The sequence below is a fragment of the Eleginops maclovinus genome, chromosome 7 (genome assembly GCF_036324505.1).
Source record: "Eleginops maclovinus isolate JMC-PN-2008 ecotype Puerto Natales chromosome 7, JC_Emac_rtc_rv5, whole genome shotgun sequence".
Lineage (NCBI taxonomy): Eukaryota > Metazoa > Chordata > Actinopteri > Perciformes > Eleginopidae > Eleginops > Eleginops maclovinus.
Window position 1 is genome coordinate 10675244 of NC_086355.1, and position 72089 is coordinate 10747332.

Here is a 72089-nt window from a genome sequence, read left to right on the forward strand (position 1 = left end):
CATGCAATTAGATTCAGACCCATGCAAGAGCTGAAAATGGATGATTTCCCAGAGGGTTGTACTAATCCACTCAAGTGCCATGGCACCTTGTCATGCACTTCTTAAACAAATCATATTTTTATCTTTGCGTAAGGTCACACTGTTTACATGTATTTCTTCAGCTGCCAAGATTATTAGTTGGCAATACTTCTTAAAATATAGGAGACTGTTGTGAGTAGCAATTTGCCTTACCTGGGCATTGATAATGAATCCAGTACACATCTATAAATGCACTTTGCTTGTGGATCAACAGCACCACAGGACATCAATTTCAAATCTTGGTCTCAAAGTTGCATTGTAGTTGATGAATGCATTTAGCGATCCATCTTCAAGCAGCTGCTGGTGACAACAAGAAGACTGGGAACATTAATCAACTCATCAACACATAGAGCATATTCAAACTTTTTGTTTATTTTATCACTAAATAGGTTACATTTTATCGTGGACAGTCCACTAATAATGAGATCCAGAATAATAACATTAATACTTACCTTGTGCTAACCTCTGTTGCTCTGAGCTGGGTCAGGGCCTACACGTAGTTGACTTTTATTTATGTGCCTCTCTTGTGTTAGATGTATGGAGATGCTATAACTGGCCTGTAATAGTTCATATAGACAAATGCTCTCATTATGAGGTTAAGAGTCTTGGCTTGCTGTGATATTTACCCGACTTGCAGAGTTAGGTTTAACCTACTTTTGCTCATTCAAAGAGGGAGGGGGTAGCTGGCAGCTGCGTTACATACTTTAATGCCAACGGACTGTGGGCAAAACACCAAGATAGGAGGATATTCTCTTAAATGCTTTATTTATGATGACAGTGCTTGTCATCTGAGGGAGGTATCAAAGTTGCATGAAAACAGCTTAACCTAGGTGCCCTAACCAGAGAATGACTAATAGCAAGATTATCTGTGGACAAAAAGCTGCAGGTGTGTAAGAGAAAATCTCCATGACTTCAAATTTTAGCATTCTACAAGTTGCTGCAACCAGTGAACCTTAAATAAAACTGCTGTTAAATTAATTTGCCAGTTTGTTCCCAACATATGACCCGGAAAACTTTATTTCAGTCACGGAGCGACATGTTTAATGTTTTATTGACTGGGCTGTGTGGTGTGTTGATAAAGCTGTTCATCCTTGGCTACAAATACAAGCATCCTTCCTCAAGCACTTCAATGCCCCAAAAACTGAATCACATCAATAGAATAGAAAAATCCATATGTAGCATTTTTAAACAGACTAACGCTAGAAAAATGAAAATAGCCAATTATTTCTAACACAGCGCTACAGCAGAAAGCATCTTCAGAGTCTTGAGGCCATTGGAAGAAAAAGCAACTGAGGAATAATTTAGTCCTTGTGCTAATTTAGGGTCGAGAACTTAATGACAAAACATTTAATATAATCAATACATTGTAAGTGTTTGTTCATTTTCCCATAAGGGATCTATAATGTGCTTATATTTTACATAAACTACTTGTTAAAGAGGGTTTATCTATTCAAGGGAACTCTCATTTTATGTTTGTACATCTGTTAGGGTAAACATAAATGGTGCACTCTGTGATGCTCAGGCATCCTAGACTCTGCAAAGATGTTTTCGGTTATGCCGGTGCATCAGACCTATGTTGGATGTGAGGTTCCAAAACTCTGATGTACTAATAATCATAAAGGTGCAAATTGACTGACCCTAACAGGTGCAATAAAACAGGGGACTGAGGGATTTCAGTTGCACACTCGACTGTAGCCTACACACCCACACAGTTCTTTGGCGAGGTTTAATCAAACAAATGAGCGAAAACACCTGGACAGATCACGGGTGCATAAAAGCTTTAACGCTCCAAAATAGCAATCTTTTCGATGCATAAGAACAGCTGTACATTATCCTCTTGACAACATCCATGTCTTCTTATTTTTGGTTTATGGTTTTGATTTTTCTGACAGTATTTGTCACAAATGCAATGAGAGCTGACACTTAAAGAGTGTTTTGAAAAACCAAAGAGAGGTCAGTACTGTTCCCACTACAGTAAAAACAATGGTAAGGAAAACAAATCAGTGAAGATTGCCAATTTAGACAACCTGTTTTTTAGACGTTTCAGCTCTCTGCAAGTTGATTTGAAATACAAATTGAGATATACAACCAATAGTTGCCTGTTTGAAGTATAAACCCAAGTATTTGTGAAGTTAATGTGCTTATGCATGCAAATACAAACTGTAAAAAAAAAATCCCTCAAAGCGCCTCTAACCAAGGTGACTGCATTATTAACTGCAATGTTAACTCACAGTAAATGCTAATGAGAATTCTCCTCTTTAACAGCTACCAAAGCTGTACAAAAAGCAAAGCTTCACATTCAATGGGCTCTGTTCAGAGACTACCTTCACCATTACCTTCGCAGTGTTTGAAAGTGGAATAGCGTGGAGCCCTGCTGTGTCTGAAATCCCCAAGGATAGTGCTCTTAAGCCTGCATGACACTTAATCGGGCAACCCTATTCAATATCTAACGTTTTCGTCGAGAGACAGGTTTTGCACAACACCAAACTGTGTATTGATTCAATAAACTGTCTATTGATTGTTAAAGGCTGGGTATGTTCTATATTCTGTCTCTCTCTGTGTCTAGAGCTCCCTTTTACTCTCTTTCACTGTCTCACCTTAAATTCTCCATCTTATTTGTGATGGCAGACAAAGCACTTTAAAGGGTGACGCTTTTTATATTCAGGACTTTTGAGCAGATGACAGAACGCATTAGCTTTTCCACTTTATGCAGATATTGGCCCACTTTGTCACTAAAAAGGCGTGTAGAGGACTATTTTTGCCCAATTCAAAGTGACGAAAGTATGTCATGACCCAGTAACACGTCGTGAAACCTGTGTGAAGTCCTGCCGGATTGCTTCCCTTATGTTACATATTTTCTTGGTTTTAAACATGAATCATGATTGACAGATTGCCGTGCATTTGAACTCCTCCCAGAGGAGAATGGCATTAGTTACACCTTTTTAACAAGCGCTCAAAATGAAATGGCTGTGTGTAGTCTGGAAATTTCTGTCAGACAGTGTCAAAAAAAAGGGGCGGTAATTCCTGTGGGTCTGAATGAAATAGAAATGTTTAAACAGTGTCAAACTAGGGAGCAGAACAAAGTTTAAAGGATAGTTTTTTGCAAATGTCTACCAGATTGCCCTGTCAGGTCTGTCAAGAGTCACAAAAGGAGAAAAGTGCAGTTGCTTCAACACATGTATATCTCCCAATGCAATAATAATGCTTTGAATTCAAATTAAGGAAATCATTACTGAATTGTGAAATTGTGTTTTTACGTGTCTTTTCATGTCACCGTGCTCTATAGAAATTTAACAACATATGAATCGATTTGTTTAACCATTTGGCTTTTATCTTTGTGTGATTTCAGTTTCACAATATTGTCCATTGACCTGTTCTTTTGAAATTTGACTATTTTATCTCTGAGAAAATACTGGTGCTTTTCTAAGCCTCCACCAATGCGAAAGAATATGGAGCAACAACAAAGGGATGAAACACAGGCTGTATTTAAATATAGATCGCCAAGTATTACACTTTATATATCTCTGGAATCTTTATGGTACACTAAATATAGTGAGATATTGCATGGTTGAAATGCCGAACCCATTCTCTTTACCCGGCTAATTTGCTTTGTAAAAACCTGCAACATGTGAGGCTGTCAGCGGATTATTTCATCCCTGTCTTTGTAACTCAAGAACTCAAAAACAATCTTACTGTGCACTGTGGTATACAACTATTAAAAAGGTTTCCAATGTTTGACATTTCGGGAAATATGTTAATTTGCTTTTATGATGAGAGTGTAATGAGGGGAATGGTTTGCTCTCATGTCTCTGTACGCATATGAAGATACAGCCAATAGCCAATCAGCTTAGCTTGGTATAAAGACAGGAAAAAGCTAACCTGGCGCTGTCTACACGTAGCATTTCTTATAGTTCGTTTTTTGCATGAATTAAACCAATGGAATATTTTAGTAAATGGGCTTGACAGGCATTCAACGACATGTTTTGACAGAGCCAGGCTAGCATTTTCATCCTGCTTACAGCATTTTTGCTAAGTAAAGTTAACCAGTTGCTGGCTTAAGGTTCATATCTGCAATGGAGAACTCCTGGCAATACAGTGAAAAAGGTGTTTTTCAAAATGTTGATGCATATTCAATCTTATGAAAATTAGAGCAAAATGCTGGTTCACTCATGTTCACACCAATACATTTCTCTAGCAGACTTTAAATTCTGTCATTAAAAATAAATGTATGCGTCAATGAATTACCAAATTACTCAGGAATGAATTAGCAGTCACACAAAGTGATTCTCACACCTCTTTAACATTAAATTCAGAGGCGGCACATTTACATTATCTAATTGGGTACCGTTTTTGCTGTTTATGTGCAAGTTGGTTTTCAAAGCCTAAAACAAACATGCAAATGAACCTAGAAGCTGCTTTTTATTATGTTTGCCCTGAAGGCATGCATGCTGTGCTCAATGACATCTTTCGGTTAAAATGAAAACTACACTCTCAATAATGCTTATGTGTTGTGTTCACTGTTGTTTCCCCACCAACAGTTCCCAGCCAAGTGGAACCATCTCCCATAGCATTTGGTGGAGGTGGAAGACAAGCTCTTAATCGGCTGTGTTATTGAATTATTGAATTAAAAGCTTAAGTACGCAGGGTGAGCATGTCAATTTTACACAACTGAATGGTACACTGCTCATTCCATTTTCATCTGAATAGTATGTAAAATGTAGAAGAATGGACGTATTACACAGATCTGTTTCATTGTCTGTAATTCCCTTTCACTGTGAATGTAATCATTCTGAGAGACAAGTCATATTCATTCACCACTGCATGCTAGTCCTTAATCTGCATTCAGCTCGTCCCAACAACATAGCACTTTTTTTGTCAAGCATCTGTACTGTAGCACACACATTTTAAATAAGAAAGGGTTTGGTTCATCAGATTTTGCATAATTACGGCCGAAGTGGAAGTTTAACCTGTTTTAATTCCTTGTGATGTAAAACAGTTATATAGTGCTAGAAAATAGGTGTTGCAGCAAATGGTTCAACCCTCTTCTACTTGACATTCTGCTCACCTGTCTTCATCCCCCGTGTTCTGATACCCTGGGACTGATACAGATAAAATGATGTGATGTTTCTGTCTGTATTTCAATGGGATGAGTTGCTGTGACCCACGCAATCTCCTTCTCAAAGAGTATTTCAACTTATGCAGATGAGCTCATCAGAGCTCCCTGCTGAGATGAGACATCTAGGTCTGGAATTGTGTCAATACCAGCACCAAAACAAATGCAAATCAAAATCCAAATTAATGTGTTTTCCCTGAGGAGAAACTGAGTCGTACTTATAGTCAGCTCTCAGTAGATGACAGGATCCTGTTATCCAGAGCGCATGAAAAACAAGGCATTCTCAAACCGCTCACCGAGCTGGGGTACAGAAGTCAGTGTCTCCAGATGGAGAAACTAAACTAAACTAATGAAAAAAAAGAAAATACTTTTGTGGGATTGTTTTGCAGACAAAAGACGGAACACATTATATTTCCAGGATTCTTTAGTTAAGTGTATCTATCTCTGTGAAAATAAACTACATCCATGTTGATGCTTAATTGTTCTGTATGGACCAGGTTTTTGTAAATAAAATGACTCTGGTCATAGGAACATTTATGTCTTTTTCGTTTGCTTGAAATATAAAACAGGTTGAGGGAAATAAGCAAAGGGATGTATTGCAGTAGTTAAGGCTGTTCGAATGTCTGCAGACCATGGCCTTCTGTCACTACACCCACCCTTTCTGCATTTCATTGAATACTAAATAGTGCACAGTGCATACAGTATAAACAGCACATTTGCACATGTGCTCTTAGTTAAAGTTAATGGAAATGGAGCAAAGGATTGACAACTGCAAATCTCATTTGCAAATATGTGTTTTTTTATTTGTTGTATAAAATGTTTTCTAAATGTACTTTTGATAACCTTAAAAGCATTATTTGTTCAGTCCTTTACTGTAGCGATGACCCACTTTCCCCCAGAGGGGTCATTAAAATTTCATTTTATTCATCAAAGAATCTATTGAAAAAAAGTATTTGCTTGTAACTGGTAGTTGCAGCAAAAAAGAAATTCCCTGGATTTATGTCTAATTAATTGTCGGCCAAAATCATAAATAAACCTGTGATCAGAAGTAGACATTAACTGACAGCCCCTCTGATGACTTTCAATTTGAGGGAACCTAAATGAGAGCAGGGTTTCCATCTCCACCTTATGATGCATACAGATAATAAAAGCATTGAGCAGATGAAATCAACTCATTTTTTCATGGGTGCACTAATACGCAGTGCCTGTTTATATTTGCACTTTTGAATATTAATAGCTGTGTAAAATGTTAATTGGGATTTTCTGAAGTAAACTAAGATCTAGAGACTACTGCTAGATAACATGTACTGGTATACTGTAAATAGGTAAAGATGGCACAGTTGCACAGTGCTTTTTGTCCTGAACACATATTAAGCACCTTGTAGACATAAATGCACTTTTCTTACATAAAAAAAAACATGACAGCTTTGGAAGTTGTCACCAGTCAAAAATAATTGCCTTCCATGCACACAGTGTATACAAATTTAATAAAATACACAACACGTACAGAAGCCCACATTCACGTGTAAGCTCAGCTTATTTTCACATAAACTGCAGAGGACAACAATCAAATTACAAATACATTCTTAAAAAACTGTTTTTATAGGAACCTCAAATGGTTTTATGAAAAGGGACATTCCCTGTTGCACCACCATTTACAGTTCATAAGACACTTCACTTCTGTATGTAACGTCACTGATATGTATTTCAGTTGTCTGTGATATTCAAAGAGATGTTCCTTATACACTAAATGGAGACAGGAAGCTTCACTGTACAAAAGCAGACAGGACTCAATAGCTTAACAGTAGCAATTTGTTCCACAGCCTCACAAAATTGAGCTTGAAATGTGTAAAATACAGACATCTAAATTGACAGGTACAGTACACCATGAAAACACTTGAAGTCAGTAAAGCACTGATTTCCCCCCCAAACCTTCACAGCAGTCAAAGACACATATTTCACCTAAACACAACAAGTCACAAACTAAAAAAACAAACAGACAAAGCAGATGGTTTTTGGTTATACAATGCGTGTCTGAACACCTCTGTGGGTCAAAATAAATCACCTCTTGATCATCAATCTGTGATATCATCATCACACCTGTGTTAGATGAGAGCGGTCTGGATCACCTGACCTGTCAGTTGCCAGAGTCCCGTGGGTCGAGTGCAAAATCTGACCCCCCACACTCCTGACTGATGACAGAACTGTGAATGAGGCTGCTTGACAGGGACTTAGGCCTGAGCTCGCAGGTCAGGTAGGAGGGCTCCTCTAACTCGGTGTGCAGGGGGGAGCACTGGCCATCTGGAGGCCCATAGGCACTGCTGTCTGAGCCCCCCTCCCTCTCTTCTTTGGACTCTTGGTTGGCCAAGTCCAGGGGCAAACTACTCTTGGTTGGACTATTGGAGGCAGAGAGACTCTCCTGTAGCGGTGGGCTCAGTGCACGCTGCGATTTTAAGTAAGGTTTGACATTGGCCACGAGGATTGTACTGTCCCGCTGTTCCTTTCCAAACGTGCTGAGGGTTTTTCTGCTGCTGCAGCTGATGGTGCCATAAATCTCTGTCTCTACCATGGCATCCATTCCCACAGGGATGAAAAGGTTGGTACGATTATCGGCGCTGTCTGCTTGGCTTCCTACCCGTAACTTTGGCATCCAGCATCTGTCAGAATGTCCCAGTGCACGACATTCGTCTGTGCAGTGGACTGATTTGTCTTGCTCTGCGAAAAAAACAGTTAAACAGTTGTTATTGGACCCTGCTGGGGTAAGAATACACAACACAAATGTAGATGACATTTTGAAGGATAAGCCAAACAAACAAAACACTTCAATAAACACACATTTGTTATATTGATACTATTTCTGAAGTCCTTTTAAGAATAGTATTTTTCTATATATATTGTTCCTGTATTACATAAGAACAGGCAGCCTGTTGCAGCAGAGTTCAAATTTAGCAATGTTGATTTGATTTTCTAAATCAGGCATTTCTGTTCCCGACATCATTCACAATTCAACCTTAAAATGTCAACATCATACATACGTCATGCTGGTCAAGTAGCAAACTAGTGATTCACCCTTTTCAAAAACATTATTCTCCCTTCTATCCTCAGCAACCTGTGTAGGTGTTTCCTGGAAAATATCATCTGGTGCAGAGGAAGTGATGTGATGTTCATTTACATTTTCAGCAGCAGCAGTTTGTGTTGAATAGACAGAAAAACAACTGTGGAATTTGCATTCGCTGTTTCTGATGAAAAGGGGTGAGAAACTCTGTTGTTTTGGTTGTTGGTGATATGCTGTTAGTTAGAATATTGTTAGGGCTCATTATTTTTAGTTTTTTCACTATTTATAAATGGGAATTTATAGGTGTTCATTTGCGTATTCAGAAATTGGTTGAAAATCAGATCGAACTATAAGATTAAAATTCAAGGTTTAATTGAATCTTGGAAATATATCATGTAGCACAAACACTCATTAGTTTGACCCTTAGTTATTTTTCTAATTACTTTGAAGGACTCTGGTGCTTTGTGAGCAGCTCATTTCCATTTTTCATTTCACTCCTTATTAATGAACCTTAATTGTGACCTGTCCTTGCCACAAAAGGACCTTGTTGACTACAGATGTCAACCGTTTTTTCTTGCAAAAAAAACAAACAACTACTTTCTGTTGTTTGGAAACATGACTTTTAAGTAAAGTCCACATAAGAATCAGTGCCACTAGACTAACACTAGTTGCATTTCAAACTGAGGGGTTGTTATTTATGTCCCTTGATCCAAATAACAGACTTTTTTTTAAAAATTAAACTTTTGTCATTGATTTAAGTGGTTCCCTGATTATTTCATGCATGTAGTTAAGCTGCATTACTTAACACTGAACACCAAGCCAACCGCCACAGGAGCATACAACATGTGCGAGCGACTGTGTATTAGTGTCACTGGAGAAATGTGGTGTGAGGGGTAAGGCTCTATCTGTGTGCTGTAAATCAGTCTTTTACATTTCACACCACATGTAACCCTGGTAGACATGAAATAAGCACACAGAGAGCGTCATAGAATGAGTCAATTTCCACGGTGTTGTGATGAAGAAGGTGTCATTTCCTTCTGTAGCCATTACACTACGGTATCAAAATTAATTTGACAATGATGCATGGACTTATTTTGCTTGTAGTGGCATAAGGCAAAATGTCAAACATGTTATAGTAAATTGCTTATAAATTACACTTTACCTTCATTTGTTACACATGCAGGCATGTATTGTTTTAAGGACTGATTTAACCTTCCTCTAATAAATGTGTTTTCTATGCTATCACTGCCATGAGGTGGTAATGATATCCTTAACGCTAGATATGAAAACAAAATGTAAAAAGCCTACGACCGCTGAATTAATCAGAATTTGATTGTTTATTTGTAATGACTACAATGTTTACTGTCAAACTACAACTATGCAAAAATGATTGAATGAGCCGGTTAAACACACACCGCCACATCTAGAAGAATTTCCACTTTATGAAGATGTATCTTTCTACAGGAGCCAAATATTCTTAGACAAATATTATGACAGAAAATATAAAATGTTTCCTCACAGTCACACACTTACACCTCACATGCCACCTCTCTAATTAATCTGTCTGCATAAATTCTAACAAAACACTAAAGATGTTTGTTTTTTTTCAAAAATAGGAATAACCACATTGTTTCATCTCATCACAACATGGCTTGATAGACCACTGATCAGCTCTCATAGCTTTGGTCTATAAATAAGGCTTTTCTATCTTGCTCACATGCCCTTCTGTGAAATCAAAGACTATGAGCAACTGACTAACTGTGAATGAGCCACTTGATCTCATTTCTAAACCTAACCCTGATGAGGAGCAGAATCTCAGCCTGGAACGAGGGAAGGCGCAACACGACTAGGCTCTTCCTAGAAGAGGTGGGGAGCTCCTCTAGTACAAAGGCAGCAGTACCTTCCTCGCACACCAGCATCGGCCAGTTTGCTGGAGGATGTTCCAACAAAAAAAAAAAGATAAATGAAAAAGACACCGTCCCTGCTATAGAGCCCCCAAGAGATGTGAAAACCAGCACCCAGTGCCACACATAGCATGAGGCAAGCAAAAATGAAAAGTGCCACTACTATCACATCTGCTGCTTAAGTTACTACACACACACACACACACATGCACACACACACACACACACACACACACACACACACACACACACACACACACACACACACACACGCACACACGCACACGCACATGCACACACACTCCCACTTACAGCCACAGGACAAAATGGAACAGCTAATTATTCGATGACTGGGCAGAGATTTAACATGCTAAATGGGGCTGTTCATTTTAAACCATAACTGTTTTACAGATTTAATAAAGAATGCTTACATTATGTATGTTAAAAGGAAACGCATGTCTACATTTTCTGCCGCCAAAAATATGTATCAAATTATGCCTTTTATGAGCTACAGTCATTTCTTTATGAGAATATGTGTTTTTATGTGCGCAGTAAATGGTTTTGAGATTATGGGTGTCATTTTGTGTCATGTGATCTAAGTGTAGGTGCAGCTTTGTGTTTACATGGGTGTCTGCCGGAAAAAGATGGCAAGTAATAGATTGCGAATGTCACGGTGCGGAGAACCTCGACTTTCCTGTGCATGCTGCTTTTTGTTCTGCACCTGTACCCATGAATGTTCACACTGTGCATCTGTTTTGGCTTATACAAACAATTCCTCAAAAAGTCTATCAGATTTGAAACAGCCTTCACTATTATAAATTTTTTAAACTCTATTTAAGATAATATAATAATTTAGATATAATTATACCTTACACATCTTAACTGGAACGGACTACACTGTTTTATTGCAACTTAACTGGATGTTATGTATGTGTTGTAAACTGCACTGTGTGATGGTCTGTTTGGGCTTGTTTGATTTATTGCTGTAAAAATGTTTTAATGGTACCCTTATGGACAGAGCCCTGTAATACGAAACAAATTCAACATACACGTGGTATATTTTTATTAACTGGCTTAAATTATCCTAACAATTTTATTTTTATTGATTTTAAGGTGAAAGACTGACTGTATTTTACTTTAATTTTGCTTTCTGGGTTGCAAGCTTTGTTTTTTTCCCTCTGTCTTTTAAATACTGTGGGAACTTCCATTGTTACATTCTTAGCATAGACAATTCTGGTGCTATCTCAGAACAAAGATGAAGAAGAAAATGCACATATGAGTTCAAAACGTATTTTACATCAAACGGGAGAACTAAATGATTGCTTTGATTGGGCAAAACTGAAACACAGATCCTGCATATTTCAACTGCTACGCTTTGAAGCAACTACAGCCCAGATTACAGCTCTGTGCACCGTGCATTTGTAGAGAAAAGTATTTCTTTTGGACAGGGATACACGAAGCCAGAACAATAAGCATAAGCGGGGAGAAACAGGGAGATGCTGAATTCATTTCCATGGTACCTATCACCACTGCAGAGAGGCTTGCAGATGACACTGATGCAAAGGGAAGTATGTGCTTAGAAGGTTAAGGAAAAACCAAGTATGGTATTTCTTCTTTTGTGTTATTTGTCTCGCTATGTAACCAGGAGCAATTTAGGAATCATGTCGGCACATTAACATTCAATCCTTAATGTTTACGAGAGATACAGATTTTAATTATTGTCATCACCTTTATAATCAGACAATATCGTTTTTTTAGGTTACAATGTATAGCTATTATTATAATAAACAATATTAAAAATATTTTGCTTCATAGAACTGTTAGTCACGCTATATATATTTTTCTGTTTAAAAAACAAAAACAGAGATTAAAGGTGAGGGGGAAGTGAGGGTGCTTTCATCTATAGTGTCTGGCATTAGCTATCCATTTCCATCTCATCACTGAATAAAATGTGTTAAATAATGGCTCTACAATGACAGAGTTATTCAATGGCTTTACATAGTCCACTGCATTTACATATTCACGTAATGGAATCATGACAAAGTGACAAAATAGCTCTGATCTGATGGGCAACTGTGAGCGGAAAAATACCATGTTCTCAAAAAACAAAGAAACTGCCTGCCCATTATAAATAGAATCAGAGAAAGCCTAGCAACATACCCACTGTGCATCTGGTGTCTGTGAGAGTGAATAAATATTCAGAGTGCATGAGAGTGGAGGCTGCACAGGTGCATATATTACCTGTATCAAAGCAGCCAGGAGACTAGAGGCATGGTAAAGGTAAAGACATAAAAGCAATACTACTTAACCCACAAGCTTTTGTGTTGGTGCATTTGGAACTAGAATTATGTGGTGTCTCCATTTTGGATAATAGTGCTATCTTGTCACAGTCTGCAAAACAGTAACTTTGTTGTTCAATAAATGTACCTACATGTGTGTGTGTGTGTGTGTGTGTGTGTGTGTGTGTGTGTGTGTGTGTGTGTGTGTGTGTGTGTGTGTGTGTGTGTGTGTGTGTGTGTGTGTGTCTGTGTGTCTGTGTGTCTGTGTCTGTGTGTGTCTGTGTGTATCTGTGTGAGAGAGGAGAAGGAGTGTGTGAGTTGAAGTGTGATGCTCTGTGTGATCAGGTCTAAGGCATTATGCGTAATGTAGATCTTCCATCTTATACTCAGCAGTCACTGACACCATTCAATTGACCAAACCCTGAGAGAGAACACCATTTAATCTAGCCATTAGTTGTTTTCTTTTTTTTAAAACTATTCCCCACATGCGAACAGGAAATGCATTAGCAAAACCTATTAATATTAAAAGCTATGCCATACTTTTCTGCATTTCTCTTACCTAACAAATGCAGGACTATAAATTAACTGACATTCCTGTCAATCAGGAGTCAGCGCTGCAGATGTAAATATTCAGTCTCACATGTACAAAACATCTCTTGCAATGTATGTCTATTTGATTGGCCTTAGAACTAGGACAGAATCAGATTCAGAAATGTGCTGCAAAAAAAATGTGATTGAATTTACACCTCCCACAGAGTCAAGTTTGGTCTTCCATAATTCCTCATAGCGTTCACACAGACACACATACACAAAGATACACACATGTACACATAAGTGAGAGAGACAGTGAGAGAGAGAGAGATTCACACATCCTACTGGTAGCTGCACGAGTGTTTCCATCTCTGCCCTCCTGAGCATGCCACAAACAAACAGTCCATAGCAATGTAAAGGTGTGGAAAGTACTGCACAGGGATTTGATGACCAGAGCCATTCCCTTGCAAGGCTCACAAAGGGAAATGAGAAACACCACCACTTCACTGAAGTTACCCATTATCTGTTATCTCACCAGTGAGAGGTGCTTTCATATTTTCAGTTTTTAACCACAATAGCTAAATATATCAGTCCCATATCAGGTCAACCAGGTTTCAACAGATTGACAATCATCTATGATTATACTCGCGGCAGTGCCGATTGTTTCATATTTGCGAAATAAAAATGTTACATTTCTATTTTCAGTTGCAAAGCAAAGCTCCTTTTCAAGACTATGTAACCACAGCAAAACTGATAATAACTGAGAAAATCTTTCCAAGCAAAAGGTGGAAAAACTTTCTCTCACTGTCATGTTGCACCAGAAATACCTGTCATTTTGCACTGCAAGTGTCTATCATGCTTTCTTTCTATGTCGTGTTATTCAAAACATTCATGCAGCGAATCTGTGTTCAAATAATGACATGATCAAAAGAGACGCAGACGGAGGTTCACTTTGCCATGCATATGAGCTTGTTTGATGGCAAAATCCGACACAAGATGTTTGAACATTCTACCTTCAGCCAATGGACTCTTTTATCTTTTTAAACTACCATCTACCTTTCACTCCGGTGCCTTGATGTCATCCGTGCAATACACCTCAGGCTGTCTACAATGTACAAAGTAATAGCACCTGCATCTAATAACGGTGTTGATTTACATCTTCCATGTTAACCATATGTCTGGGTTGACTATACCCAGAGGCTGGTGGACCTCCATTTAAACACCAGTGAGCTCCATGTTCTCAGCACATAAAGTATAAAACAAATTTGTGGTATAAGAGTCAGTAAGACATCTTCAAGATGTCAGGAAGAGAGTGCATCCACTCACCCTGCTCAAAAGGCTGGCCATTAACTGCTGTTGCTTTCATCTTGAGGGCCTCCCTAGCAGACGTGTCGCAGTGTGAGCCTTTATTAGTATCCTGGTCACTATCAGCCTGGTCACTATCACCATGGCCACTGTCTCGGAGGCTTGCTCGTTCTGCATCCTTAAATGTTGAGCTGCAGCAGAATGGAAGGGAGAAAAAAAGAAACACAAGTTGCCATTACCTCTGCGTGAGTGCTCCCATTTGATAGCCACAGTCAGCTGGCTTGATACAAAGATGAAGAAGCTAAATGCACTGGTCAGAAAGCTTCCGAACGAGCTCTTACCTTTGAACAAATGGCTGTCTGCTGCCAGCATAATTGGGCTCTGAGGGAAAATTTTCAGTCTAGAAATGAAAGGAAAATATTATTTGTCATTGGCCGTAGAAACATTTGCATGCAAGGTTCACTAATCACCTCACATGACATTAAGATAGGAAAATAAACAATTGTGATATCTTCATCCTGACACCTGGAAGCTGTCAATAAACTCCACACCTTCCAGGGATGACGGCATGATAAGAACAAATCTCCTTTTGACCATATGTGGGACTTGGCAAGGGAAAGAAGAAAAGCATTAGCCGCTGTCATTAGCATCCTTTTCCCCTATCTTGAGAATAAAGTGTTTGTGTTGATCACACCCACGTACCCTAGTGACTGGAGACAGTGCCAGGCCTTGTCATCTGTGTTATCATCTCCAAGTCTGTGAGACTGTCCTAGATATTTACATCGTTTACAACAGATAATTCTGTTGTGCTAAACAGTACTACAAGCCCATGCTGTCAAATTAGCATGTTAGCTGGCTCTTGTATACAACCCTGCCATCTCTGCAAGGCAAGGACGGACCCTATTAATGGTGTTATCATGCCAACTTTGGATGCGGATGGGTGGATCTGGCCCATATTTGTGGGAGCGAAAAATGCGATTGTAAGGTTATGCTGTGTGCATCTAGCTGTCTGGTGCACATTGGTTCAGTAATGTGATCGGACAAGCTGCTCAAACACCTGTCCAATCCCACATTTCAGGCAGGGTTTTGTTTTCACTCTATAGCAGAGGATCTGGCAGGGTCACAGCAGCCTTGCTCAAGACTCACACTGTTTGCATGTCTAACTGAGAGGATTCTAATTATGCAGGCCACCTGTACCATTTTGCAAGAGAGTACATGGAACAATTTCTCAAATGATTCTGATCCCTCAAATGGAGAAAAAAGAAAGTACCTTTAGTGAAATAGGATTCAAAACACATGAATACATTATCACATAGTTATCACATCATGCAGAGTATATTTTAAAGTGTTATAACAGAGAGAGTAAAAAGTGGTAATAAGGACGTCTCACAGTGACAGAGTTTCTCTTTTTCAGACGATTACTTTTCTTTTGTAAGATTTGTAAGGCAAAGCAGTGGGTGCAGATAAGCGGGAATAAAGGGCAGATAAAGGAAACAGTGCAGCATCCTTCTTACCTGTATCACTGACATCCTATTTGCTGGAGTGTCTGTGCTAAGCCCGGCAAAGCTGGAGTGGCAACCTGCCCGGGGGACTGTCAGGCTGTTTGGAGTGGTTTTCAGGTACATGACCTCTGACCTGGGCAGTGTGAGTGGCAGAGGGCTCTGGTAGTCAAAACATATTGGTGAAGTGATGAGAGAAGGACTGCTCACCACATTCATCCGGCTCGCAGAATCTCTTTCCTCCATCTCACTCTGCACCAGCATGATGTCACTCTTGTTGATCCTTTTCTTTTTGCCTTTCCCCACTGGAGGATTGGAGTATTCAGCCATGCGGCAGTTATAATTCCCAGTCTCCTTATCTTGATGTTTGGACTTGACAGCGATGGCGGTCATGACTGCTAAGAGCATGACAGAGATAATGCAGAGGGTAACTATAAGGGGTAGGGATACATCCCAGTGCTGCTGTTCTCCACTCGCGCTGGAACCCCCTCCTGCTGCCGTTTCCGTGTTCGCCTTAATGATCAGCTTAGCCACGGCAGATAAGGGGGGCTTGCCATGGTCAGTTACCTTCACCACCAGCTCAACCACTGGGGCGACCTCTTCCCAAAGAGCATGAGCAGTTCTGACCTCCCCTCCCACCGGATCCATCTCAAACAGGTGGTCATCATTTCCCTCTGTGATCTCATAGGTCAAATGTCCACTTTCCCCATGGTCATGGTCCACTGCTTTCACTGTAGCCACTATGTATCCTATACCTACATTTCTAGGCACTGGAATATCCGCTGTATCATTCTGCAGGAGTGGTAAAATAATAACTGGGAGATTGTCGTTTACGTCAAGGACATTGACCCTGACAATGGAGGTGCTCTCCATGTGAGGGGATCCTCCATCTTTAGCTTGAACTTTAAACTCAAAGGACTTTGTTTGCTCATAATTGAAAGAGCGTGAGGCATATATGGCTCCATTCGTGGGATTAACAGACACGTACGTATACACTGAAACTTCTCCTATATGTGAAGGCAGAATGGAGTATGACACTGTTCCATTTCGACCTACATCTGGGTCGTGGGCCAGAACAGAGCCCAAATACTCCCCTGGGATGTTGTTCTCAGGCACCTGTAGCACATACACTGTCTTTGTAAAGCGTGGTGCATTGTCATTTTCATCCAAGATTTTCACAGTAAACGACTTAGTGTAGTTCAAAGAAGGTATCCCATTGTCTCTCGCCACTATTGTTACATTGTATTCATCCTTCATTTCCCTGTCCAGGGGTCTGTCTGTGAGCAGAGTGTAAAAATTATCATTGTTTTCCTGCAGTCTGAAGGGTACATTACCAAGCACCCTGCATTGAAGTTGGCCATTTCGACCAGAGTCTTTATCCGTCACTCTCACTAGCGCTATGACAGATTCTGGAGGTGCTGCCTCACTGATGGCTCCCTGCCGTACAGAGACAAAACTTATTATTGGCGAGTTGTCATTTTTGTCAAGCACTTTGACAGTAATTTTACAATGTCCTGGTATCGGGTTAGGCCCGAGATCCTTAGCCTGTACATCAAACTCTATGATTGGATTCTCTTCATAGTCAATTTCTCCCTGGACCTTGATTACGCCAGTATTGGGGTCAATGGAAAACAAATCTTGGATTCTTTCAGATGCATATCCAGTGAAGGAATAGACCACCTGCCCGTTGCTTCCCTCATCTTGGTCAGTGGCGTTTAAATCTATAAGTATTTTTCCGGGTGGTGAATTCTCCAGAATCTCAATCACATAAGAGGATTTTTCAAACACGGGGCTGTTGTCATTTGAATCAGTCACTCTGACGTTAATTTGCATGGAGCCTGATCTTGGATACTCCCCACCGTCAATTGCTGTGAGGAGGAGTGTGTGATGACTCTGATCCTCCCTATCCAGAGGTCTCTGAACCACCAGCTCTGGATATATAGTCCCATCGCCCCTCACTTTTAAATCCAAAGAAAATGTATTGTAATCGTCTCTTGTGACCTGATAGGTCTTTATTCCATTTTCCCCAGAATCAGAGTCATGTGCAATAGTCAGGGGGAAGCGTGTCCCAGCAGCTGCATTTTCTGAAATGTCTATATTAACATGATCAGAGGGAAAACTAGGCGAGTTGTCATTTATGTCCTGTATATCAATCTTGATCATGCATATTTCCTTGTCATTTGCAAACACCTCCATAGAGAGCTGGCACTTTGGATTGCGCCTGCACAACGTTTCCCTGTCAATCCTTTGTTTCGTGAAGATAAGTCCACTCTCTGGGTCAACATCCACCAGATGAGGAGCAGAATTCTCCAATACTCTGAAGTTGGATTTCTTCCCCCTCTCCATGGTCCCATATCCGGCATCTTTTGCTATATTGCCTATAACTGTGCCGGGTCCTTGCTCCTCCGGTACAGAATAATTGAGATTTTTCAATGTCAGGGCTTGAACCCACAGCAAAAAGAAAATGGGTACAGAGAGACGCATCCCTTCAACTGGATATGCGGTAGTGGCAGACAGAAAAAAAATCCTCGTTGACTTTCAACCTGTTGATTACGGGAAACCTAGAGGACTGAACCCAAACCAGGCATGTGGTTGACGCCGATCTCACACTAATTGGGTGTTAAATCGATGTGTGTATCCTTATCGCCTTTAATCTGTATTTTAACCTCTCTCACATACCGTTCGGCTATGATGAACTCTTTCTGTAAACAAAGATGACCGCCCTACGACACCCTATGCATGAATAAAAGATCAAATTCAACATAGTGTACGAGAAATGCTTTGTTTTTCCTCACGGGGGGGGGGGGCGAGGGGGGGGGGTTTAATGAATAATCGATGACTATAAAGTATTAATATTCCCTACTGCACCCAAGGTTAAAGCGTTTGAATTTGTATGGTGAAGGTTAGACCGTAGTTTACAAAAGCGCATTGCCCTCATGCGACATCTACACCTAGGCTACAGCGAATACTGACATGCCCGTTCAAAATGCAGCATTGTCCGATGTTACCATTCACAATGCATTTACTTTTTCTCCTGTGCGGCACACTGTTGCATATGGGTTCTGCTCGTGTTGCATACAGTGTGCCTCTGCCACAAAGTGGAATAAAAGCGGGATATAGAGCTATTAATCCTGTCCAACCTTTTGTGTTCCCGTCATTCAAGAGCATCTATAGCACGGCTGCGACTTTTGCCCGATGATTGTCCTTTAATCAGTCCAGTAATCCCATAATCCAGTCCAATTGGACCCAGTGCTGTTGCATCCTTCATTCGGACAATGCTCTTCTGCACTGTCCCTGTGATCGTTTGCCAGAAAAACGCGAAAAGAGGCACTGGAAGATTTCAGATAATCAAAATTAATCGCTTTTTCCTGCGCTCAGTTCTCTCCGCGTCAACTGTTGAAACCTGCTCCCTTCGCAGTGAGATCTGACCGGAATCCTCTCGACGCCTTTATAACAGACTCCAGTATATTTCTTGGTGCATTTAACATAGTTTCTGATCGTCTTCCAGCAAATGAGTGAACAGTGACAGATCTTGCCTTGGGGGGTTTCTCCAATAGGTCTGGCAAGATCGCATGAAGAAGGGCTGTTCTAGTGCTACGTGATTCATTTACTGATGTGCGCGCACAGAGGAGCAGCATCAGAAGAAAAAACGTGCTGGTGGATGTTGCTCCTAATACATGTGGATGTGAACTGGGGATTATGAGTCGATCGCCGAAATGTGCCTGGATAGGATGTAGTAGTATCATTGAGGACTTGACAAGTGGTCATTCTGGGAGAATTGGATCAGATGGGCAACTTGGTGATGGGAAATGTAAAATAAAGATGACACAATTTGAGATTATATGGGTTGATTTATAAAGATAAACTGTTTTTTAGTTATTGTATTCATTATCATTGAAGCTCTGCATATTAAGTGTGAATTAAAGTTGTTTAGCAATCATTGAAAACAATACGTGATCCACGTTGTTATCATTAGTTTTGAGAAAATCCATCAACAAGATAAAGTAAGGACAGACTGTTGGTTTTTGAGGATAATCTCTGTAAAGGACATTAGAGATTTTCTTATGCTTCTGAAAAAAACAAGGCTTATTTCACAGCTCAAATATCACAGCTGTTGGTATAACCTGCCTTCTGCAGCTATCACACTTGCGTTCAATGGCCTATCCACATCAATCTTATATCTCATATTGAAAAGATGGACTGACATTTAGTTCACTCAGTATTTCAACAATATGACATTTGCATTTTTATTCTCACTTGACCAGATCTCAGTGACGCATGGGGCTCCTTGGGGATGTGGGTGCACTATATGAGAGAGGAAGCTGTGTCAACATTAGGGCGAGCTCAGTGTGGCCTGTTTCCTCATTTATTTCCATGTTGCTCAGGATCTAAATCAACCTTGAGTTGTCCCTGAGTTCATTTCCATTGTCTGAACCATTGCTGCTTTCCTCCTGTGGGGAGCATCAACTTTGCCTGGCCAGGGTGCAGCCTGCATAAATTGGCCATTTCTGCAGGTAAGAGATAAGGACAACAAAGGGAAACTAATTATCATTCATTCTATGTTAAAACCTCAGGAAAGGACTGCTATTGACAACTGTGTCTCTATTGCCACAGTCATACCATTTAATGTGATCTGAACTCTGAATGAGAGGGTGGTTCATATCCATAATAAATAGGCCACATCCTTACGTGTGGCTTTGGCAGCCTTGTTTTCTCACAAGCTGGCTACTGTGTCATGGATAACTTTCTCCTATGAGACCACTGCACCTGCCCTGGAATGAACTGCCATTTCCTCGGCTTTGTTGGCAGTAAAAAGACATGGATGCAACATTTGTTTCATGACGAATTGATTTTTACTTGAAAGCACATTACTTTGTTGGTGTAAAATCCTACCTGTTGTAATTCTACATAAATTGGAATGACAAACACTAGATATTACGCAAACCTGCCATATCTTGGCATCACTTTCATGCGATTCACTTACCACTCCGCACAAGCATGATTAGAGGTGAGATTAAGTTGTTTATCATTCTGTTTTTGTGCCCGTTGATGGTTGCACCACACCTCAAGCAGCAGACTGGAATACTGATGGTGCTGAGTGGGAATGAGGATCAACACAAGTCATTGAATTTGCCGCAGAGCTAATGCATGAGAGAACAAATTCCGGTTTGAACACATTCCTCCGTGACACATTGTATTAACATGTTGATTCAACACAAAACAGAACATGTGCAGCAAGGCTTTGTAAACAGATGTTTAGGAAATTGTCTTTTTTAGTCAAAGAGAAAAGATAAATTTTAAAACAACACAACTTAATGTAAACATAAGTTAAAATAAGTTGATTGCATACTTAACAGACTTCTACCAGTCTGCTTCTACTATGATGCATCAATATTTCTATCCAGTTTGTTGAAGTCCAGTGTCATGTTTTTTATACCCTGTAATAATGATCCATATCCCTGCATAATCCATGTGTCATGACTCCTCAGCAGAGTAGCCTACCAAATTTAAAAGGTCAGTTCACTCTTCTCATGCATAACGGTTTAGTTCTATGTGTCGAGATCCTGAGCTTCCCGAATACTCTGGATAGATCACAGAACATACTATCCACAGTCATAATGGGGTTTATTTCCTTAGTAGAAAGTAGTTGATCTAATCAGTCTGTCACAGAGGTCGGTCGCTGTATCCAACAGTACCAGGACATTGTTTCTAGAAAGCAGTTTTGCTGTTGTATGTCATTTTCCAAGCGTTGACCAAAACAAAATTCAATTCTCTTACATTTTGACAGGTTGGCGGAAGAATAGGACATTTTGAAACTGCATCAGATAAAACTGACGTTGTATTCATTGCTTAGCATCACAAAGTGGGAACATTATGATTCTGTGGACAATCCAGAGTTCTCTTATCTGCTTTTAGGGGTGGACAGTTGTATAGTTATTTCACTTGTCTTTCTTTTTTTACCATGTTTGACGTGAGTGTGTTTATTTTAATCAAAGATAAGTGTTGTGATTCTATATGTTTCTTATCGTGAACAAATCCCACAAGAGCACTACCAGCAATGAATATATCCTGAAAGTATCACCTGTATCGTCAAAGTGTTATAGCTTTTACGGACCAAAAACTACACAAACTTGTGATGAGTCACACTGTCAACCCTGTGTCCAACTTTACATTTATATAGAACTACAGCCTTATAGTTTGCAGAGCATAACTTGCAATTTAGTTTGAAGCTGAATTGAGATCTTTGTTGCAAATTTCCCCATTGTATCTACTGTGAACTCCAGAATAAATGCAAACATGTCAAGAAAAAAACTCTTGTTTGATTTTTAGACCAAAGCTGGGTGCAGGACAGGGGATTTTGAAGGGTTTTTTTTGTCATTGGTTTTCTTTACACTTCCTGACCAGACCTTGACCTTCCACTTGTGGCCATTATTCAAGCATTTCTGTAGGTTGACACCCATCATGTGGGTGTTCCACAGAGAGGAAAACCTGAGTTTGGCTGCAACAAAGGGAGCCTGATACATTTCATGAGCCTTGTTTTTATGATACATGTTGAATAAATTATGTTTGTTACAGACAGCTGTGGATTTGCATGTAAATGCAAATCCTCAAGGGTCAATGTGCCAATTCTCCTACATTTCAATTCAGAACTCAGGAGTCGAGCCTTGCTCTGCAGTGCATCTGGGGCCAGGAGTTGATGTTTTTGGATTAGAATTTTAGAGAAACTCTCAGGGGTTCCTATAGCTAAGTCAACCTTCTGTCAAATTCTCAAATCTGAAAGTCCGACTTGAAAGCATTTTAGATTCTTATTGCCTCCAGGGGAGTTTCTGTTGGTGGTCGGTAAGAGGGGTTTAATGAATTCTGAACCTAATCTGCATATGGTGGGATGGAACTAAAACTGTGACTGTCTGTTGAGGATGTGCCTTTTAAAGGGTTTATGCAAACATCTGCCCAAAACTCTTTTGATGTTCTCATCAATCAGTTTGGACAACAAAACAAAATACTTTAGGATTAACAGTCAATTCACATCAAAACTAATCCAAAGCTCCACTTTGTCAGGGCTGCTGGTTTGGGTCTATTGTTACAACACAAATGGTCAATTGTCAATAAACATATATTTCATTCAAACTAATTAACACAATAAAATACAGTCAATTACGATCAAATGTGGCCTGTTGATTCTTAGTTGACTAAATAAAAGATGGTCACATCAACAAAACCCACATATATTTTAAATATTTCAGCCAATCCATACTATTTAACATTTACTCAAGTAGGTTTTATCAAAGATTCTGAATTTGTATCACAAATTAGTCCCGTAATTGTAAATTGCCTAAACTGCAAGACTACAGTATTGCAGTCCTTAGGAAGAATCACGCTTGCAGAGACACATTGATTATTCATCTCGGTAATGCCCTTATGTCCTAAGTTGTTAGACTTCAGCACTCTACAACCTACCGTGTATCTCCAGAGGCTCCACAATTGGATCCTCGGATTTCAGAACAAGCTTTGAACTCATGTTCACAATTACTGAGAGAATGTGTGTTTTAAAAATATCATCCTATATTTTGAGGCTGAACATTTTAGTCAGGCTTTCAACAATGTTTGGCAGCTCAATTGAAGGTATTTTTTTTGTCTGACAAGCCTATTGTAATGTCAGAACACCAAGGCAAAGGGATCAGCGCAAGGTATCAGCACTTACCACAAATCATTCAACACCTTAAGATCTGTGCTGGTCCTCCCTAAAGATAGAAACCCCCCTGGAGTGAAGAACCGGAGTGGTGTATGACACCCCATGTGACAGCCTTGGGGAGCACTACTTTGATGAAATGGCAAGGAACCTGGACAACAGACTGTATGAACACTAGAAACAGACAACATCAGCTGTCTGCGAACATTGGGCAACATTTCAGCAACGCCTGGGAAAGGATCTAACGTTATCAGAAAGATCTGATGCCAGAGACCATCCATGAACAGACAGAGGTTTTGATACGATTGGGTTTCATACTTTGGTCACGTGATATAACAACTGGACGTACATGATGAAGAAAGATGTGGCTGGAAGCTTCGGAAAATGCTACTTAATGCACCCGGAGTTACAATTATTGAAAACTATTGTATAATAACTGAAATGCACTTCAACTTTAAGGAAGCAAAGAAGTTATTGCCCTATTTTAGCTCTGGCACAAAATGCACATTTTATGCATCTCCTCGCTCTCATTGTGCAACATATAAAGGAATAGATTGATGTTTTGACATGAATGTTTAGTCACTTTCATTGCCGGAGCAATAAGAAAAGGTTCACTCATCTGAAGGGATTCATCTGGCAAAAAGACTGCAACAGGAAGAGCTACCTAGTCTGGTTAATTGGCACATCAATATACAACTTAAAATGTTGTTTTTGGTTGTGAATACTTTCATATAGAATACTTACATTATGTTGCTAAAATGCAGAACAGCTAAAAAGTGTTATTTTCTCCCTAATGATATTGATTTTGTTACCCTTTCACATTGAAAGAAAAGGCATCAGCCAATGTGGTTAAGCGAAATGAACGTCATGGGAAAACATACTCCACAATAGTGCTGCAAATTTGCATCCTTACAGGTATAAATAATCTGAATTACGATGGTCACAAGCCTTGCTGTATTTGCATTTTGGTGTTGATTATTCGTCACGCAGCCTTATGTGTAAAGGCCTTAATCTATAGTGTGTATCTTTTTTAATTTGACCACAAACAGTTACGTATAAATTAAAATATCACTTTGTGATTAGCGATTCTAATTTCCTCCTGGCTTCAGCCCCACACTTGAAGCAAAAACATGAAAGAGGTATCAATATTCAAATTCAACCTGACAGGAAAAAAAAAGCAAAGGGCATTTCCCCAGATGTTGAAGAACCCCATTTCCCCAGATGTTGAACCCCTTTTTTTTAGAATGTTATAAAGAAGAGAATAAAGCCTATGCATTCACGAAATGGGACTTTGGGAGTACACACGTTCAGAGTGAACTTATCAAAGATGTGTACATGTTTAAATCTATTTATATCAGTTTTCTAAAACCCTGTGCTGTGTATTGAAGAGTGAGTTTGATTTGTGCCACAATATATTCATATATTATCAAGATAAATATAATATGTGTGCCGGTTTATTTTTGGGGAGCCTCTGTCTAAATTTCACAGCGCTGAATCTAGCTCACTGTCTCAGGAAGGTTGTGCCAGATGCCTCATCTCACTCTTAGCTCAAGTGTCCCACATACAGTGTAAGAGAATTGCTGGTTACACTGCTCTTAGGACTGGCAGAGAAGCAGCAGGTTAGAAAAAAACACCTCCCAGGAGAAATGATTCAAGGTATTGGAGAGCCAGAGAGGCGAGTAAAGTGAATGCAATTTCAAAGGGGAAATAATGGAGGTCATGGTGTTTGATGTTCCTATTCTGGCCACGAAAATGACTTGGTTGATGATGGAATCAATCACACATCCATGGCACTGAATTTTAATGAAGGTATATTTGGTTGTTTTTTGCATTTTTAATAACAGTGTTAACATCAAACCTAGCCATCCATTAATCCAGACAGACTGAAGTGCAGTTATCTGCAGCCGAGCCAGGTGATATCAGCTGACTTAAGCAATAATATTTGAAATGTGACAGGTGTGTTTTTTTTTGCTTTTTTATTTTTTTCGGTGCTGTTCTTCTCTTGTGTTTTTGTTGTGATGAGTGTACACAAGGTCAGAATGGAGTTTATCCTGTGATATCACCTGCCAGTCCAGACAAGAGCAATGCTCACTCAAGGTGACATTACTTTGGTGTCTGTACTCAGCATGCCACTTTGTCTTTCATTTCCTGTGGGCTTAAATTTACAACTTATCCTTTGACAGGAGGAGTAAACATCTCTAATATGACCCAGGCGTGATCTCCCTGGGTAAACAAAAGAAAAGCTGCCTCATACTCCACGATTCCTGACAATCCCAAAGAAAACAAAAAACAAAGCACTGTTTTGTTTTCATGAGTGAGAAGCCCTTGAAAAAAATGCTTTTTAATTTAAGGGCTTTAAAGAAGTATACAACAGTATGATAAATTCATTTGAAATGTTTTGATGTTGACAATGACTAGATGTAAGTAGTCTGGCTGGGGATTACTGGAACGAGCAGCGCTTACATAATTAGATGGAAAGAAATGGATAATAGATAGATACAATAGCAGTGTGATTTAGAAGAGCTCATGACATTTCCTTATTCTTTCTGCAGTGGCTCTTTATCTGAGGCTGGGAAAGTTATTTAGTATGCAATGGATCAATCACCATCCTCAAAAAGTCATTTAAATTAGCTTCTCGGGCAGATATCTATCCAACAAAGTGGCCGACAGAGGCAAGGGACTATCAGAAAATTAAAAAAGACGTAACATTTTTCTGTGTGGAATAGAAATTGAACGCATCTGAGCAAAGCATTGGTTACGCAAACATTCCAAGATGGTCACAAACAGATTTCTTTTCTTTTTCTTGTCTTTGGATTTTCTTATCATAAGTTCAAACAATGAGGAGCAGACTTTTTTTTCACATACCCGGCTCATCATCCTCATTGTAACAACTATTTCAATCTTTCCATTGACAATCGGATTGTGTCCCATTTTTCATTTTTCAGATAAACACTGTCCAACCTTTTTTTGATAAAGAAAAAGGTCCTGCAAGTTTTTCCTTTAATTGAAACGGAGTCCAAAGTGAATGTTTGATTCTCACTAAATACAAATAATTCATTGGCCATGCAGTGCATGTCTAATTGCAGATGAAGCATCAAATTAAAATGTCAGAGACTAGTCAGAGTAGCAGTGGTTGGAGAGTTAGTGAATGAATTTATGTTTAAGATTATGCCATTTCCAAGGAAGGTGTAATTTGTGCAGTACTATAACCGGAGCAACACCATGTTATTAGTTTCGACAATTCTCAGTCATGTTAATGTCGGGAAGGAAAGAAGACAGCATGCCACCTAGTGGGATGTGAATAACCCATATATCTCACCACCAATTAGTATTAGGCTGTACTGTAAAGTGACAGGAAACTAATTCATAAATACTGTAGCAACATGAAAGAGGAGGGAAGCCATCCAGAGAAGAAAAATAAACTGTCACTCCCATACTGATAGGGAGACATCAACGGAGCCTTTCCAATTACTTCAAGGTTAACTGTGAACCACTAATAACTTCAGGGAACTGGAGAAACAAAACATTGTTAGCTAATTACATAAGCACATCATTTAGACTGATTGATGTAACATAGTATTCTGTGCTCCCTCTCTCACTCTCTCTCCCTAATTTCTCTCTTCCTCATAGCAGAGAATAGCATAAAGGCTGATTCCTTTGGCAGCTGTCTCCATGACGGCCCAACCTGACACAATGAGACACTCTCGCGGCTCAGCAGTAAACCACAATCAACTGGTGAAGAACTGGCAAAGATTTATCATCATGAGATCGGGACCAAAGCCCGATGTGAGAGCTGACACACAGATAGAGAACTGCAGGCACTGCCATTTCTGTTTAAGACAGAGGTCAAGCCGTCTGTTACTGAGGTGTGAAAGCAGCAGCCACTCCATGCTCACATTTATGCAGTAATAAAGTGAATTAATACTCCTCTGGCTGTCAGCCTGATGAGATGAAGCATTCTGTTTTTGAATCTGTTTATATGGACGCCATATAACAAAGAGGCTTAAAGGGAGATCACTTATGTTTATTGGTATGTTTTGTTGCATCTTCTGTCACTGAGGTTACATTCAGAACACTCTGTTCGCTCATGAACGCAATGATATTTAGTATTTATAAAGATGCATAATAACAGCTCATCCACAATACTAGCTCAATTGGGATTTGAGCTTTTGTTGTAAGAATTGTACATATGCTCAATAGGAATACAAATTAGTTATCTCTAGTGTGTCTATGGAATAAAGAATATGATTTTCATTGAAAGCAACATCTAGAATATAAATTTGCTTCTATACGGAGGGTGGTTTTGGTTCTTGGTACTGTTTAAAATAAAAAATAAAGGACAGAATATAGGATTTGAGGCATTGAATGTGCCCCAGCTGAAAAAGAGCACTCAGAAGTCTGATTGCTGAAGCCCCAAAAAGGGTACTCATCGTTTGTTTGTTCACCAGACTTGAATTCAACATACTGTATGTAAACCCAACAAGATGATACAACCCTGAAGTGATCAAATTAAATCACTGGTTGGTTAGTGGAATTGTGTAAAAGCAGCAATACGTGTGAAATGAAAGCACCAGTCATTCAGAACAGAAAAGATACATCTCAAATAGCAACATAAATATTAAGTACTGACACGTTATTGGTACATTACATGATGTTACTGTTGAACACAAGCTTCCTGTTCCACAAAAAAGAACTCCATTAAAAGCTGACATTTGGTAATAGCATAGCAACCGCTCATGAATAACATCTCACTGCTCTGGCAGAGACATTTCCTTGAGTTACAATAACCAGTCAATGTAGAAAAAAGTTAAACATGTTTAACATGTTTGTTAAATTATATTTTTCCTTTTTCTTTCCAGATTGAATGTATAAAACAGACCTATAGAGGATGTTTTAGGAACACTATAATGTTTGCGTTTATACAGCATGACGTTTCCCCCTAGTGGTAAAGAAACTAACAGAGCACAGACAGACCTTGGTAAAGTTGCTTAACGCTGCTTCAGCACAGAGTTTCTGATATTATATATTTATATATACATGGTGAGGGACATGTGTGAATGTTTATCTCACAGTTTGTACAGTATTCACACAATACAACTTTCCTTTATATCACCTGGGGAATTCAGGACTGTTTTGAACATTTAGACATTGAATGATTGATGGGGAAGCTGAGATGGCTAGAGGATTTCTACATTATGCATTCTGACAACATTTCCTTTAAGATGGGTTATTTTTATTATGATGAATCGGTGATAAGGTTTTCTACTTCTCTTTCTCTCTATGTCATTATCTGTATCTCACTTTCGAGATACAAAAGAAACACATCTTATTTAAGCAGTAAATATATCAAATCAATCAAATGAAATGACTAAATTCAAACCCACGCACGCACATGGGTCTAGACAGAAGTCATACAGCTCCTCATTGTTTATGTTTTAAAATGATTCATCACAATATTCACATCCCTTTGTGCTCAAAGGCACATTATTAGATTTAAAAAATAAGATACAGTAACATAATTGCTTGAAGCTAGTATTGCTTCTAGATTTTTAATTGAGTGACGACATGGTCTATGTTCCAATTATCCCTACCACTAAGTTATGCAGCACACTATAGTGTAATATTATCACATTTTAGTGGCATCACAACAAAGCACTTCAGCTCTGCAGATTTCCATTTAAAACATTACAGCTGAAATAAAATGGAGATACAATTAGCAATTGATTTTGCCATGCATGTTCTGAGTAGTTTGAGTAGTCTTTGAATACATTCAAACTGTTTTTCTTCATTTTGCTAAACCCTCCCTTGCTTGGAATATAGGACTAACCCAAATTAAAACTCGGGACTTTAACTCTACAAAATAATGTATACCAGCATATCTTAACATGCTAATTATCTTCACAAGCTACAAAGCAGTCAAAACAGTTCAGAATTAAAACCCTGCTCACAGACTCCCACTTTAACTGTTTTGTATATAACTGCAGGCACAAGCATATCTTTTGGCAAAGACAGAAAACAACGTTCTTATATGGGAAGATCCAAATATTTATCGAATGATTTGCAAGAAAACAGAGGAAATGATGTCCTTGGTGGTCAATTTTAGGTTAAAGGAATAATTCCACATTTGGGGAATTACCCTTATTTGATTTCTTTCCGAGGGTTAGATGAAAAGATCAATACCACTCTCAGATGTCTGTCCTTCAATGCAGTTGGAGCCAGGAGCCAGTTAGCTTAATTTAGCATGGAGATTGTAAACAGGGAAGAAACAGATATAGCCTGGTCCCCTTTCAAAGGTAACACAATTAGACTACCAGCACCTCTAAAGCTCAATAGTAACACATTTCATGTGTGTTTACTCCAAAGAACAACCATAGTGTAAACACAACAATTCACATTTTTACGAGGCTAAATTGTAGTGACTTTCTGGAGTTTCAGTTGGTTACCTGGCAACCTAAAAGAAATCCAGAGCCAGGCCAAGCCCATCTTTCCATTGTTAATCTAAAGCTAAGCTAACTAGATGCTGGCTCAAGCACCATATTCAACAGACAGATGTGCCTATATATAGATATACTGTCATTGTGTTTTTAATACATTCATTTGTGGGGTACCATAAGAGCAAAGTATTCTATAGATCCTTTCAGGCCTTTGAAATGGATACGTTCTATCTACGACATGCTGGATGTAAACCTACAAATGGCTCGGTGATAACATCCCATAATTTAGTAGAAACTGCTGCTTTTTCCTGCCGACTGTTTTAATTATTTCAAGGTATCAGACATTGATGGGACTTTATTGTAAATGAACCAGACAACATCTTAATGGTGAAATAAATCGAAACAACTTCTCCTCCGAGACAAACTGTCAAGTGGGAAACAAATGGTGTTATTTTTTCACTCACCAGCCGCACAATTCAAAGCATCCAAAAGTCAATATCCACACTTGGCAGTTGAGACAAAGATGAAGATGAGGTGCGGGTAGTACAAAACATTGCATTGTGGGACGGGCCTGAAGCACCAAATTACATTGATTCAGAAAGGCTTCATCTTTGCACACTCAGAACACTGGGGACTTCAAGTTGAGATGCTAAGAGGCTATAACAACATAATCACAGTCCTACAGTTAGCCATTTGTCAAAAATAAACCAAACAGCAGGTGCGAAGGCTTGAAGTGACATCGGCAGATCTAACGCATTTGTTAGTGGATTCCTGATAAGTTGGAAAACAGCTCTTAAAATTTCCATTTTCTTTTACCTAGGGAGATTATAAACTGTGTTGTTAGAGCTGCTGCAGAACATTATTGTGGAGTCCATTTGGATATGAAAGAACACAGTGTCTGCCAGCGGGGACTTTTCAAACACACAAATGTTATACCAAACTGTGCAGAAGAATATACCTTATGGCACAAATTGTCAGGTCAATGCACAACTATGTGACCTACAAGGAGCACACAAAGCAATGATGAAGCGAATCATATTGTATTGATTGATGAATGCATTTCCCCTCTCTGTACAATTGGCTATCTGTCAGACCAGTGCACATCACTGGGGGCACAAATATGACCTTCTTTCTTATTGCTTGCCTTTTGTACCACATGGCCTTGAATCCTCAGTGGACTCTATGCTTCAAATAAAGTTCATAACTTTGCAATTTCCAAAACTTTTGTGACATTGTACACCAGGGGTTTTACATCTTTTAGAAGAGGTGATCAGAGCCACATAAATAGGAAAAAAAGTTTTTGAACAATGTCCTATATTCATGAGACAAATCGTGTCAATGTGTGAGAACTCTGTTTAGTGCTTTACAGTTATAAAAAAAGGGTATCCGATCCTCTCTATTCCAGTTTTTATCAAGGATATAAAAAGGCAGGTATTTATGCTTATGCAAATGAGCACTGCTCTTAGCCAATTTTCCTGCAGATGAACAGAAAACAGAAAGGCTCTGTGTCTCGTCAGTTTCCACCGATAGCACTTCCTTGGCAGCGGTTTTGGAAACTATTTATTTTCTTTTCAGGACTGGCCCTTAGATAGCTATTATGTAATTTGTAACAACCCTTTACTCTTGTCTCAGTTGCTTTCATACATCAAAAGCTCATTTAAAGTGACCTTAAAAACTAATGAGGACAAAATACTATAACGAAATAGTCCATGAGAAGATATAAATCAGCAGGTATTTAATAGCATGTAAATGCATATTTTCTGTAATGCTTTCAGCACCGTAACTCAAGAGTCTAAACTGTTGATGAATAGCAATATTAAAGTGGGCCTGTACACTTGAAGCTGTTGGTGAAAACACATGCACATCCCCATGGACATGGTCCCTTGATTGAGAGATGTATTTAATTGATTTTATCTTGCATAATTTAGTTAGACTTTCTGGTTTCTTGCATCTGTGTGTCCTGGATTTACAAAAATTATGTTGCTGCTCTATTTTGGGAGACGTACGTATGAAACTAATGCAAATATTGTATAATTTGTATGCAACAGCTACATGTAACCACTAACCAGGATTCAGGGTGATGTTTGTCAGTGTTGGTTATGGTTTTTGCACACATCAATGTTTCATCAATAAATCATTCGGGACCAGAGACAGTTTGCACTTGCCCTACATACTCATGGTTTGTTTTGAATAAAAGTGACCTGTTCTGCAAATAGGACAGTAAAACTAGAAGAGAGAGCCCTATCAATGTCAAAGTATTAAGAGAAAATGTAATAAGAAGAAACTGTACATCATCCTGTGTATTGTTGGTCCCATTTAACAACAAAGTCAATATAGAGCTAAAATGTGTGCCTCATAGCAATAAATGAAAGTCAGAGATTTGTCAAGAAGTCTAATATGTACACTGTTGTTTAAAATGATGTAAATTATTTAGAAGAATTGATGCAGGCGTGACAGCACCCAGCATGATTTTTTAGCAATAATGGTTTAGACTTTCTTTTCCCCTTCAGTACCAGCTCTACTCTCTCATTTGCATGCAAGAAAGTCAACAGAGCAACCTAAGACTCTTCAAAGCCAGTCTCCCAGGTAATGCAGCAGCTTGAGATTTCACATCTGATCATCACTGACTTGAGTCTTGATCATGTAGATTCAAACTAGAGGGGGTTTTTACATGTTTACAAATTCAGAACGGAGTTTCAACTAGCAAGGGAGTGATATTTATTCTTCAAAATGAAATATGTCTTAGATAAATTGATGTATCTTCTATTGTCGCTGTATTAGTAAATCAATTTGAGAACATGTGTGGAATAAAACAATCCAAAATGATGATTTAAATCACACTTTAATTGGAAAAAGGGACACCAGTGTGCATCATAGAATACATTATACTTAAATAATGAAAAATAATACAATTTACAATAATTCCTCAAGTATAAAAATATGTACACCTGTAGCAACTGCTATACGACTTTAAAACATATGTACACCTGTAGCAACTGCTATAAGACTTTAAAACATATGTACACCTGTAGCAACTGCTATAAGAGATTTAAAAATATTGACATTTTCCAGAGTCATGTTATTTAGTTTTTCTGACACATTTTTTAAAAGATGGTTGCAACCTCAACAGCCGTAGCCACAGTTACAAAGTTTGGACTCTGGTTTTGGATATCAGTTCCTCGAAGGCTTGCCGCATGTTGCTGCTGAGGGAAGTAAGAAGGGAGGGTCCCGGTCTTAGAGAAGGTCTGCATACTGCTTCTGGAGTTTGGGCGATTTGTGCCATAACCAGAGTCCTTCCAAAAATTGGGATAGCCGTGAAGATTGTTGAAAGCTGTTACTGGGGCAAAGCCTATTGTGTATGCATTATCTCCAGAGCCACTAAAGCTCTGTGGTGGTAACGCTGAGTATGTGCTTTGGCAATCCCCAGACAAGCTGTGAGCAGTGCTGGATGAACCTAAAATAAAAGGGAAATAGATAAAGAAAATAAAGATGAGACATTTTTGATGAAGCTATTATATGTATGTGCGTCTGGGTAATATTTATGTTTAATTTAATAGTGTTTAATTTTAAAAATGAAGAGTGGAAAACTCACTTTTTAGCCTTGGTTGGAAGGTACTGAAGTTCTTTTTTCCTCCGTCACCGCTGATATCAGAGTCACTGTCGTTAAAGTCACTGTCCCCTTTTCCGCTGTCCTTCACGCTCAGCTGGTCGCTGTTGCCAATGCCACTGCAAATACAATCAACAGATACAGTATGAGCCACCACTGCGCCACATTAGCTTGATTATTGATGTCTTTTTTCACATACAAGGCATGTATTCATCCCACCCATCTAACCTTACTCCCCTTGAATGCCAAAAGCAACATAATGCATGCATGTTGCATGTTAAGTACCCTCTGTGTTCAGTGAGATTTCACTGTGAATAAAGCATATCATATCTGAGAAAATAAATTACATGTAGTTGTCTTACCTCACTTGCAAGCAGTATTTGTCACCTTGCCACACAGATGTTGGTTGGAAATGCTTGGAGGGCAGGAACATCTAAGACAACAAACAAAATGACAGCAGAGAGCTTAGCTTCCATTTCTGGCACAGAGATCAAGGCAGCTCTTGGGAACATCATATGCATATGAAAATGAAATACTCTCTTAGTTGACTCACCTTTGTTTCAGAGGCCCCACTTCTCTCCTCATACAGGCAGGAATCATCCAGAGTTGAAGAGGTTTTCTCATGGAAGAAGCTTCTTGGTCCGGTGTATATGTTGGGTTCTATTGAGCCGAGCATGGGCATTGGCCTGCTGTCAAACATGCTGTGACACACTTCGCTCTTGGAGCCTTGGTTTCTCCTCCCATCGCTGAGTTTGCATGTCACAACAACAACCACTATTGCAATCAGCAAAAATGCACACCCACCGCTAAGCATAATGATGACAATAAGCGAGCCGTCAAAGCCGGTGCCTTCTTCATCACTTGACCGCAACACAATGACAACTTGGTCTTCAGAGGGCTGTGTGTCTGAGACAATAAACCTAATGGTGGCACTGCTAGAGAATGGGGACCTGCCATTGTCACTCACTGCGATTTTCATTTCCAGTACGTCTCCAATTTCAGACGTCAGCCATTGTTTCAAAGCAATTTCTCCAGTGTCTTTGTTCATTATAAAAATATGTGGGTCACCTTGTACAATTTGGTAGTGGAGCTCGCCATTCATTCCCTCATCCTCATCTTCAGCTGAGACGCGAAGGGCAAGGTAGCCAGCAGGTGCATTAAAAGGCAGAGGGATATCAGCAGAGTCGTTCATGAGGACGGGGAAGGTGAAGTAAGGATAATTGTCATTCAGATCCACAACTTTTATTCTGATTGTTGATGTGCTTGAACGAGAGGGGGAACCTCTGTCTTCAGCTTGGATGACCAGCTCTATCTGCTGTAGAGTCTCAAAATCAAAAGACCTCAAAGTGTACAAAGACCCTGAGAGGGAATCCACAGAAACGTAAGTTGACACTGGAGCTCCTCCTGGCACCTCTGAATCTATGAGTTTGTATGAGACTTTGGCATTCTTTCCCACATCAGGATCTCGAGCGACAACAGTGGTAACATATGAACCTGGTATGTTATTTTCTAAGACAGAAACTTCAAAAACTGACTTACTGAAGAGAGGGGGATTGTCATTCTCATCTGTTACACGGATGGTGTATTGTCTGACAGTTTTGAAAGGTGGGCTTCCTAGATCCTCTGCAATCACAGTCAGGTTATACTCTGGGATCTTCTCTCTGTCTAAAGTTGTGCTGGTAATTATCATGAAAGAGTCCCCATATGCCTGCTGTAGGGTGAAATGCTCGTGCCCGAGCAGGCTAATGTGCACATACCCGTTGGAGCCAGAGTCTCTGTCCGAGGTGCTGATCAGAGCCACAAAGCTCTCTGCAGCTGCAGCCTCTGTGATGTAGGCGATTCCATCACTGCTGGAAGTCATGGGTTTGATGCTGATTTCAGGTGCATTGTCATTCACGTCCACGATGTCAATCACAACTTTGCAGCTGGACGGGACAGAGTTTGCGCCTGAATCTGAGGCTTTGATATTCAGCTCGTAAGACTTCTTTTTCTCAAAATCAACCAGCGCCTTCAAAGTCACGTCCCCGGAATAAGGGTCGATGTGGAAAAGGCGTCCAGCTTCAGGTGATAGCACGTCAGCAAACGCGTACGTCACCTCACCGTTAACACCGTTGTCTGGGTCAAAAGCGTGCACTTTGAGAACTCGGTGACCCACAGGGGAGTCTTCATACAACTCAACTTTCAGCGAGCTGTGCTCAAACGTGGGGCTGTTGTCGTTAAAGTCCAGCACCCTGATGTTTACAATCATAGACCCGGACTTTGAAGGCACCCCTCCGTCTGTTGCAGTCACTTCGATGGTGTAGGAGTCCTCCACCTCCCGGTCGAGCTCCCTCACCAGCACCAGCTGAGCAAACTTCACTCCATCATCCCCATCGCGCACTTCAATGGCGAAGTGATTAGAAGGGGAAATGTTGTAGCTCTGGATGTAGTTTTCACCCACGTCCTGGTCGAGGGCAACCTGCAGTGGGAACCTTGAGTCCAGAGGTACATTCTCCACTATCTCCAGCTGTGTCTCGTTGCGCGTAAAATGAGGAGAGTAGTCGTTGATGTCTTTCACTTCGATTTCCACGTGGATGAGTTGAAACTTTTCTTTGGAGAAGGCCACAACGTCGAAGGTGATGAAGCAGCGCGGAGACCTCGGGCAGAGCTGCTCTCTGTCAATTATTTCTGCCACACTCAGAAGTCCGTCGATCTCCCTCATTTCAATTACAGAAGAGTTGTTTTCTTGCATGAAGCGGAACGATGTGTCAGAGTCTTCAGCTGGATCAATCTTTAAATCTTGGGAAAGATTTCCTATCTCCGTCCCGGGTGCATCCTCTTCATAGGTGAAATACCTTGTAGTTGTACATTGAACAGAGTATACAAATAAAGAAAGCACAATGCACACCATTACTCCTGAAATCTTGCAAAAACCCATGTTGAGGGTTTACAGAGTGCTGCCAAAAAAGTCATGAATTGTGCAGAAAATCCACCAGTTGTGCTGTGCTAAATCGAAACACGACTGCGATAACTCTGACTTCGCTGTGGGACTATAAGCCCCGGTATATGCAAATATGCTGCCCCATCGACCAATGGCCTTCCAGTGGTCCACCAACAGGGGCACGTTTGGCTCTGCAGCAAACTGTTGTACTTTTGTTGGAGCAAATGGTTTATTAGATAAACTGATTGTGGAACTTTAATCGTGCTGCTAATAGTGTTACTTAAAATAATCTGCACATAATTAATTAACTGATTCAATCACTTACACGACTGTATTAAATAGGACCACGTGTCAGAAGAGGAATCTGAAGTACCTGTTAAAAGCCTAAAGGATTGGTGTGTTAGTCAGACAGTAAGAGGAAATGAAGCGAAAGACGGGGCGGAAAGAAAAAAGCAGTAAGAAAAAGCCAAATGTCAAATAAATTATAATTGCTGATCAAGTAGGGCTCATAACATCAGAAATGATCATGCTTTGCTGCTAGTTTAACAAAATGTAAGGTATGAATAGCAAAAGCAGTAAAGGAAGAATTTTACATTTGAATTTAGGTAAAAGTACAATGAATATCAGCAAAATGTTTATCAAATTAACGTATTATTAATGGTTGAACATTGGGATGTTTTTCTTCATGTCTTAATGTGAAAGCAGCATATAATGTTAGTTGAATTGGAGCTTGGTTTTAACCTTATTGCTCGTATGTTTAATGTGAATGCATCATAGTGTGATTTTAGTCATCCAACTTGTAACTAAGAACTGTAACCCGTTCCTGACCTTAGCTGTATGTAAAAGTAAAAATCACACTTTTTTTTTCTCTGACATGTAGTCTATGTATAACATTGCATAGCTTGGAGATACAATACTTTTATTTGATATATTTACTTATTTGCTTTCGCCAAAAGTAAATGCATATGCAATATGAAACTGGAAAACGCATCTAATAATTGAATTCCCAGAGCCGAATGACTCTTATTGTTATTCAAAAACAAACATGAAATATAAGTATTGTAATAAGACAGTCTGCTCAAAATCCTAACCCTGACATTTTGGCTTAATCAAAGCCAAGCTTTGAATCCATAAACATTGTATCTTTCTTTTAACTTTCTTTTGCTGTTTTTTTTTCTCAAAATCATATCTATCCTTGTGATTGCACATACCTCATTTACATTAAAAGCAAAGATCATTATTTTTGTCGTAAAGCAGAGACACTGTCTCATCATCTGTGTAAATAGCAGGGGGGGGATTTAAGTATAATGCTGTGAAGGAAACTCACAAAGCCAGACAAGTGTCATTTGATTACTGTTTTATTTTGGACACCCACAATGTTAATTACACATAGAATATCAGAGTAGCGCTTCCTTAGAGGAAAAGCCTGCCTGTATAATCAAGACCATCTCTACTGTAATAAACACTCAAATGCAAGTAATTAACCCTTTTCAGCAATACTTCTAAATCAAGATCCTGTGAAGTCAGAAGAACAAAGAAGTCAGGAGAATAAACTCCATTGAATGACTCCCTCTCCCATCTTGAACACACAATAACACACGCATACACACACACACACACACACACACACACACACACACACACACACACACACACACACACACACACACACACACACACACAAGCAAAAGCTCTCATAGGGATAACAAAAGAGCATGAGTCAACCAGACCTTTGTCAACCATATGGGTGATTAGCTTTTGCTGATTAAAAGGCGTCTATGGCCCTTCAAAGGACTCTTGACACCTTACAAAAGTTTGAGTAAATCTGTCTGAGCCCCCAAGTGGGCACATACAGGGAGGTGTGAAAAGGCACACAGCAGTCACAGACCAGAGATCCCTGTTATACTGTGTCGGCGGGAGGTGATAAGGAGCTCTGTGCTGCCATATGTGAAGAGTTTTACAAGGTAACTTATGTTTTATAAATAAATGTCCACCCATTTGCACACAATCTGCTGCTTATTCAGTGTCAGCAGGCTAAGGAAGGTTGTCCAGACATCCCGCAGTTGGGCATGCCTGAAAAACCTCCTAAGGGAAGCTTCCTGATCAGATCCCTAAACCACTTCAACTGGCTCCTGTCCAAGCTCCCTTAGGATGCTTGAGCTCCCTACCCTATCCACCCTACAGGGGAAATTCATTTTGGCGGCTTTTTGTCATCACACACAGCTTATAACCTTAGGTTAAAGCTGGAACTTAGATCAACTTCTAAATCAAAAATCATTGCTCTAACACTTAGCTCCTTCTTCACCAAAATGCTCTCAATAATGCTGACAGCGCACCAATCATCCTGTCTCTCTCATGCCTTATTTACCCAAAGCAGCGGCTGTTCCAGCTTTCCGGTACCTGCGTGCTGTTTCAGGAGACCCCCAGGCCATTAAAGCCTCCTTCTTCAGCAAAACTGTCTCTCAAGTGTGTTCTCAGGGTGCTGCCATGACAGGCAGAGAACACCTTAGGACCACAACTCTGAGCAGTTGCCTTTACAATTGAAATGTTCAACATGGCCTGTGGCTAAGACTCCATGTCCCCTGCAGATCTTTGGCATCAGGTGTTTTTATTTTATTTAATGTAAAATTAATTTTGTTTTAAAAATGATGAATTTATTCCACAATAAATAATTATGTACACGTTCTAGACATTGTAATAGTCACTTCTTTTTTTGTTGAGGCATTGTTGTAAAATTACAAGGTACAAGGATATACTAAATGTAAATATGGATTTTCTTTCCAGATAATGTCGGTTGCTATGTTCTTGGCAACAATAGGCAGCACAAACATACAATAATAACAAGCTCTTTGCAGCAAGCCAATTTACAGTGTATGCCATTGAAAACTGCAGTGTTTATTCTGTTTATTGAACTTGGAAAATGCTTCAGTTGCATCACATCACAACAGAAGTGTTAAGCATTTGTTCTCAAATTCCACAAGGCATAAGACATACAAGTGTTGATCCCCAAATGTTAAAGCTAGTATTACGCCACAAATCATTAAAGCAACTGTTATTCAGAGCTATACACTAAGCAGATCAATACAACTTTAATCATTAATCTTGGAAGTGCAACAGCATTGCATCGTTGATCAGGCAGAACATATGAACATTGAGGCAGAGGAGGAACAAACATAAGATACTTTTCTGCAGTTACCAGACACACAAAGCCTTCAGCACAACAGTCCCATGCTGGCTCAGTGTTGAAATCCAGGATTTGGTGGCTATGAGGAGTCAGAAGGTAATGCAGAATTATTAGCCAAATTAGTTGTTTGCCACTAAGAGGATTACGCTTTAATCTTATCACGCACTTACCACTTTGTGTTGCAACGGTGTCAGGGTAACAGCTGAGCAGCTGTAGATGGAAGTATTTCAGTCTGAAATTAAAGCACACACTTAATTTTAAAAACAGCAGCTGCACAGCTAGTGATGACTTGTTCATCTATGATTTCCTTCATGTGTACTCAGTTGTGTTTAGCATACTGCATGAATATAAAACACCACCTCCTCATGTCCAAAGTATTTTTCTGATCAATACATCATTACAAGGTCAACAGAGGCCATGCACCAACAAAGCCTGGCTAACAACGGAGTGATACTTGTTTGTCACTTAAGTCAGGTGATTAATGCAGATCACGGCTTGATTAAGATGTGTGTGGGGACAGTAGGAGCATTACAACAGATTAATGGGCATGGCCATCTGTTTTCCTACTGAGGTGATTTTAATTAATGGTTAGAATATTGTTAACCTTGTTTTGGCAGTCAACATTACAGTGATCACAATGATGGTCAGAAATCCTTCTGATGTCAGCCAGTCTTTGACATCATATGAAGGCAGTTTGAAGATTTTCCCCATCAACCGACAACAGGTAGGAAGGCAGGAAAAGCATTTGGTGTCACTAGGAGCAGTAAGCCTGGCATATGCCACTGGGAACAAATGTCTCCAAGGCCCACCTTTTGGATAACAGCCACCATGTCAGCCACTGCTGGAAAATTGTCAGCCAAGTTTTTTAATTTTTATAGTTTCCAGGTTCCCAGTTATCAGTGAAATACTTTAAAAGCTTGAGAGAACTTTATACAAATAAGTTTTTTGTCTTATTTGTATTTCTTATTGGTTAGATTTTTCCTCATTTAGCTGTCTTAATCACCAGGTAAACTGGGAAGATTGCAGATTTTTCTTTTAATTTAGATGAAAAATAACACAGGAAAGGAAAAAGCAGTGTGACGCACACAAACATGTATGACAAAATAGAAAAAAAGATCACAACCAAGCTTTTATGCATTGAAATCCACACAGAATAAAAAGACTGAGCGGCTTCGTTTCCATAGATCTGGCTGGAGACAACAACAGATGCTGTTGTGTTACATGTAACACCATCTACTTTAATGACAGTTGCGGCATAGACATGTTCTAACATCAGGCATCCTGACAGATGCTGCATCTTTAAATATTAAAGAAATTCAGGGTCATTTGCATGATACAAAGGTTTTTACACCATGAGGAAATCTTAAAATCTTCACAACATCATCCAAGACTTAGTTCTATCATTTCTATGCTGAGTTTCTGTCATTATTAAAGAGGTGTTAATATTCCGGTACCTGACCCTTTAATAATTTATATGCAAGCCTTGCTGCTGAATTCCTAAATAGGCTCTTTTGATAACAATACAACGTTGAAAAGAGATTGACTTGTATTCAAGACACAGCATTTATTAAATTTAGATAAAAAACCGTTTTGCTTTGAGAAAGCCATTTCAGGCCAGCACCTTATCAGTTTCCTCATCTCACTTTAACCTTAGGTGCTCCAATAAACTGAGGGTATACATGTCAGTGCTTTAAGCGTGAGGGTCATGTCGAGGGTTTAATCTCAGCCAATTGGGCTGTCTGAAAGGCAGATAAAACAAGATTATCCTGTGCTTGGTATTCGCCTTTGGTGAGATGAGGGTGGAAGCATGTGAGCAGCAGCTGTGGAGGTGCCAAATGCGCAGACTGGCTAGTGGTCTCTGTTTCCTTTGGCACCTCCTGCGGCGCTTCAGGCAGATAACCCCCCAACCACAGCTCATCCTCCCAGCCCTCCAACTGATTACAACTGGCCAAATGTTTAACATACTGTCCCTAATCACACCTCACATTCACAATATGCCCCTAAATAGCTTTAAAGGCTATAAAACACAAAGGTGCTTGTAGCCTTGATGTTATTAGGTTTAATTGTCCTTTTCTTTCGGTTAGTTTCCTTTTTTTGTTTTGCCTCAGCTCTGTAAATAATGCATTCAGATCATTTCAGGAGGGATGAAATCTATTTTGCACAGCTACTGAATTTAGGACATGTGAGGAGCAACTTAAAAAGATATATTTGTAAAACAAGGAACTATTATGGAAATGAATGCATAACACAGGAAAGTCATAAAACCGCCTTTCTATTTTATTATAAATTAATTAGTCTATTAGGGCCAAGCATGAATAATAAAGGGTTCCCCTGTAATAAGATCTCAGTGGACTCTACATGTTTTAAACAAATCCAGAACATTAATATGGAGGCCGTGTAAACATGTTTCTAGGATTTTTTTCATGTTGGCCACAAAAGGCTGGGTCTATTAAGAAATTTGGAAAGACAGATTTTGTTGTTTAAATCTCCTAAAAGCCGAGGCAGATCAAAAGAGGCATTAGTATTCAAAGACAAATCATGTTTGGCTGAGGTTCCTCTACCCCCACTCAACTCCAACCATTCCCCACTGTGTAACTAATGCTCGCTGCCTGAGAACGATTGGAACAACAGTTGCTAGCTGCTCTTCATTATGCATAAGCATTTTTAAATAAGCTTTGACCATATCACCAGTTCAGGTATGCACACAAACATTTCTGTGATAACAAATTGAGCCTTGATTAAAAACCCCTAAATTCCTGTCAAACTGTCCAAAATATACCTGCTAAACGATCATAATGACAAACAAAGCAGAACAGATTTTGGTGTTGAAACCACTCATTTAAAAAAATAGGGAGTCGACCCTAAAGGGTTGGATTAAAACCAGGGATGATAGTGCCATCTACAGGTTGAAATGTTGCCATGTTGATATGCGATGACTTGCAAGCAATAATAAATCCTGAAAGCATGTGCATGTTTTTTACAGACACACATCATTACGACTCCAATTTGTAAATGATAAATGGATGTTTTAACCACCTGTTTGATGGACAACCTCAAAGTCCTGACAGAGCATCTATCATGCTAATTAGAGCCGAGACTAGCAACCTCAAAATAGTTCACCAAAGAAAAGGCTTCTTCTAAATCTCAGCCCCCTCCTGTTAGTGTGAAGTGTGGTCTTGTGTGGCCTTTATACTTGTGTTGGTAAAGGATCCACTGCGGGTTTCAATCCAATTATGATGACTACTTCACATGTCATGCTTCATATTGAGTTTTACTGCCTAAAGCTACATGGATGAGGGCCCCAAAAGATCAGCAGGCCTGCACATTAACCTTCAGTGATATTCTGTGTGTGACGATTGCAGGCACATATTTGACTTGACATATCGCTATCCAACTTTCACTTTGATTTTCATTTTCCTCGTCACGGCTGAACTGGTCATTGTAGATACTACAGCGCTGAAAATCTCCTTGTTTCAGTGCGTCTGCAGCGAAGATGAACACGCTTGCAATCCATATTCCTGTGGCATGTTAGCTGTTCCTATATCAGGTAAATAAAAATTTGCTCGGTATTCCAGGCTGTGAATAAATTTGATTCTCTCTTGGACGGTTGTAGTATTAAAAGTAGGGAAGATTAAGTATAGCCTCCATGCTTGTGTATGTGTGTGTGTGTGTGTGTGTGTGTGTGTGTGTGTGTGTGTGTGTGTGTGTGTGTGTGTGTGTGTGTGTGTGTGTGTGTGTGTGTGTGTGTGTGTGTGTGTGTGTGTGTGTGTGTGTGTGTGTGTGTGTGTGTGTGCATATGTGAGTCAATGCTAATTTGTGGTCCAGGTCCCTCTCCTCGCCTTCCTTGAATATTTCACATCTCCATATTGCCATGCCTTCCTAGGATGTCGCCTCCTTGAAGCAATTTCCGCCCCGCCATTATCTGATGGGTGAGAACTGCTTCCTATTGGCAGGTGCAGATGACACTTGGGCTGAGCAGGAGCTGGCTGTTAAACGTAGGACTGGCTCCTAACCAAGCTCCAGTCTGCTTGGTCCTGACAGCCCCCACAGGGCTGGCCACTGGGGGCGGACTGTTGGGCCAACTGGCCACTGAGGGATGTAATCACTCCCTATGACATATTTGGCACAGGCTATCCATTTGCTCCACAAAAGAAAAAGGCCTGCCTGTGTGAATGTCTTGCTTAATCCTGTTAGGCCAGGAGAGGGCAACATTGAGGTGAGAGATAAACATTTGAAACACAACCACCCTGTGCAGGTTCAGATCACATGAGAGGCTGAAGACAGCAAGGAAGGATTGAAGTGTGATGACAGTTCAGGAAAAATCATAAAAAATAACCAACACAATAGTTGTCTTCTAAACGGTCCTCTATATTTCTTTTTGGCTTATTTCTGAATGTGATATGTTCACCTTTAAGAGGAGATTGTGTATGAACTGGAGAAAGAGAACAAAAACAACAGGCAATATAATAGTGAATTCAAGACAATAACAAACTAAGTAAGACTCAGATGTTACAGCAGTAAGTTAATTGAGAGTGTATAGGCTTCACAAATAAAGTATAAAGCCTGATGTAGGGCTATTAAACCAACATTAGTGGTGTAAACTGTACCGTACATTCATTGACTAAAGCTTCTTAGATGGGGATGGTTAAATATGCAGAATGCTCCCTTATTTTTCAGCCTTTATTTCACAATTAGGAATGCAAAATTGCAACAAAGGCACTGAAAAGGAGCATACGGTGTCTAGTGTGTGCGGGCATGTGCACAAGTGCATGAGTGGAGCAGAGAGATAGATTAATGTTGAGGGGCATCAGCTTAGAGGATGTTTTGTTTCCCCACTGTGTGCCGAGTGCAGAGGGGAGTTAAGGGATTCCAATCTGGTCGTCTAGTCCTGCGGTGCGAAGAATGTTTAGAGTGTGCTTGGTGATAGCGGACTCCATTACGGGGCTGAGTCTCAGGGTAGCCTGCCATTGTGCCGGCAAGCGGGGAGGTTAATCAGATCCCAGCTCCATTATGAATGCTTGCTATTTCTAAAGGGCTCTATGAATAGAATACTGTAAGCTCTCCTAAAAATGAATCTGGGCTCTGTGCTTTTAGAGAACAAGGCCTGATAAAGAATAGTGTTGGTGTACATTTGAAGAGATTTCACATTCTCTCGAGCCAAACCAAATGAGTGTTTTATGGGGGCCTAGTTATTAATTATCAGAGATTAGGGAAGAAAACTATTTCCAGCTTTACAGCAATGCTAGCTTGGTTTTCTATAAAGGGCAGATTATCTTAATTGAATTTTTAAAGTATTAAATTAATTTCATATTGTGAGTCAATGACATCAACTAGCACGAATTAGCGAATATGTTATCAGTCTCTACGCATAAAACCAGGAAACATATAGATATTCTTTTAAGGGACTTCTTTTGTTTTAGCTAATTAATATTTGTTTTAAGTTATCCTGCCCTTTCTATCCATCATTTATGTAGTAGCTCAATTAATTAGCTTTATTGAATGAATTTGCTTTATTGGCCGATCCTTACTTCTATTACTCAACACGTTAGGCAGTGTTATTGAACATGGTTGTGTCTTTCTAGATTACCAATATGCGCTATTTGGTTCTCTTTAGAGCTGCTTTGAGCATAACCAAACAAAACATCAGTAAAGGCAAGTACCTACTTGATAATACTCCCGATATGTCTCTACTCAAACACTCAGCTGTAAATCTTTTAGATTAGGAGGCTGGTGAATGGTGCTATTTGTCTGATGGTCCTACAGATTTATGACAGTGTAGCTGATGTCCTGTATCTGAAGGTTTAAAGCCTGAAGATCGTCCCGGAGTCTGGACTGCGGTCAGACCTTCTATTGTTTTATTGCTTCTTCCACTTTGTTTATTTGTTTTGGTCCCTTTTTCATGGTTGCTCTTGTCTTTTTTGTCTATTTCATTTATCTAGTAAAGCACTTTGAAATACAATTTGAAGAGTGCAATATAAATAAAAGGGCATTAGGATGGATACAATTACATAATGTGCTTTTGGGATGGAAAATATTAACTATCAATCACAACCCACGACCTCACAATGTAACATATCTGAGTAGATGAGTGAATGAAGACGACAATAAGACACGACTTAGGGGAATAATACAAACAGGAGATTCAGCAGTCTGCCATCGAGCAACACACAGTAACTGTGATTTAGAGAGCAATAAACGTATGCCTAATAGAACAGTTCGCATTTCACACAATTTGTAGAAAATCTAATTTCTTTGTAAAAGCACAGAATCTAAAATTCAACTAAGCTTTACAGAACAACAGTGCACTTGTATGGGAGGAAATGTGTTAACAGGCTAGACAGTCCTATTCTCAGCAAAGAGGTATTTAAGTACTGAAGATGAAGTGAGATGGAAAATCTCATTTCCATAACAGAACAGTGAAAACAGTCTGGCAGAAGGTGTGTTTTTTTTTTTTTACTGTTGAATTGTCAGAGCAATCATGGTGGAGCCACAGCCAGGCCAGCAGACTAAAAGGAATAGGGGTCGGGGGAGGGGATGGGAGGGGGCTGAGCCCTCTTTCCCAAAACACATACAAATGAACTTGAACAATCTGAGGTTTGCACATACGCGCACAAACACACACACATGCATGCACTCACGTGCACGCACACACACAGCAGTAGAGGCACATAGATGCAGGGATGCACAAACAGTGCTTAGTCTCAGAGGAGCAGACAGTGAGCACATTATGCAAACACAGGCTTTGTGTGTATGGCGTTGTACGTGCCTGTGTGTTGGAGAGAGAAATTAGACTGATTAAAAATCAGGGGAAAATCACAAACTGTTAGATGGATCTCCTAGGGGCTAATTAGTATGTTGAATCTCGAGCCAAAAACACAATGTTTTACAAATCTGGAAATGTAGATGTATTCATGATTTCTTTTCTGAACTCTATTTTAAACGTTGGACATGTTTACATTTGAAATGTATAAGGGGAATAGAAACGGGCAATGCATTTCCACACCATGACACCCCCCCTTCACACAATATATTTTTGTTGCCGTGCCGAGGCTGAATGTGTAATGCAATGTGTTTGTGTTCCTTTGGGCTAGGAGTTATAGGAGTTACCAGTGAAGCATAGTATGGACAAAGGCCATGACTCACTCAATCTCAGTCTGCAAGACCGAGATCAACTTTCATGTTGAAACCCAGGTAACAGCGAGAGTACCTTATGGTGCTTCAGGAGCAGGAAATAAACTATTATTAGCATTTCCATTGTGAGTTATGACATAGAACAACTACAGGAGCCTGCAGGAGCAAAATTGAAATGACCCTTATCACAAAACAGAATAAATATTTCATTGAAACCGAAGAATAGAATATCCCACAATGCTTTGTCCATAAACTGAAGTCTGGAGATATTACTTCAAGGGCGAGAGCAATAATCAGTGCACAAACTGATTCTGTTCACCTAATAAAAGGGAAATCTGAATGGCTCCCTACTCTTCTATCTATCATTTATAAACTAGAGATTTTTAATTCACCTGCTATCAGCACAGTCAGCCAGCCATATGAATATATTCAACAATACACAGAGACAGCTAACAGAGGGAGATCTGTTTTATGCTTTGAGTACCGCTGGTTTAATATTTAAACCTTTTCTACAGTCAGGAGCTTTCAGTATATTACTGTGGCTTGTCAATGCCTCCTTGTTCTCCTCATGTTAACAGAGCAACAGTATGGTAGGTTGAATAGTCATGACATGACAATCAATGGCACATCTAAAGCCCAGATGAGAAAAGCTATCGTCTTTCATACATAAAGCATTCAAATAGTGTTTTTGAATTGTACAGTGTTTTAGACTAGAATTGGAAATCCTGTATTGGCAATTCATGATACACACATACTCATTTTAGTTTTGCTGCAATATATACAGTTTCTCCTATTAACCCCTGTTATTAGTTCACAGGTCTCCAGCAGTATGCATGACAGAATAAAAGAACAAAGTATGTTGTGAAGCACCATTAATTCTCCAGTGCTGTAGTGGAAATGCAGTGAGTAATTTCATTGGCTGCCTCAGTCTTTGCTGGGAGCTGGTGTCTCTAGTTAAAGCTGTATGGCCGACAGAGCACACAATGAGCTTCGGAAAGAGCCACGAGCAATCCAGCAGGTCAACGAAGCACACCTGTGCCTAATTAACCTGTGTGTGCACGTCTGTGTGTGTGTGTGTGTGTGGTGTGTGTGTGTGTGTGTGTGTGTGTGAGTTGGAGTAAAGACAAACTGAGGACCAAACTAAGAACACAAGGCTGCTACTACAACATGTTAGGCTTAACCTAGCATGCAGATCATATGGTTAAAACAAGTTATGTAAAAGAGCAGTGATTTAAACAGTGGTAGCATGGGCCTTATACCTGTCATTCTATTAGACTGATGTATAAATGAATACAGATATCAGATATTTAACTAAAGCGCTGTTCTAAGGAGTTTTATTGATTGAGCAGAGAATCTGCAGGTACTGCAAGAAAAGAGGCAACAAAGAGAAGGCAGACGGTGGCAAGAAGTGTACCACAGTGAATCACAGCACTTATCTTATGTGGGACCAAATTACCCACGTCACACCTCTCAGTAAATGTCATGTGCCACGCCTAAATGTGAACTGTCCCCGGTGCCCCCGCAGTCCGCCAGCAGGAAACCCAACAGAAGAAGCAGTCTTAAAATATTAAAAACCTACAGTACTAAAAAACATTCTAGCAGATAATAATCCACGCTTCACTGGGAATAAAAGACAGTGACAGTTCGACTGGAGTACAGCATAAAAGTAAATTATTTCACATGCCCTCTGGCTTGTACATACTGTCTGTTTGGCAGATATTCACCCAGCCCAACCAGCCACAGGTCTGCATGTCCTCAAGGCACAGCAGCACGCTACACATGTAACAAAACATTCAGCCAGCCTGGCTTCACATTTGCAACATATTAACTGATACTTCATGTCGTTTCTCCACAAAATACGCTACAACTGAGATCTGTCTAGCTGTCACTGATTTTTAATTTTTGCTATATATATTCCTCTCAGTCTCATTACAAATATATATTATTTGTGTAAAACACCCTTTTTACCTGAGACTTTACCAAGCTTAAAGCTCATATGCACTTTGAGTTTTTTGGACAGATGTATGAATTATGCATAGTAACTATAGGCACTGTCTGGAAAGAAATGTTTCTATGGAAATGTAATTTTTAAATCCTGATAGCACAAGTGAAAGTGGATGTTTCAAAACATCAAGCTGAATATGTTTGTATGTCTAGAATATCTGGATATTAAACAATAAGGCTGCTGATGTGCACCCATGCTGATTTGGGAGATTATTTGTTCCATTTTGCTGACCTGTTTATACAAATGTGTGTCTTTAGTAGGAACAAATGAACTTGTTGCAGAGCGCCATGGACACAGTCGAGAGACAGACTAACGTACTGATAGTTATTGTAAATTCATTGGATTGTTGGCCAAAAGGATTTTTTTTACTCCTTTCTGTTCGTGTGTGGCTACGGGTATACTTTGTACAAATACACAAGGCAGATCTCGCCACGGTTGTTTCCTACCTTAGCACTGTCACACAAAAATCAAGCAGAGAACACTCTTGTCAGCCTAAATCACTTCCTCTGATGCTCCCTCATGTTCAGCGTCTCTCTCGCTCCCATACAAACTGCTGTTCACAGCTAGATAATGTGGAATCTCTGCGGTTTTGCTCAGGCTTTGTGGACACACTGTCAAAAGTGTTGAATCACACTGACAATTCAGAAAATACCCCAAGATTTTGTGGATAAAGGACTGATCATCTTCATCTTCAAATCCAAATGAGTAAGTGTGTATTAAGCAATATAACCAGTAGGGATGTTTGTCAAAAACTCATATTTGAAGGCCCTCCATCCCCCCCCGTCCCCCCCCACCCCATAGCTGTTTGAAGAGCACGCAAATCTTCTCAACACCACAAGACATTTCAAATAAATTCTTCATTGACCTGTCAAAATGCTTTTCCTCTCCCTTCAACACCAGCAAGAGACTGCCGTGATCTACTATGAAATGGCCTCATTGTGCAGGGCATCAACGATTTCTACGGCTCCATCTCCGGGTGTGCTCTGAACTGTGAATTCCAGATTCAGACAACCCAAGGCCCAAGGCCATGAGCCGCCAGCGCTGCTGAAGCACTCTGTTGCTTCACACATCTGAAATTGGCTGACATGTTTAAGTTTGCCGCACCTTTGCTCAATCTTCGTGTGATTGCTCTCAGGAAACCACGGAGAGCCAAGTGACTCAAGACCTACATGTGTCAGGGCAATGAAGTTCTCCCTTCTCTAATTTTAGTCTGCATTTCCAGAACTGCTATATGCACACATTTTGATGAGATTTCCGCTACATGCAGACACATCAGCATGTAACTTGATAATCTGAGAGAGGATATTTGACAGATACTTTTCCATTTGGTCTTAGTACCCCATGGTGCTTTAATCCCTTAATATCTTACCAATAACTATTAAGGATTTAATGTCACTCGAACTCTGTTGGGGTTTCACTTGATTTCCTGAGCCCGGGACACAGCTGAGACTGACTGAGCCCATAAAATCTTTAAAGTCTCCATTCATGGGCCACAGAATAAGCCTTGCAGGGACAAGATGCTCAGAGGCTGAATAACAGGATGTCAAGATGACCATTTCAACCCTGTCAATACATCCATGTCAAGTTAGCCTCCTTTGAGCCTCCCTTCGGTTGAATTTGATAAGGTGTACTTCAATTGTAACACAAATAATGACATTATCTTGTCTTATAATGTGAGTTGTTATTTTAACTTTGTTTGAGTTGCTACTGAGTTAAACTATATCATTCAAATGGTTTGTTTATTCTCGCTCAGACTGAAGCCATACAGTGTGAAAAAATGTAGATCACCCCAGCTGAGAGGGATGGTGAAAAAAATACTCCACATTTTAGGTCTCCTGAAAAACCCTGCAGTTAATTTTTCATGGCTGTACCTTTTAAGAGACTTGTCAGTTTGATTTAATGTTCGGCTGACAGTTATTGGTTTTCGGTGTTTACCTCTTATCACTTCAGAAAACTGGGGAGACCAATTTATACTCTGGATGCACATAAAGCGGCATCAAAAATTAAGATCTTGACGCCCTGCAAACATTACAAAGCTTTCTATATTCCTACTCTGTGTGTAATTGTGTTATTCTCTTCTTGTGTACGTGTTGTGTGTTTTAAGAGGATGGCAGCAGTTTGAAATTTTATCAGTATCTTCTCTTTCCTCGGTTTGGACCGACTTATCCCAATACACCGTAGAGACATTTCTAATGCTCGTTTTCTTTCCCACACACACACTATCTGCAGCTTCACTCACATACACACTCTACTGTGGACAGTTGGCATCTGAGTGATGGTGTAGTCAGATGCTGTATGTTGTTGTTTTTTATTCCCATTATTATTAAAGGTCATTAAACATCCTTTGAAGAGTTATCATTTTACACAATAAACAGCCGAGCTGCCATAAGTGTTCATTGACGCATATGCTGGTGCATTTGATAAAGAAAATCTTTTAAAGGGGGCTTAGAAAATTGTCTCAGGAGGTTCAAAGTATTTGAAGTGGAAGAAGAGAGGATTGATGTTTGCGCTGCGAGCCCCTGAGTAGAACTGGCCCAAGGTCTAATCAGAGACCAACAACGAACCCCTCCCCAGCCCCCCTCCCTCTGCACAGCCATAGGATTTTCTCTCACTATTCAGAGGCTGATAGATGAGCCTCTCTTTGTATTTCAGCCATGCACTTTCTTAAATCTGAAAAGCCAATTCATCTTGAGCAAACGCAGGAGGAGGGGTGTGTAAACGAAAAAACTTCAAAAGTCATTTTTTCACTCCTTGCCCGCACTCAAGTGTCATTCAGGAGCTCTCTAAGCACTTTGTCTTTCCTTCATTAATTGTCCCTGTGCTTTACCCGTGTCACGTGCCTTGAATACAACCGAAGCTGAGGAGATCGCACTGTATCTTGGCTATTCCCCTCTTGTTCTCCAAGCTCACAGTAGACAAGGAACAGTTTGCACCAACTGTTTCATTGGGGGAAAGATATCACACAATAAGGAGGGAAATGCGTTTATGTTTTGTGATGGGCTGGATTAATCTTTGCTTTTCAGGTATGTGCTTTTCAGACAATCAGGCAAGCTAGTTTATCTACGCTTTCTGTCAAATAGAAATAAAGCATTTAGTGGGCCAGATGAATAAGCGTTGTAATAAATCATGCTTTTTTTGTGAAGCAGGGAATCATAGAGGCTGGTGAGTGGAGAGGCTTTTTGAAGTTTTGGCATTTTCATTACACACATGTCAACATGTACACAGTTTAATGGTCCTGCAGTGAACTCTGGGGCATATTTTTTTTACACTTCAACTGGCAAAATGAAAGACAATTTTTAGAAGATTATTTTCAGCCAGCTATACAATATCACCAGAGTATTTTATTTTTAAATCCCACAAATGTTTCACTGAGCCCATGTGTTGAGAGAGAAACGGTGTCATGTTTAATTAGCAAATTCTCACAGCGAATGTGGACACCTTGTTGACACATCCATTCCACATGAGCTATTGCTGATTCCTTTGAATGCAATTTACATAATTATACCTCTTCCAGTCCTGTAGAGCACATGCCTCAAACACCGTGTTGCTTGCAGCATAACAGCACGAGGACAAACTGCCATATTAACGCTTGTGGCATAAAAACACTAAATGTTGAATCCGCCTCCTCCATCTGCATTGTATGAGGCATGATGGTCTCGCTGCATTACATATATGACCCCCAACCCCCCATATGTGTACACACTTAACACCGCCTCCTCTTAAAACATACAGAGAACATCTCACTGCCTGAGAAAGATGACCTACATTTCGACAATGGATTTCAGTTACTGTACATATTTAAGTTGATCTGGAATATGCATAACCCATAGTGTATCACCTCATTCTGAAACATATATTCTAATTGACTTGCACAAGGTGGCAAAACGTGGCTCACCACCAATGAGTAGCTATAAGCTCCATAGTAACATTAAAAGTCAAACAACACCCATCCTCCCCACAGAACAATGAAGCATGACAGTCTGAATTGCCAAAACGTGCTGTCAGAGGTTCTCCTCTAAAGCTCTCAGCATTGAATTTCCCTCTAAATCTTGTCTTGCTCATCTAATAACTTTGTTTATGTCTACTGCGGGACATGTCTTGAGAGACACCTTGAACACTGGGGTACAGCACTCAGTCCAAACATAAAGAGAGAAATGAAATATTCACCCGCCTGATTGTCTCCAAACTCCAGCGGAAGAATCAATAAAACATAACATTGGCTTCTTTCTGAGTTTAAGGCTTCCGATGGGGTTTGAAACCCCCTTGTGACGTTTGGAGGCTTTACTCTCGCATATGAAAACACCAGAGTTTTATTTTGATGTTTGAATTAATCAGCTGAGAGCATCTTCAGAACAAAAAGATCTGATGTTGCCTGTGGGATCTTTGGCCATCTGAGATTTCACAGCCTGTATTTAAAAGCATGTTTTGAAGAATGCATTTCAACAGCCGATAATAAGCCGATCCATACTGCCTTTCATATCTGTTCTACAAAACTCAGCCAATCTTTGTATCCTTTGTTGGCACACCACAGATTTTTGATGTCCTGATTTATCGCTTTGGTGAGTAAAACTGACTTCAAAGCCACGATTTAAAAATAAGTGTCGACTGAATAACCCCACTGCATATTATGCTTAAACACAACGTTCATGCGAAGGTTAAGCCCCTGTGAAGTGTGTCACTTGTGACAATACAATGGAGCAATTATGTGGACCGGGTCAACATATGTACCAATGGAACACAAAGGAGACACAAATTGGAGGGGACTGTGACCCAATTACCAAGTTATCTCAGAGCTAGAAGAAATCCTTTCAGATTCAGATTGATTTATTCTAGACTGGGGGTGTCATGGTATAGGCTCCCAGTGTTGAAGATAACCCTGATATTAAAAAAAGGAAATATTGATATCATGTTAATAATACACATAATATCCTGTAAATAATAAAACGCATCTTAAATCATTTCTGCTTCGTCTCCCATCCCCAACCAAGTTTCAGAATCTCTTAAACTCACTGCATTATTGTTTGGGAAAAATGGAGAACAAACATTGGACAAAACAGAATTACAAAGAACAAGAATATATCTTTAGCACAATCTCAGTAATTTAAAGAGAGGAAAAACATTACTAGAAGAAAACAACAACTTTATTTCAAGTAAAACCTTTGTTGGTCTTTCTGCACTTATAATGTAAGTCAAAAACTAGATTGGATGGTTTACACAGGGTTTTTGGCAAGTATTCCTCCTGTTTTCAACAATGTTTGTGTTTTTTAATTAAAGCACAACATTATATTCATCCCCCAGGCATTGTCATTACATAAATTATAAAACCTTTTATTCCTTTCCAGACCTTTTCATCTTCCTGTTATTTTAGGAATTCTGCTATTAGAGACCTGATGAGTACAAAAAGCTCAGGCAGAGTACTTGTTATGGCAAACAAAGTTGACACCTGTACAATTAAAAGTATTTTTAAATTCATAATATCAGTCACACGCTATCTCTGGAGCTCATAGTGCCACATTTGCAGGGATTTATCTTCCAACCTCTGCTCATCTGCTACCTTAAGCCCTATCATATCATTGCACCTTCTAAGCAAAGATTCCACCAAATTCATCTACTGAACAAATGTCATTGATAATTATGTTCGAGTGAAATACAGATCCAATAAATAACTCCATAAATGACAGTTCCACAAAGAGAGACACAAACAGAGTAGAGAAAGACCTCTCTATCTGTATAGATTTGAAGCGACCCGGCCGCCGAATCTGACACAGTCCAGCCAAAACCACCTGCCACACTTCTGAAGACATTTGAGTCAACAAATAGACAATGCAGCGAGAGAGCTTTCATTCATATTTGATCGGCACTGCCTAGTTTAACAGCTTGAACTGAGTTCACTAGCAGAGATTAATACTGCGAACGAGACTACTCTGCTATGGATGTTGTTTTCTTATGGGGCGGTGGGATCCAATATAAGCAACAGGAGGAGGCAGATGAATGATTTATCAAAGAGTATCCATCTCACGCACTGCTGTCAGAATATAGCGAGAGTTTGAGAAAATATTATATAAAGCTATTTTTATGAAAGTTAATGAATCTTTAATGTAGCTTATTATATGAACATAGTGTTGTTGTGTTATGTCTCAAATATGCCTTTAACTATTCATTCTACGCAGAGACTTGACCTGAACATTGCAACTAACAACACATTTGGCTTATAACTATTGATGATTCGTCAGAAGGCCCACTTAAACTCAAATGTAACTCAGATGTCACCCTTTTTAAAGCTGAACAACAAAGAGTTTGAGGGGCACACAGAGACATGCAATATTAAGTTATTCCCTCTACAGAAATATCCAGTTGAGCTGAGCTACACCACAGTAGCCTATAATTTGCCTCTGATTTCTAATCTTTATGAAAGAATGTGAAGCTAAGTGCCTTCCACAAATGTAGACTATCATGGCATTTCTTCAGGCATATTATGGACCAGAGTGATTAGAGAACTTAAAATGCAAAGGCACCCCTTGAAACTGAATGCATTTACAATCCCATTAAATATGGAATTGTGTCTGTGGGCCAACAGTAAATTTGAAATATATTTCCCTGCTACAGTTCTTTTTCCTCTCATACATTTTCCGTGTGCCGCTTGCTTCCTTCGCTCTGTTGGTGAATCTGTTGGAGGCTGTGAATAATTTGCCAGTAACTTTCAGGGAAATAGACACTCAACACAATTACAGTATATAAGATAAATCAGGAAAATGCTATCATGCTTTTCCATCAGCATCATGCAGACATTTTTCTGATGATTGTGATAGTTGGTTGCTTTCACCCTGAATAAAAAAAAAAAAGGTATAGAGATTTCCACGAAGAAATAAAATAAAATATTAATGTAAAATGAAGATTGAATGCAGAACCTTGGATGCAGTATTACATCTTCCTGTGAAAGTGACATTGATCTCATGTATTGGAATATAATGTTTTTTCAGAATAAAAATTCAGCTCTGTGTTTCTATCGTTCCTTAATGTAGAGCATTGCTTATCTTAAAGTCCGACATCCGTGCAGCTTGAATCTCTGAGTGTTTATAATGAACAGAATATCAATCCCTGCTAAAATTATTCCATATATTTTAGATTTCTAATCATCTCCCGAAACAGTTTTATGTTACAGGTAAATAAAGGCGCAATAGCCAACTGTGGAGTTTGCACACCACAATAAAAACAACCATCTGCTAAATAACCTTCTCAACCATAAACAGTCATTTACTTATTCTAAATTCACATGTACTCCTTCGCGTCCCGGTTCAAACTAAAGCTGTATTGTAGCATAATAATCCATCACCACAGCCGTTTGACCTTGTTTAATGTAATCCAAAGAGAGTCGCCCACACTGAGTCTATGATCACCTCTATTCTCATTAAAGTGAAAATCAGCCTACATAACACGTGGATCTAAATTAAGCTGAATACTGTTTATTAAACCGTTAACAAGCCATGATCAATGCATTCCACTTATTTCTAACCAGTAATAAATGTACATGATGTTGTGTTTTGCCACTTTGGCATTCAATCTATGACAACACCAGTCGTACACATTTTTCTGGGCGAGGATGACAAGACTGAGTAAAGAATGATTACAGCTATGCAGATATTTCTCCATTATCCATTATGTTGATGAAGATGATATGTAATCATTTAATCTGCTTTGTCAATGTCAAATATATTTCAACCATCAAAAGAGAGTTGTTTTCTTTTGCTATTGCAACTTAAATTGAAAACGACACTGACTAGACATTACAAAGTTGATATGGCTTACGTGTCTCCACTTACACATCCAGCTGATATGCAGCCACATTGACCTTGACTTGGAGTCATGTTTGTGTCCACCTGATGAATGTAAGATCAATACTCACTCTCCTTTAGGCTCTATTTTGATCTTCACCAACTCCTTAAAAAAACATCTGGCTCTTTAGCTGTTAAACACTCCGCTGTGTTGACCAGTTTCTAACTTTGCCTGTCTGCTCTTTGGTGCTTTTTTGCTCAAAATAGCTGCCTGCTGCAAATGGAAATGACACTAGTGAGAGCAAAAAACAAAACACTCCAGGAGATAATTATCTGCCTTGTCACTTTCAGCAACACCTTTTGCATTGCACATGAACATTTGATATATTTTTACTTTGAAAATACTGCTAAGTAGAGCTTTAATTGTAACCACTGTTTTACAAAATCACCCCGAGTGTGCTGTTAACACACTTTTTTTCTCAATTTCATGCCTCTTAATGAGCCCACAAGTTAAATATAAGAGATCTCATCGGGACACAGGTGTGAAATTTGACCTTTACGGAATTGTTAAAAGTAAAACTCAGTAAAAAAAAAAGAATATGTCTTACCTTTGACTGATTGGGTATAACTTGTGCTGCTTAACCATATACTTAGTGTTTTTCAGCATGGGAAGAAATGCATCAAAGGATGAAACAAAAAAGGAATCTCACATTTCTTTTCAGCATGTTTTCACCTTTGAACTACAGTTATATATATATATATATATATATATATATATATATATATGCTAAAACCACATTTTGAATTCAGGAAATATGTCATTGTTTGTTTGCATATTCAATTTGAGTGGATAATTTCAACAAAGTAAAAGTTTTGTTTAACAAAGTGTGAATCTATTTTCACATTTGTAAATATAAATCACTGCCTTATTTAGAGCAGTTCAAATTAAACCGTTCTCAACCATGATTGGATCAGAATTTATTTTCAAATGTGATAAACACCTCTTAAATAAATAAATACAAACTGTCACAGTTGTTCTCTCCATTAGCTCGAAGCTTAATATAAAATTGTCATCCTACTTGTGTTGTTTACTGCAGCCTTTTCCCTTCCATTATAATTTTGTGGGCTTTTCACATCGTTTCAGATCATTATTGGTATAGTGTTAGTATTTCAGATTATTATAAGTGCTTAAACCACAACACGCAGTGTACTGTAGCCTATGGCTGACTAACAAATTGTTATGAACAAAATAAACACAAACTGCTTACAACTCTCCTCCACGCCCCATTAAGATATATGGTCGCCTAGATGGAGAAGTTAGGAGTAAAGAGTCTGAGATAAATTGTAAGCAGAGGCCAATAACAAAAGACTATCCAGATGCTGGGTACAAGAACAATTATTCTCTGTATTTATATCCTATGTGGTCTCCACCGCAGAAGAACAAAGAAGCGCAAACTAAACAGACAATTATATTGGAATAAAAAATGACTCTAGCAATTCTAATAAGCTCTGCTAGAGCTGGGACAGCATATCTAAACAGGAGTGTTGCACATTTGGGCACCAAAGAGAATTCCAGGCATGCATTTGTTTAAAATAAATTCCTTTTACTTCATTTCATCCAGGAAATACAGAAACAACAGCCCGTCAATGCAACGTTGCTGCATAGGCTATTATTGGCAAGGTCATATGAATGATGCCTATGAACATTCCTTAACACTCTTAAACTTGCTTGAAACATGAAATGTAAACATTTCTGCTTGCACTTTAACCCACAAAACACACTAACTGACAATACTCTGCATTGAACAGAAAACCAGAAAAGTATTTATTAAAGCAGTGTTTGAATTTAAATGCTATAAATGTTAATGGTGTTTATTGCGTCACATGAAAAACAATGTCCAAAAGTATGTGAACAACCCATCATTAGATCAATTAGTGAACACAATTCCAACATTTACTTCAATTGTATAGCTTATTTTCAGCCACAAGTGCATTAGTGAGGTCCGCTGCTAATCGGGCAATGAGACTTGCAGTGGTGTTGGACTGGGAGTGTGATCAGGGCTCTGTGCAGGCCTGAGTTCTATAACACCAAACTCTGAAACACATCTCTCTGTTGACTTTTGATTTGTGTCATGTTGAAACAGTAAATCCCTGCCAGGAAGTTGGAAGCACACTATTGTTTTAAATTTCCCTGTGTATGCTTTAGAATTAAGATTTTCCTGAACTGAAACCAAAGGGCTAAGCTCTAAACAGCCTCAAGCCAAAAGTGAAATATCAAAGCCTAATACAGTGTCTTCACGGGGAGGTCCACTTACTTGTGTTGATCATGTGTTTCTGTTTAATAGTAGACTACATGAACAAATGAACAGATCACAGTATTCATAATGTCCATTTAATGTGATTTAAATTCATGACAGTTTTAGAGATGTTGAAGTCAGTACCCAGGAGATAAACATCTTGGCTTGGAAAAAAGTAACAAAAAGTAAATAAAATAAAATAGGAGTCCACACATGTTTCCTATAAACCAGGAAAGAAACAGGATGTGGGTCTAATTGGAAAAACAAACCTCTTGATCTCATGAGAAAATATTCTTATGAGACTTATGATTTGTTGTTTTTACATTCAGGTTAGGCTACATGCTGGTATTATAGTGATATGTTTTCACTAAAACCTTCCACTCTTGCTATATTAAGTGCTCGATCTAGCACCACACAACTCCTCCTGAAGTGCTCTGGATGCTTTTAGTCTTCGAGTTTCTTTTGTTAATTTTATTTCTAATACACTAAACCTCACCCTGAACAAAACGTTGCTCATTTTAACAAAAAAAAAACAATTGAGCTGGCATTGTGCACGCACGCACACTTGCGCGCACGCGGTCCACATACTCACATTCTCGCTTCAGGCACGCTTAATAGACAATAAACTGAACATCAAAAGCAGGAGAAACAGGCTCTTGCTAAATAAAACCATCACCCGGTAATGGCTGTAAAAATACGATAAACTGAGCAGGGACTATCTTCAAGCAATGCCATATCTCTCTGCCCTTTTCTTCTATTTTGCAACTTCCTTTAGCATACGCTCTCAAAAACAGGCTTAGAGCTTTTTTTATAAGGTGGTATTTTTAATTCTTAAGCGAGGGATTGGTCACACTTCGTCTCATTAGCATGAGGAGCTGTATAAACCCCGCCACTGCAGAATTTTGAGCTGTGTTGAAGGGGAGGCAACAAGCGTATCTGCTGGCTGCGCGCAAGGAGCGAGCAACTTTCACTTTCAGCACACTTCAGTTCAGAAAAGCAGGAGCTGTATGGAGAGCTCACACAGGAGGTGAACTGGTCTCATCTGTTCAGCAAACAATGAAGCTGCTTACCAACCGAAAGATTACTACGGAGATGATACGAGGCAAATATATAACTTATTGGCACCGGTGGATTTTTTTATTCTTAATCCATCAATTTTTATTTGCCTCTCTGGCTCAGTCCGAGGGAAATACTATTCGTTACCAGAGCTATGAAGAGGACGCACCAGGTACTGTCATCGGAAACCTTGCCAAGGACATGTCCTTGAGTCTGTCTCATTCTTCCAAGACCAATTTCAGGATGATGAAACAATTCAATGATTCATTCATCAGGGTAAGAGAAAGCGACGGGGAACTCACTGTCGGGGAACGAATTGACAGGGAAAGAATCTGCAGGCACACTCCACAGTGTCTCATCACTTTTGACGTTGTACATTTCTCCAAAGAGCGCTACAGATTGATTCACGTTGAGGTGGAAATAAAGGATATTAATGACAACTCTCCAGAGTTTCCAAACAAGGAATCTGTTGTGGAGATTTCGGAGAACGCAGCAGTGGGGTCCCGTATCCCTTTAGACCCAGCTGCAGACGCTGATGTTGGGTCAAACTACATCCAAAGCTATCAAATTTCTGTCAACAGTCATTTCACCATTGATGTGCTCCTGAGAGCGGATGGGGTTAAATATGCGGAATTGGTGCTAATGAAAGAGCTAGACAGGGAGACTCAGTCATCATACACTGTGGAGCTGGTCGGCACAGACGGTGGAAACCCCTACAGATCGGGGTCAACAAAGATAACTATCAAAGTCACTGACTTTAATGATAATAGTCCCGTTTTTGACCAGAATAGTTTTTCAGTCAGTTTGCCAGAGGACGCACCGGTTGGCGCTGTTATACTGGACTTGAACGCAGTTGATGCTGATGAGGGTTTAAACGGAGAGGTCGTCTACGGGTTTGGAAAACAGGTTTCTCATGAGATCCGAGAACTTTTTCAAGTGGATAATAAATCAGGTCGACTGACGCTCCGGAGCCCTGTGGATTTTGAGGACAAAAGCACCTATGAGCTAGACGTGCAGGCGACTGATCTGGGACCAAATCCGACCCCCTCCGTGTGTAAAATTATAATTCACGTCACAGACGTTAATGACAATGCCCCAGAAATCAGTATCACCCCAATGACCTCCATTTCGACTGGCATTGCATACATCAGTGAGTCTGCAGAGAAGGACAGTCTGGTGGCGCTGATCAGCACCCTGGACAGAGACTCGGGTGTTAACAGCCAGGTCCACTGCACATTATACGGCCACGACCATTTCAAACTCCTGCAGGCTTACGAGGACAGCTACATGATAGTTACAGCAGCAGCCTTAGACAGGGAGAGGATCAGTGAGTATAACTTGACGGTCATGGCTGAGGATTTTGGGTCACCCGCGCTGAGAAAGATCACACAGTATACCATTAGGCTCAGCGACGAGAATGACAACGCCCCTCACTTTACTAAAGCTGTCTATGAAGTTTCAGTGTTGGAAAACAACGCCCCGGGGGCTTATATCACCACAGTGCAGGCCAGTGACGTGGATCTGGGCAATAACGGGAAAATTACTTACAGACTTGTGGACAGTCTTATCATGGGGTCCCCAGTGAACACCTTTGTGTCTCTTAATTCAGTGTCTGGATCCATATATGCACTGAGGAGTTTTAATTATGAGGTGATGAAACTGCTAGACATACATATCAAAGCAAGTGATGGGGGGTCCCCACAGCTGCAGAGCACAGCTGTCATCCGACTAAAAATAGCTGATCAGAATGACAACCAACCATCTATCATAGAGCCAACCCTGTACAAAGGATCTGCTGAGGTTTTCCTGCCCAAAGATGCACCTGCAGGATATGTTGTAACCCAGATAAAGGCCACGGATGCTGATGAGGGTATAAATGCACAGCTGTCCTTTAAAATTACAGAGGGGGGTCACCTGGGATTCTCTGTCAACAAAGACACAGGGAAAGTACACGTGAGCAGACAGCTGACATATGATCTCACAGACAATGTCAAAGTCACAGTGTCGGTCAGTGACAATGGCTCCCCGGCACTCTCCTCCACAGCCATTATACACTTCAGCTTTATAGAAGGAACCGTACCCAGTATGCCTTCCTTGGCTCAAAATGGCAACGAGGAGCTTTTTGAATGGGACATGTCCATAGCCATAATCATTGTCCTGGCAGGGAGCTGCTCTCTCCTCCTGCTGGCTATCATTCTCATAACAACCATTTGCAGCCGCCGGAAAAAAGAGACAAGGGAGGATGATAAAGAAGACATACCAAATGTGGAGAACGTGGAAAGTGGTCATGTTGATTCATTGATTGCCAACCACAAAGGAAAAGTATTTGATGCACATCCATTTCCAGAGAACCCTCCATTGGCCAGCAGCAACACAACAGAGACAGGCTGTGAGGATGGCAGGCCAGCAGCAGGCATCTTTGAGTCAAACAGCAGGGTGATGGAGGGTAAATTAAAGGTCAGTCATTATTTTTCAGAGACATTTGAAAGTTATTTTCAAACTAACTTTGTCATCTTTTGAACCTTGACTCAAAATATATGTCGAATGTGCTTGTGTCTTCACAGGGTTATTCTACGCTACCGGGCTATGGGAAAGAAACAGTCAGGCCGATAACTATATGGAAGGGTAATTCATTCACAACAATCTCAGCAAGAGATCCCCACATTAGTGGCAAGGACAGTGGAAAAGGGGACAGTGACTTCAATGACAGTGATTCTGACATAAGTGGAGATGTGCACAAAAAAGAGTCGCCGCCAACAAACAGTGAGTGTAACAAAGGCATAATAAAATATAATATTACAGTGCAGATTCAGATCAAATAGTAAAAAAACAAACATGTAAAGGTGAAATCCATGCATTCCTATTTTGCTTATTATAGTATGGTTTTTATTTTAGTCCAAGCCAGATGGTACCCTCTAAGGTACAACAATGTATGTTCTGATACAATGGACATATTATGATTGATCTTACCTGGGCTCACTGGGGTCTTTCAACACCAAACCCCCTCAAGCAGGTGAACCAGAAAATGTATTCGTATAACACCCTGACAGCACTGCTGTTTTCCACAGGTCTCTGGGCATGTACAAGCGAGTGCAAAGTGTTGGGACACTCGGACCGGTGCTGGAGCCCTTCGGCTACAAGGCCCAACACGAGCATGGCATGTGGACCACATCTGTCAACTTTCAACAAGACTGCTTCACTTCCAAGGAACACCGGAAGGGAAAACTACTACCCAGCTCTCCTACCGAAAACCAACGGGCTGCAAAGTGTGTTTGAAAAAGTCCAACACCAGGAATTTGACTATATTCTCGTTGGTCCACAGACACCAGCCAGAATACAGGAGACAGATGAGATGTCCATTCCAGAGTACACAAACTCTTAAAGATTAAAATGTCACCAAAAAGGATCCCGTCTTTATACTGTACAGTACTTTTATCTTAATTGACTCCATGTTGAATTGTTGCAGTGTTTTGTAGTATGTCATGTGTCTTTTGGCTCATACAAGACTGTTCATTGTATCATGTGTAATATGCAAGATTTTGTACATTAATAATATATTTTTCATAATGATGCAATGTAAAGAATAATTTTATTATGAATTTTCAAGAGCATGTGTTACTATTTAAGGGGCATGACCTATGGGCTTTGAGGCTGATAGGGGCCTTTCTGTTGTGGAAAACAATCAATATGAAAGATTACCATGTTTGTGGTAGATTTTGTCACATTGTTGCACAAATAAAGAGTGAAAACCAAAGATGTTTTTCTATTTAACAAGAGTTAAAAAATATAGCTATCTGGGCTTAAAATGCTTTTATCTAACAGAAGGAGTACAACCTATTAACTCGAATAATATTTAGAAAAGCACAGAGAATAACCCTAACTAGCAAACTGAATGGAGTTCATTTGCCTGAAAAGTTTATAAGCCGTTTTGAATAAAATGTGGTCCTCAAATGATCACGTTTAAATTGACAGCAAGTATATTCCAATGTCATTTTCTTTTCATGGTACACAATGTAGTTAGTGGGCTGTCTCAATATGCATGCAAATACTGCATTTCTGATCAAATGCTCTTACATTTACATGTTTTTCCGAGGTCAAAAATCCGCTCACCTTTTCTGATTGCCTCCAAGCTTACCAATTATCCAAAAATGTGGTTCAATCTGTTTCCAAGCAACAGCAGCACTGCACATTTGAATCCCTTTTTTTCTTTTACTATGTTTCTTCTTTTTAAATAATGATAAGGACCGAATAACCTTGACCACAAAACTACATTCCTCCCATTGTCAAATCACAAAATGAATAATGAAGCAACGGTTGTGCCTGTGTGTGTCTCTGATTATGTTTGGCATTGCAAGTCAGTGCTGTCTTCTACTATAATTTGTAGGAAAATAAAGACCTAAGAAGACTTGCTTCTGCATACAAGTATTACCACTGGGAAAGCAATCTGTTCCGCTTCTCACCAGTTGCCAGAGAAAATGTGGAGTAAATCAGCAGCATTCATATACATTTATATCATATTTGACATCAAACTATTAAGACACGGATAATTAAATGAAAGGCAAAAAGTACAAATTACTTGAATATAACTACGTATGTTTCATTCCTAACAACGACTGACAATTAGTAGACAACGTTTCATCCATGCTTAACAATACTGACTGCAACACATGACACAAAGCAACCTGAGTTCAGAAAGATATAAAAGGCTAATTTAGATTTGGTACCACAGGATGGCCACCTTGCTTTAGAGAACCTACAGGTAACATTTAGATGAAGAATTTAGCTCAAAGAATTTATATCAACTGTGCGTCATTCACACTCAAATGTCAAAAATCCTCCTAGTGGATAACCTGATTCTCCGAAGTGAAGCAACAGTACTAGTGGAGGAATTAAAGAGGACATCAGAAGAGGGACTATGGAAAAAATCCAATATACCGCTCATGGATCTGGCTGTTTTGAGCACTGCATGCCTCCGGTAAGAAAGGCTTAAGACCTTTTTGATGAGAAATATAATTGGCATCCGTGACATGTAAATATACGGACTGGGAAAGTTTTCAGGATGGTTATCAGATGTGATTGTGCAGTTTCTAACTTTGAATTTTCTGAACAAAAGGAACAAAGTACACCAACCTCTGCCGGTGTCAGTCGCCTCCTGAGATTTGGGGCTGCTGCTCTTATTGTTGGTGGCGTCTTGATGCTGTGTGCATCCATGGCTGCTCTCTACCTGTGGAAAGTCAGTGATAAGAATGTAAGTGTTGTCTGGGGATTATGTTGTATTACAGCACTGCTTCAATAGCATACATCTCAAGTGACTGCAAGAATGCTTTAGATGTGTTTAGCCCGAAAAGTAGATCCTCTGATAATAAAAACATTTTTTATAGCCATTACAGTAGAGATATTTATGTTAATACAAGAAAAAACATGTCAATATCAATTCAGACTGTTAAATTGTGTCTTTATTCCTCTTACAAATTAAATACAAACTACATAAATTGTTCCCATTTTTCTACTCCATTTTGTATAAAAATAATGTACTGTTTAAATGTCGTATTGAGAGCACCTGTAGGGTAAATCTTCCCATTACGGTTTGCAACAGCATCTCCTGCTGAGCTTTGCTCAATTTTCCCCATGCTTAAAATAAACACAGGATTTCTGTAAGAGAAGCAACACAATTACAGTGCGTGGGGATTTCATGAGCACTATTAAGCTTGTTTTTCTGTATCTCATTTCAATTGTGTTTGCTACAGTGTGATTTACATAACTTTACTGATCAGTCATTTTACGATTCACCTTCTGCCAGGTTTATAATGTTCGTTACAGTATGAACATCAATGGGAAGGCGAGGCAAGGCTCCGTGGAAATTGATTCAGAAAACAACCTGGAGAGATTTAAAACTGGGAGTGGAGCTGAGGAAGTTGTGGAAATTCATGACTTTCAAATTGTGAGTGAGTTTGTCCTTGTTCTCTCCTCCTGAGGTAGTTCAGCTGGGAGTTTCTGTGTGCTTAGCAAAGTAGCAAAGCTGTGAGTGTAAACATGGCATCTCTGTGATTTGGTGCAGGGAATAACGGGAATCCGCTTCTTTGGAGGAGACAAGTGTTATATAAAATCTCAAATCAAAGCCAGCCTTCCACAAATGGGAGCTCACAACAAAGAGTCGCTGATGTTTGACCTGGTATACGCACACCACTTAATACACAACATTAAGACAGTGTTAAAATCAAGCGCATCTTCTGCTCATACCTATCGTATTCAAGGACAATATATTTTTCTTCTTGACAGACAGATAAAGTCATCCCAGTGCGGTTTGATGAGGAGTACCTCATATGGGTTTCCGCTGAGCAGCCGCTGAAGGAGACCAGCTTTCTGAGCAGTAAAATTCTGAATCTTTGCGGGGAACTTCCCATTTACTGGCTCCAATCTACCTATCCTAAAGGTTGCTCTCTTTTTCATATTATGTATTGATTTACTCCCAGAAGCTATAAAAGTGGCCTGCCTACACAGTGTATTCCATTTAAACCAGTGTACATTCTTTCAAAGTTTATTCAATGCTTGGTTGTGATTGCCCTGCTTATCTGCTGACACACTTGTAAATGTAGAGTCTTGTCTAAGAAGTTTGTGAAACACTTGAACATCTTGAACATACTCCACATTTAGAGTACACCAAAAAAGGCTCCAGTCTTGTATTAAAAAAGAATGATCTTGAAATATGCACGACCGCTTGAAATCACTGCTGCTAATTTAATTATTCAGGGCATCTGAGACAGCCCCGGCAATGTAGGATTGAGCTCTGAGGACATGCATGGCGTCTTGTGGATGTTGACCCAATACTCTTGCCTCTCGTGGCTGCTGTAACAGATGGGGAGAGGAGAAAGAGAGACACACAGCGATCCAAGCGGCAGTTTAACATGGAGGAGTTGGAGGCAGATGCTGAGGAGAGGAACCCGGTGAGTCACACAGAAGACGACACCTCCAGAGTCGTGGAGGAAGAGGAGGGGGCGCAGTCTGCTGGGGGGTCAGCATACAATCCCGAAAACCCCTACCATGTGAGTACTAACTGCATCAACAACACTGTTTGTAATTAACAAGGCTCCAGACCTGGTGAATTTTTTATTAAATATCAAGAGGCGCATAAGCCCTTAAGCAACCCTTAAAGTAACATTAGAAAAGTTTCTCTGTTTTGTCAACACTTTTTTCAGATGACTTCATAATGCTTAAAATGCAAGTCTTGTTAAAAAATTAATCTTCAAAGAAAGAGAAGTACTGGTGTGGAAATGTGCTAACCTCTGCCATGTAATAAACTGCTACAGCTGTTGAGTAGGTGTCATATTAGTGGCTATGATTGCAGGTCATTGGGGTAATAGCTGCAATTTCCAGTTGATGAACTTATGAACTGAAGTGAAAATTCACATTTGTTTTAAAGATTCATGTTTCCTTAGAGAAATGTAGTCACATGTTTGAGAGGATGAAAGTTTCTGAAAAGATTTGAATTGCAAATGAGTATGAAGACGAAAAAAAGGTTGCTTTTAAAAAAACAACATTGCTTTAAAACTGCAGCGCAGCGAAGGGGCCGGAGAGGAAGGCGCCATGACCTTTGACACCATGTTAGACCACAAAGGGATCTGCTGCTCAGAATGCCAACGTGGCTACACTCACTGTCAGAGAATATGTGAGCCTCTGAGTGGCTACTGGCCCTGGCCTTACAACTACAGAGGATGCCAGGTAGCCTGCCGGGTCATTATGCCCTGTCGCTGGTGGGTGGCACGCATTTTAGGTATTGTGTAAGACAACACGCAACAATCATGATAAAACATACCTTGTATTTTCTTGGTAAAGACCAGCAAGGTCTCTAAACTTTTCCTTTCTTTGCCATTATGCATGCAGATATTTATTTTCAGAATTTGACTGTAAATACTGCCAGACATCTGTGCCTGTTAGCATGAAATGCTGATCATGATGTAAGAATATCTACAACATAATAAATATAATTTGACACATTTTCATCCAGACAAAATAGTTTACATACAGTATAAACGGGCGCTTTCTCCATGTATGCTCTTCATTCTGTACAATACAAGTGGAAAACATGAATGCCATATTCCTATTTGTGAGCACAATCATTTTTGCATCATGTAATACTAAAGCTTAGTGCGCTGGACTATGTGTAATGGAAGGTATGGGAGTGAATCCAGAGCAGATCATGTACCTTTCTGACTGAGTAGGCTTCAATAAATTCTAATTACAGTATATGCTGGCTTTGATGTAGATGTTTTTTGGTGTCAAATCTTTTTTCCATGGTTCCTACTGGGTGCTTTTTTGATAAAACTGAAGTGACAGCAGTGGTTGCCATAACTTCCATTCACAGCTCAGAATCCGTTTGAGGGCAATGCAATTTGTGCACACTGACATCTGCATTGATGTGAACTAATGTGAGATGAGTGTCACGGCAATGATGGAAAATATTTCTTTAAAAGTGACATTTTTATTAAATAAATAAATCCATGTATTTTCTTTTCCTATCAAAAAGAGAGGAGTCTGAATACGCTTCGAAATAACATGATCACAGAGACAGGGCTTTTTTTGTAAAGCTGTTATTGGGGATTGTGGTGTAGGCTATTCTGAATACCTCAAAATCAAAAGAAATCAGATTAGATCTCTAAAGCCATATGCCAACTTTCTAAATAATTGAAAGGAGCCATGTTGCGATCAAGACGATTTCACAGAGGGTGATCCAGGCACATCAAATTACAACAGATGTGAAATTGCACCATATCTGCCACTAAAGCCGCATTGAAACTCTGAAGCAGTGTGAGGAAACAACACAAAGAGATGCTTGTCTCTTTGCTTGGAGATCTTTCCTGGTTTTCATGGGGGTAGAGGTGCTTATCACATCTGCAGTGCTGATAAGACGGCTTCTATGCTTCCGTAGGCTATATAATATTAATCCCTCTCCCACGTCTGCCGATGCACTTAAAGGAAGGTGACAAGCATGACATATCCAGGACCTCCTGATGGCTCGTGCTCTGGAGTGCAGCCGCTAAAAGAGCCCCAAGTACCCTCAAGTGATGTAAATTTGCAGGGGGAGTCCAATTTCCATCACAGCACTGTCACTGCCATGGTCATTAAACTAAATCATCCCGCTGTGTGTCACACAGCCCCCATTTTAAAGTCCCCTCAATAATGGAGTTATACTTGGACTCCAGATTGCAGCACAACAGTGAATGTCTGACCTGACAGCAGCTGGAAGAGCACCCTGCACATTATTTCATCTTCAGAAATCACAGACAGACAGTGAGTATGGAGGTAAGAGATACATTGAAATTAATCAAATAAGAGCTTTTATATCTTAGCTGCACCAGCTGGGGTTCGGTAGCTCTATATATACAGTATATACAATCTCTAAAGTTAGAACTGCAGCTGAAATGCAAATATGATAAGTTATGTGCCTGTTGCTGCTGGCAGTTTCCTTGGGTTTCACTCAGAATATGTTGATACAGCAACACAAGACAAAGAGCTCTGACTCTAAGCTTGACAAAAGGAGATGAAAAGCACAAAGCAAAAAGAAGAAAAAAACATATCACCATAAGCAACAACTCAAAATGGCATTTAAACTAAGAAAAACACATAGCTGAACACAACAGCAGTTTTGTTATCCTGAGGCCCTGTTTAAAAAAAAAAACGTGTTTCCTTTTGCCATTCCTCTCGTAAGAAGAGAAATGTAGCCCCATTGAGAAGAAAAGACGAATGTGTTGGAGAGCACCTTCAGTGTTTGAGACAGTGGTGCCTTTTTGTTTGTCTTCCCTCTGGAGCCAAGCTTACCCTGGGAGCCCTGCAGGCCAGGGAACAAACAGAGCTTTGTGAGCACTGACCCACTGTGCCCAGCAGCCAGCCTGCAAACCTGCACTCCTGTGCTAATAGGAAACCACAGAAGAGTCTGCAGCAGCCGAGGGAGGGGAGCTTTCTTGCATCCACCTGTGCTTTCATCACTGCCCATCAAAACAAGAACAGTCAGGCAGGGCTCTGTGGTACACTGGTGACCACTGAATCAAAAGCTTTTTCACAAACATCCTGTTGGCACCAACACTCAGCTCAATACATTTGGGATAACTTAGCTGGTGATTTATCTTGTGGCATGGATTTGTGCTAATCAAGCCCATGCACTCACTAGAGCTGCCTATAAAAATGTCGATAGCCTTTCATAAATTTGCCTCTTGTTGCCCAAGAGGCATTAGATGTGTGAATAGAAGTGTGAAGTGAACCACTCTAGTAAACGTGTCCTACATTTGATTGCATGTTTTCCATAACATCCAGACATGAATGAAATAAGCAGTAGTGACAGTCCATTTTGCACCTTCACCAGAACACAGAAACCCTTTTAGACTACCTAGCTCATTATGTTTTTCTGCTAGAAAGCACTTCAATATGTTTATAGATGCTGGCATCGTGAAGAACCTATAACCTGCAGTTTCGCAATGGCAATAACAACCCAGGCACCAAACATTTGTCTTTCATTTCTCCTGAATGGCTAAGAATAACATGGCTGGACGAAGGGTGGGGGTTTGGCTGGTACAAGGCTTAAATGCGTTTTAATCCCATGGTTGAGTGACTACTTGCAGCTCTGCCCAGTAGTCTGACTCTGTTTGCCATTTGCAGGTTTCTCCGAGGTTTCCTTGCCATTGGCTTGAGTATCCGATTGACTCTCTCTCTCTCTCTCTGTCTCTCTCTCCCTCACACACTCACCCTCCTCTTTAGTATGCAAGCCCATAATGGCCATTAATTAAATGCATGCTGGTATTATTAGGGAGTGTGTCTTGTATAGGAACTGTAAATATGGTCTATGTTGTTTTACAGGTAAGTCCGGCATTAAGTGACTAACACTCTCCGTCATGAAACATGATAGGAATTCTCCCCGGGTGACTCAATTACTCTGCACACACTGCAGGGATTTTTTTCTGTGTATTGCACTTGGTTGCATGGTGTCCTTGTTACACTCAAATAGAAAACCTGTGGTGTGGTGTGGTGTAGGTTTAAATTGGACACAGTCCTGGAATTTGCACCATTGTTTCCTTAGTAACATGCTGTATATGTGACAGTTAAGGTGGTGGAGGCATCCAACCTGCAGTGGATGTCAAGAGTCCCTCACAAGCGGTGGACAGTTATCTTTACAACACAGGCATGGTTTTCTCTCAGAGGACAAGGTACAGTACAACAACAACAATTAATTCCTCGACTATATCGTAATTATTTTTACCCTGACAATTAATTTTCAAGTTGAGAAGCCACGCGGTGCCTCGTGGGTATAATATTAAAGATTCTCTATCAAAATACAGAATTTGTCAAAACTTCAGTCAATGTAGGAAGTACCCCAGAATGTAAAAGTCCTTGGTTGGGGTGTTTAAAAAGAGCTATACATAGCTCAAAGCAGAATCGAATCAAGACCTCACCTCATCTACAAACTGTAAAAAGAAAAAAGGGGAAGAAAACAGATCCTTCTCAAATGTCAGGAGGCTTGCCACATGAAAGCAGAAGTTGTCCAAAGAGTTGCGGAAAGTACTAACAAAGTTTATGAGAAAAAAAAGTAAATGTGTTTTAATCCTCAGCTGCATGTGCAACAATGAAGGACCCTGAGCCCTTAGATATGCCACCCCGGGGGCAGGCGCTATACTTAAGGCTTACAACAGCCTCATTATCTCCCTTAACTCACATCAGATCCTAGCAGCAGTTTGTCACAGGCAAGCTCCTCTCTGCCAGTAGGCATCAGACCAATCCTCCTGCAACACTACTGTACATAATTGCCATATGGACAGCATTTCTGAGCCAGACTGAAGACTTAAAAGCCCTCCAGGCAGATTCCCCAGATAACTAAATGAATATTTTATCTCATTTCCATCTAATTTGCACCACATTATTATACAGAACTGAAATTTTTAATTAATTGATAGAACAGATCAAACACAGGTTTACACTTTGATTTTCGGGAGCTGTTATTTTGATAATTTGCATGACTTTTTTCCCATGCCAAGCTTTTTAATCTCCCTGAATTTCAGCATCTCTATATAGAAACACTATAATAACAAATAGAGCAAATTAATAACTGTCACCGCTCATGAAATGCCTGTCTTGGTTGTGTGAGCAGTTGTAGTGAGAAGTCCTTTTACCTGCCACCCCACTGATTAATTAATTTCACACTGTTTAATTAAATCCACAGTCTGGGGAGGCTGGGCAGCACCGT

General features: G+C 39.8%; 4 protein-coding genes across 4 annotated transcripts; 2 read left to right on the forward strand and 2 right to left on the reverse strand.

The window, feature by feature from the left end:
* Window positions 1-6311: 6311 nt before the first annotated feature.
* On the reverse strand, window positions 6312-18428 carry LOC134867463 (protocadherin-17-like). Its single transcript, XM_063888043.1, has 4 exons — window positions 15780-18428; window positions 14607-14665; window positions 14287-14456; window positions 6312-7906 (listed from the first exon to the last, which is right to left on the reverse strand). The coding sequence occupies exons 1-4, from the start codon at window positions 18246-18248 to the stop codon at window positions 7329-7331; spliced, it is 3276 nt and encodes a 1091-aa protein (XP_063744113.1). The 5' UTR covers window positions 18249-18428; the 3' UTR covers window positions 6312-7328.
* Window positions 18429-32959: 14531 nt separating this feature from the next.
* On the reverse strand, window positions 32960-36412 carry pcdh8 (protocadherin 8). The gene is made up of 4 exons (XM_063888399.1): window positions 34049-36412; window positions 33858-33928; window positions 33481-33614; window positions 32960-33342 (listed from the first exon to the last, which is right to left on the reverse strand). The coding sequence occupies exons 1-4, from the start codon at window positions 36410-36412 to the stop codon at window positions 32993-32995; spliced, it is 2919 nt and encodes a 972-aa protein (XP_063744469.1). The 3' UTR covers window positions 32960-32992.
* Window positions 36413-59737: 23325 nt separating this feature from the next.
* Window positions 59738-63525, forward strand: si:ch211-199f5.1 (protocadherin-8). The gene is made up of 3 exons (XM_063888280.1): window positions 59738-62317; window positions 62425-62623; window positions 62929-63525. Exons 1-3 carry the CDS (start codon window positions 59861-59863, stop codon window positions 63240-63242), a joined length of 2970 nt encoding a protein of 989 aa, XP_063744350.1. The 5' UTR covers window positions 59738-59860; the 3' UTR covers window positions 63243-63525.
* A 1301-nt stretch (window positions 63526-64826) lies between these two features.
* cnmd (chondromodulin) lies at window positions 64827-67642 on the forward strand. The gene is made up of 7 exons (XM_063887977.1): window positions 64827-64835; window positions 64974-65108; window positions 65661-65801; window positions 65919-66032; window positions 66140-66293; window positions 66716-66903; window positions 67415-67642. Exons 1-7 carry the CDS (start codon window positions 64827-64829, stop codon window positions 67640-67642), a joined length of 969 nt encoding a protein of 322 aa, XP_063744047.1.
* The last annotated feature ends 4447 nt before the right edge of the window (window positions 67643-72089 follow it).

Excerpts from the sequence above, each read along its gene's own strand:
- LOC134867463 (XM_063888043.1), bottom strand. The coding sequence starts at position 18,248 with ATGCGTCTCTCTGTACCCATTTTCTTTTTGCTGTGGGTTCAAGCCCTG. Across the intron at positions 14,666-15,779 it reads ATAGGATGTCAGTGATACAG|ACTGAAAATTTTCCCTCAGA; the intron begins GTAAGAAGGATG and ends TTTCATTTCTAG. Across the intron at positions 14,457-14,606 it reads AGACAGCCATTTGTTCAAAG|CTCAACATTTAAGGATGCAG; the intron begins GTAAGAGCTCGT and ends ATTCTGCTGCAG.
- pcdh8 (XM_063888399.1), bottom strand. The coding sequence starts at position 36,412 with ATGGGTTTTTGCAAGATTTCAGGAGTAATGGTGTGCATTGTGCTTTCT. Across the intron at positions 33,929-34,048 it reads GTGGGGCCTCTGAAACAAAG|ATGTTCCTGCCCTCCAAGCA; the intron begins GTGAGTCAACTA and ends TTGTTGTCTTAG. Across the intron at positions 33,615-33,857 it reads AAATACTGCTTGCAAGTGAG|TGGCATTGGCAACAGCGACC; the intron begins GTAAGACAACTA and ends TTGTATTTGCAG.
- si:ch211-199f5.1 (XM_063888280.1), top strand. The coding sequence starts at position 59,861 with ATGAAGCTGCTTACCAACCGAAAGATTACTACGGAGATGATACGAGGC. Across the intron at positions 62,318-62,424 it reads TGATGGAGGGTAAATTAAAG|GGTTATTCTACGCTACCGGG; the intron begins GTCAGTCATTAT and ends GTGTCTTCACAG. Across the intron at positions 62,624-62,928 it reads AGAGTCGCCGCCAACAAACA|GTCTCTGGGCATGTACAAGC; the intron begins GTGAGTGTAACA and ends TGTTTTCCACAG.
- cnmd (XM_063887977.1), top strand. Across the intron at positions 65,109-65,660 it reads GGAAAGTCAGTGATAAGAAT|GTTTATAATGTTCGTTACAG; the intron begins GTAAGTGTTGTC and ends ACCTTCTGCCAG. Across the intron at positions 65,802-65,918 it reads AAATTCATGACTTTCAAATT|GGAATAACGGGAATCCGCTT; the intron begins GTGAGTGAGTTT and ends GATTTGGTGCAG.